The 72,089-nt window shown below is 39.5% G+C and overlaps 2 protein-coding genes across 2 annotated transcripts; both read right to left on the minus strand.

Annotated features, from left to right (window-relative positions):
* Positions 1 to 2,418: 2,418 nt before the first annotated feature.
* Positions 2,419 to 9,393, minus strand: LOC106090400 (probable cytochrome P450 6a17). Its single transcript, XM_013256566.2, has 2 exons — positions 8,232 to 9,393; positions 2,419 to 3,021 (listed from the first exon to the last, which is right to left on the minus strand). The coding sequence occupies exons 1-2, from the start codon at positions 9,274 to 9,276 to the stop codon at positions 2,597 to 2,599; spliced, it is 1,470 nt and encodes a 489-aa protein (XP_013112020.2). The 5' UTR covers positions 9,277 to 9,393; the 3' UTR covers positions 2,419 to 2,596.
* Positions 9,394 to 28,217: 18,824 nt separating this feature from the next.
* Positions 28,218 to 33,374, minus strand: LOC131997872 (uncharacterized). The gene is made up of 2 exons (XM_059369725.1): positions 30,095 to 33,374; positions 28,218 to 28,567 (listed from the first exon to the last, which is right to left on the minus strand). Exons 1-2 carry the CDS (start codon positions 33,372 to 33,374, stop codon positions 28,218 to 28,220), a joined length of 3,630 nt encoding a protein of 1,209 aa, XP_059225708.1.
* Positions 33,375 to 72,089: the final 38,715 nt, after the last annotated feature.

A 72,089-nucleotide genomic window follows, 5' to 3' on the forward strand; every position in this document is an offset into this window, starting at 1 on the left:
GAATTCATTGCGTTTAAGGTGTATATCACAAGCGTTGATTCGGTTTGTTAAATGAATTTCTTTCAATACATGTGGTACCCATATTAAAATTGACGCCAAACAAACAAATGTAAACAAAATTTCGCGCACTTTTTTTCTAAAGCAAGCTAAAAGTAACAGCTGATAACTGACAGAAGAAAGAATGCAATTACAGAGTCACAAGCCGTTGAAAAAATTTGTCAACGCCGACTATATGAAAAATCCGCAATTACTTTTTGGGCAACCCAATATATCTAAATATGGTCTGATCTGTACCATATTTGAGTCGGATGTTAGGCAGCTTAAAACTGCTCACTATTCTAAATTTCAGCGGAATCGCATAAAAAATAAAGCTATTATGACCTTCAGACACTTTATCGGGAGATCGGTCTATAAGGCGGCTATATCTAAATATAGTCCGATCTGTACCTTATTTAGGTGAGATGTCGGGAGGCTTAAAATAACACATAACAAAATAAAATAAAATAAAAAAAGCTTTTATGGTCTTCAGACCTTCTATCGGGTGATCGGTCTATATGATAGCTATATATTAATATATTGCGATCTGAACCATATTTGGGCCAGATGTCAGAAGGCCTAAAACTACTCACTGTTTCAAATTTCGACGAAAACGGATAAAAAATAAAGCATTTATGGCCCTCTCAAGAACTTTACCAGCGTACATCAAAAAGACGTATCTCTGTCAAATTTCAGTGGCTCTAGAATTGGAAATGGGGCGATATACATATATGGCAGCTATATCAAAATCTCTACCGTTTTCTATGAAAATCCCTCCTGCCAAATTTCGAGAGAATCGGTTAACAAATGAGCACTTTTTTTGTTATTTTTCCCAAAATCGAACGAACCTATTGTATATATATCCAATCTATCTATCCAAATTTGAAAACGATCCGATGAAAATTTTGACCTTCAGTTTGTACACAAATTAACATGGACAGAAGGATAGACAGACGGACGAACGGACAATCGAATCAGAAAGTGATTCTGAGTCGATCGGTACACTGATCAATGGGTGTATCTCTCTTTCTTCTGGGTGTTACAAAGAAATGCACAAAGTTCTAACACCCTGTACTACAGTGGTGTAGGGTATAAAAATTACAAACAATGTTGGGAGTAAGTGCGTATTTCATTGACCCTGTGATAGTTGTTCATAACTTCATGACTTCTGAACGGGTTACTCTTACGGAATATAATGATACGGAGTTTTAATGCGTCAAGACTAAATTTTTGAACCACATAATCATATCACAGACAAGAACTTCGTGTACCAGAGCACTAAGGCGCGAAAAGTTTCTGCACGAACAGCGTCTTCGTGCCAAAGTTATTGCTTCTCTAAGGGTAAGTAAAAGTTTTGGGTCGTTTGTGCAAAGAGTGAAGGGCAACTCATCGTCTATCTCGACTCTCACTAAAGACGACCAGAGGTTCACTGACCCGGTTGATAAGGCTAACCTGCTGGCTGACATGTTTGCGGTAAATTCTTTCCTGACGGAAAGCGATCAACCACTCTTCGTTATTGAAGATGTATCTAGTTACATGCCTCAGATATATTTTCGAACACGTGGAGTCGAAAGGGTTCTTGCAGATCTTGAAGTAAACAAATCTCCGGGCCCGGATGGCATATCGTCACTTGTTTCATGCAAGAGTTCTACTACGCTCTCTCGTCCTTTATGCATTTTTTTCAACCTTGCTTACCGTGCGGGTGTTTTTCCGCGTTGGAATATTGCGAACGTCCAGCCCATTCCCAAGAAAGGTGACGCAAGCGACCCTGCGATTTATCGACCAATAGCGTTATGCTACTCGCTTTCCAAGGTTATAGAGAGAATGGTCAATTAGCACCTTGTGAGATACTTAGAGTACAATGGTCTTAGCGACCGACAATATGGGTTCCGCAGAAATCAATCCACGGGTGACCTAATGGCATTCCTGTCTGAATTTTGGAATCATTCTATTCACTAGATCGGTAAGAGTAAGGTCGTGGCTCTGGATACCTCGAAAACATTTGATTGCTTCTGGCAGGGTGCACCTTTAACAAATCTTGTCACTTTTGGTGTCGGTAATAACTTCGTTCGATTAGTATAGAGTTTTCTCAGAGATCGCACTATAAGAGTAGTTGTAGATGGGTTCACATCTGATATCTGATTAGTAGAATTAATGAATGGGTCCTCCCTTAGAAGCCGACAGGAGCGTAATACGGGCAGTCAAGTCAAAAGAATATAAACAATATCATAAAAATTACTACCGCCCTTTTTCAGCCGTCTTTAGATGGATGTGTTTAAAAGGCAGATGTTTCATATATGAAACAAGTGAATACATTCCAGGTGGGGAACACCTGCGTACCGGTTTCAAATGTATGCAAATTAAATTATTTCTTTTGAAATCTTATGTGTTCTGCTTACCACAATATATTTATTTATTTCGTAAAAGATTATTCAGTAAATATTTCTCATCTCTCTACAAAGAGAACTCGAACTCGGCAATAACTTATTCATAAAATGATTTGTTTTTATATGCATAATTTCTTAATCAATTATCCTAATTTTAATTTTGTTTTTTTAGCTTAAATATTTTCTACTTTCAAGAAAATATCACCCAAGGGACTTAGAGTAAACATTCGCGTTCTATCGAATTTTAATATATCTGGTGTTCCTTTAGTAAGATACAGTCGATAATGTGACAATATTAAGGCCAATTGATACACCATATTGGCGCGCGTGAATTGTAGAGCCACACAAATTTTAGGCCCATCACCGAATGAAAGAAAACTGCAAGCTGGCCTTTTAGCTATCTCCTCTTCCTCAAAGCGTTCTGGGCGAAATTTATCGGGTTCCGGATAAAATCTGGGATTATGATGAATTCCATAGGTGGGTATAATAATGGTGGTATGTGCTGGAATTTCAATGGAGGTGGTAGCTGTCCTAATGGTGCTGGGACGTAGGCAAGTTCTTGGCAGCATATGTCCAACAGGATATTTTCGCAAAGTTTCTGAAAGTATGAACAAAGGGCGCAAATTAATCAAAAAATGTAGCTTAATACAATCCACAATAATGTGAATGGGAGCAGTACACAATGTTCTAAACATTTCTAGAGGAGATCATAGGCTGTCAGAAATATGGCGTTCACGACAAATATGATTCAAATTAACAACCATTAAGAAATAAGACGCTACGATTTAAATCTCCATTAAACATCTTGAACCTATCAAAGGAGTAGTTTACGTTTTATTAGATCTATTGACAATCCTATCGACTATCAGTCCATCTTTAGGTATTACATCCATGCAAACATTAGGGTGACGACTTTTTGACTTTTTTTTATAAAAATGAAATTTTTCCAACTTTTTTAATCATACAAATCCAAAACGGAAAAATGTGTCATAACTTTCCCGAAAAGCCATTGCGGTTTTTTTATTATATCCACTTCGTTTAAGTTCAATGTAAGGGGGAACAAGTAAAAAGAGAGATCGGTCTATATGGCAGCTATATCCAAATCTGGGCCGATCTGAGTCAAACTGAAGAAGAATGTCAAAGGGCCTAACACAACTCACTGTCCCAAATTTCAACGAAATCGGGTAACAAATGTGGCTTTTATGGGCCTAAGACCCTAAATCGGAGGATTAGTCTATATGGCAGCTATATCCAAATCTGAACCGATCTGGGCAAAATTGACGAAGAATGTCGAAGGACTGTCCCAAATTTCAGCGAGTTCGGATAATAAATGTGGTTTTATGGCCCTAAGACCCTAAATCGGAGGATCGGTCTATATGGCAGCTATATCCAAACCTGGACCGATCGGAGTCAAATTGAAGAAGACTGTAGAAGGGCCTAACACAACTCACTGTTCCAAATTTCAGCGAAATCGGGTAATAAATGTGACTTTTATGAGCCTAAGACCCTAAATCGGAGGATCGGTCTATATGGCAGCTATAGTCAAATCTAAACCGATCTGTGCCAAATTAAAGAAGGATGTCGAAGGGCCTAACACAACTGACTGTCCCAAATTTCAGCGAAATCGAGCGAAATAGAGACTACGTGAAAGGTAGATTAGAGATAGCCTCAATGCTTGGTATGCAGCTATTTATGTGCCTACACTAAAGGTCATTCGGTTGAGAGTGCCATTCATGATGTGGTAGCTACATTGAAGAGAATTTGCTGGTTAACGACATCAGTTTGGCGGCCTTCTGGAAGTTGGAAGAGGCTTTTATAACGCGAAGCTGGAGTTCACAACGAGAAGTTGGAGTCCATACATGATGCTCTGCTGGACTTGAGGGTCCCTTCTCTTTTGGTGAATTGGGTTGATACGTAAGGTAGGATTATCAAGGTATCACTTGAGGAGGGATCTGTTAGGAAGATTGGGACCAGAGGAACTTTGAAAGGAGGAGCTGTAACAGCTCTTTTGTAGCTTCTGAGATTCTTGGGACTAGAAGAAGAGTGTGAAGGTCGTTGCCTATGCGGATGGCGTCGTCATCATGATGGCTGGCTGTTGGGAGGCTTTGGATAAGCCATCTGAATGGGCGAGAGCCAAAAGGATTGACATAAACTCCATAAATACTGAGATGGTATTTTCACCAAGTGGCAAAAGCTGGGGGTTTTCAGAGCACCGTATCATAGAGGTTAACATGTTCGCCTTTAACGCTGAAAGTCTGGTTTCGAATCAGAAAAAAATAAAGACGTGCTAAGTTTGGCCGAGCCGAATCTTATATAAACTCCAATATGGATCGCAATTGTGAAGTTCGTTGTCCGGTATCTCTTTATACGCAAGCAAAGGATATTGAAAAAGAATTACTGTGATATTGGGGCATTAGCAGGTTATAAACTGATTCGGGTTCATAGCCATACTTGGCTTGGCTGCTGAACACCATAATAGATGCCATTGTGCGAAATTTCAACCAATTCGAGTTGCGCCTTATAAAAGCTCAAAAAGTAAAATCGGGAGATCGGTTTATATGGGAGCTATGGATCGTTTTTGACCATATTTCGCTCGTATTGGATGTCACAAAAAAAAAACATTCCGCATAATTTCAGCCAAATCGAATAGAACTGCACCCTCTAGAAAATCAAGAAATATAATCGTGAGATCGGTTTATATGGAAGCTATAACTGGTTTTAAGCCAATTCGGAACAAAATAAAACACTTCGTGCGAAATTTCAGCCAAATGGGATAAGTACTATGTCCTATAGATGCTTAAGAAATCAAGATCTGAAATCAGTTTATATGGCAGCTATATCAAAACATGGACCAATATGAGCCATTTGCAATCCTAACCTACCTACACTAATAGGAAGTATTTGAGAAAAATTTCAAGCGCCTAACTTTTCTTCTTAGGAAGTTAGCGTACTTTTCACAGACGGACATGGCTAGATTGTCTTAAAATATCGTGGCGATCAAGAATATATATACTTTAGGGATCTTAGATCAATATTTCGTAGTGCACGAGATTACTATACGCCCAACCTATGGTGGAGGATATAAAAATGATCAGCGATGGTTATCACCATTAGCACAAAAACAACCAGGAATGTAAGGCCTTCTCTGAGTAAGGCACAATCCGCACAGTGGTCATAGCAGTGGAAGGGGGGACGTAAGAAGAGTAAGAGGGAATGGAACAGACATCGGCACTAAGTGGGAACACAATACCAGACATGAACCAACTTAGGGGAGTGGTATGGAAAACTTATAGGAATTTTGTAAGTAGTACGGAATTCTTAACTTAGATTTTCTTTTTATACCCACCACCGAAGGATGGGGGTATATTCATTTTGTCATTCCGTTTGCAACACATCGAAATATCCATTTCCGACCCTATAAAGTATATATATTCTTGATCAGCGTAAAAATCTAAGACGATCTAGCCATGTCCGTCCGTCTGTCCGTCTGTCTGTTGAAATCACGCTACAGTCTTTAAAAATAGAGATATTGAGCTGAAATTTTGCACAGATTCTTTTTTTGTCCATAAGCAGGTTAAGTTCGAAGATGGGCTATATCGGACTATATCTTGATATAGCCCCCATATAGACCGATCTGCCGATTTAGGGTCTTAGACCCATAAAAGCCACATTTATTATCCGATTTTGTTGAAATTTTGGACAGTGAGTTGCGTTAGGCCCTTCGACATCCTTTGTCAATTTGGTCCAGATCGGTTCAGATTTGGATATAGCTGCCATATAGACCGATCCTCCGGTTTAGGGTCTTAGGCCCACAAAAGCCACATTTATTATCCGATTTTGATGAAATTCGGGACAGTGAATTGTGTAAGGCCCATCGACATCCTTCGTTAAATTGGCCCAGATCGGTTCAGATTTGGATATAGCTGCCATATAGACCGATCCTCCGGTTTAGGGTCTTAGGACCACAAAAGCCACATTTATTATCCGATTTTGATGAAATTCGGGACAGTAAATTGTGTAAGGCCCATCGACATCCCTCGTTAATTTGGCTCAGATCGGTCCAGATTTGGGTATAGCTGCCATATAGATCGATCCTCCGATTTATGGTGTAAGGCCCATAATAGCCACATTCATTATCCGATTTTGCTGAAATTTGGGACAGTGAGTTTTGTTAGGCCCTTTGACATATTTCTTCAATTTGGTCCAGATCGGTTAAAATTTGGATATAGCTGCCATATAGACCGATTTCTTGACTTATGGTTTTGGGCCCATAAAATGCTCATTTATTGCCCGATGTCGCCAAAATTTGGAACAGTGAGTTGAGTTAAGCCCCTTGACATACTTCTGCAATATCGCGCAGATCGGTCCAGATTTGGATATAGCTGCCATATAGACCGATATCTTGGTTTTAGGTTTTGGGGCCATAAAAGACGCATTTATTGTCCGATGTCGCTGAAATTTGAGACAGTGAGTTTGGTTAGGCTCTTCGATGTCCTTCTTCAATTTTGCCCAGATCGGTCCAGATTTGAATATAGCTGCCATATAAACCGATCTCTGGATTTAAGGTTTAGGGCCCATAAAAGAGGCATCTATTGTCCGATTTCGCCGAAATTTGGGACAGTGCTTAGTGTTAGGCTCTTCGACATGTTTATGCAACTTGGCCCAAATCGGTCCAGATTTGGATATAGCTGCCATGTAGACCGATATCTCGATTTAAAGTCTTGGCCCCATAAAAGGCGCATTTATAATCCGATTTCACTGAAATTTGACACAGTGACTTATGTTCGGCTTTTCGACATCCGTGTCGTATATAGTTCAGATCGGTATGAGGTATATGAGTATAAGGTATGAAATTTTCACCGAATTTTGATGAAAGGTGGTTTACATATATACCTGAGGTGGTGGGTATCCAAAGTTCGGCCCGGCCGAACTTAACGCCTTTTTACTTGTTCGAGGTTACTTTTTCTACCCAACACCATAGAATGGGTGTATACTAATCTAGTCATTTCGTTTGTAACACTTTGAAAAATTGATACGCGACCCCATAAAGAATACATATTCTGGATCGTCTCCACATATGAGAAGATCTAACTATGTCCGCTCCTAAAGGTAGCCGAAATTTTACACAGATACTTTTCTTTGGTGCAGGTCATTGGGGATTGCAAATAGGCCATACCAGTTGATATAGGCCTCATATAAACCTATCTCCCGATTCGAATTCTCGAGCCACTAGAAGCCTCAAGTTTCATCCGATTTGGCTAAACAAAGACTTGAGTTACGACTTGCAACATCCACGTCAAGTATGATACGAATCGGTATATAAACAGATATGCAAATTTGCCCACTAAAATTCCACTACGGAACAGGAGCAAACTTCTCACAGATCAATGAATGCTGTCCGATTCAAGTTTAATCTCAAAGATAAGGGGCCTCCTTTTTATAGCCGAGTTCGAACGACGTGACGCAGTGCGACTCCTTAATGCGTAGACAATTTTGTGCTACTCAGTTCAATAGTTGTGAACGGCTTTCGTGGTGGGTAAAAAAATTTACAGCCTCCAGAAGATTGGAGAAATTAAAAGTCATCTGTATTAAAGGTACTCTGCAACAACAATTGGTTCCTGAAAGCCTGTGTCCTTCTCCTTAAATGTGTAGAAAATTTTGTACTACTCAGGTCAATAGTTGTGAACGGCTTTCGTCCTTTTTGTCCTTTTTACAGTTCCTCTGTTTGCTGAAAAACTTTATAAAGTCTTAAAAGCTATGCTATGAGAACTCCCTTAAATTTCGTCCCATCCAAAAGGTGTTTCTTACCCTGTATGACTTGGTAAACATAAGTCATCTCCTTTAGACTCTCATAGGTGATTTCATTTGCATATCTGCCAATGACCGCTGTGACTTCTTTCCTAGCTTTTTCTTGAATTTCTGGATCTTTGGCCAACTCGTACAATGCATAAGTCATGGCCGTAGAGGTGTTATCGAAACCGGCGGTGAAAAATCCAAAAACTTGATCCAACATAAGTTCACGGCTCAACTTCAAATCCGGATCATCACTTGCCTCCAGTAAATTTTTAATAAAATCACTACGTCGCGCCTTCAAAGACTCATTCATTATGTTTGAGAAAAAATCTATGGTTGTTTGACTGTGATATTTGATATCGAGCAATTGTAAGAGTTTGGAGAAGGTCTTTTTAAATTGATCGAAAAATGGACGTATGGATTCACGCACTGCTTTTATGGTGTACTGACGGGCTTGGGATTTTGGATTCGCAAGGCAATTCAGTTGTAAACCAAATCCGACATTGGCTATTAAATCAATGGCATAACGTTGACACACATCATAGGCATCCAGGACGCCTTGGTTTGACGACATGGCGTTGTTGAATACATGCAACATTTGATCGCCTAGTTTTTGGAATAGCACAAAATATTCTTTGGTTTTGGCTGCTGTCAGCGAAGAGGCATATGTTCGCCGCATAGGCTTCCATAGATCATATTCCACACGCCCTAGATTTGAGACCAAAGGATCTTTGCGATTCACATAGAAACCCCTTTCATTGAAGTTATCAAACTGTGTAACAAGTATATCCTGTATGGCATTTTGATCTTGGACCACCAAGGCGGTGGTAGCCAGAGTTTCAATAGCCTGGCATGGTTGCGCTTGATCGCACATCTGCATATACAGCTCGTGAATAGCCACATGCAGGTGTGATTCCCAAGTCCTTTTCAGCAGACCGAAGACACTGGCCGTTTGCACATTTTGGCGGCGCCAAAAATTAATTTTATTCAGATACTTTAAAACGAGGTAAGCACTTAAAGGTAACACCACTGATAGTAACAAAAACAAATCCAAATGCATCGTTCGATTTTAGCGTCGTCGATTTCGCGATTTTGTTAGGCTTCTACGTTTCAGCAAGTTTTTTTATGTCTTTGCTCGTATAACCATTCTCGGCAACTGTTTCATGTGAGAGATTTTTAAAGCCAATAGACTTCAAACGTTTCGGATCAGCCGACAAGATATTCTTATTAGTTTTCAGTTTATTTATTTTATTCGCATTTTTATTTCGCATATATTTAAGATTAGTAAATAAATGAGTAATTCAATATAAATATGCAAAATATTTTAATTACGTGCCTGAAATCGATTTCGAAAATTTCCGTAAGTAAACAAAACAAACGAAATTGAACTAAAAGCCATGGCGGCATTTGTATACCCTTCACGCCACGATCATCGACGAGAACAACCCAACCAGGATATTGGAGACTATTCTAGATATCCGACCCATATATCCGACTCAAATAAAACACCTTCGTGCCAAATTTTCTAAAGATCGGACGAAAATTGATCGATCCCGAAAGTGAAATAAAATGTTCACCGAACTCGCCTCTCAATAAGGCCATTGTTACGCGTACTGTGTGGCATGTGGCACCGTCTTATAGAAACCACATATCATGCAAGTCAAGTTCTTGCATTTTGGGCATAGAAAAGTTGGATATCATCTCACGATAGCGCTCCCCATTCACAGTTATGTTACGATTCGCATCATATTTGAAGAAGTACGGTCCAATGATGGCACCAGCCCATAAACAGCATCAAACTGTGTCTTTTTATACCCTCCACCATAAGATGGGGGGTATACTAATTTCGTCATTCTGATTGTAACTACTCGAAATTTTCGTCTGAGACCCCATAAAGTATTCATATTCGTGGTCGTCATGAAATTTTATGTCGATCTAGCCATGTCCGTCCTTCTGTCTGTCCTTCCGTCCGTCCGTCTGTCTGTCGAAAGCACGCTAACATCCGAAGGAGTAAAGCTAGCCGCTTGAAATTTTGCACAAATACTTCTTATTAGTGTAGGTCGGTTGGTATTGTAAATGGGCCATATCGGTCCATGTTTTGATATAGCTGCCATATAAACCGATCCTGGGTCTTGACTTCTTGAGCCTCTAGAGTGCGCATTTCTTATCCGATTGGGATGAAATGTTGCACGACGTGTTTTGTTATGATATCCAACAACTGTTGGATCTTTGGTCTTGACGTGTTTCGTTACTATATCCAACAACTGTGCCAAGTCTGGTTCAAATCGGTTAATAACCTGATATAGCTGCCATATAAACCGATTTTGGGTCTTGACTTCTTGAGCCTCTAGAGTGCGCAATTCCTTTCCGATTGGAATGAAATTTTGCACGACGTGTTTTGTTACGATATTCAACAACTGTGCCAAATATGGTTCAAATCGGTTCATAACCTGATATAGCTGCCATATAAACCGATCTTGGGTCTTGACTTCTTGAGCCTCTAGAGTGCGCAATTCCTATCCGATTTGGCTGAAATTTCGCAAGACGTTTTTTATTGTTAACAACTATGTCAAATAAAGTACAAGTCGGTTCATAACCTGATGACTTTTGATTGACTTTTGAGCCTCTAGAGGTCGCAATTATTATCCGATTTGCCTGAAATTTTGTACGACGGATTCTTTCATGACCATCAACATACGTGTTTATTATTGTCTGAATCGGTCCATAGCCCGATACAGCTCCCATATAAATCGATCTCTCTATTTTACTTTTTGAGCTCACAAAGAGCGCAATTCTGATTCGAATTGGCTGACATTTTACACAGGTCTCCAACATATAATTTAATTGTGGTCCAAACCGGACCATATCTTGATATCGCTCTAATAGCAGAGCAAATCTTTTCTTATATCCTGTTTTGCCTAAGAAGAGATGCCGGGTAAAGAACTCGACAAATGCGATCCATGGTGGAGGGTATATAAGATTCGGCCCGGCCGAACTTAGCACGCTTTTACTTGTTCTGTATGCAATAGCAGCTTTCGCAATGCTTCTGGTTGATCTTCACTCCAATATTGACAATTCTGCTTATTTACGTACCCATTGAGCCAAAAATGAGCTTCGTCGCTCAATGGGAGAAGCGCGCAATGAAACCATGCATCTTATATATAAAAATCAATTTGTGTTTGTTTGAAGGTTTGTTTGTAGGTTTGTTTGTTTGTATGTTTGTGTGTTCCTTATAGACTGAGAAACGGCTGAACCGATTTTCTTGAAATTTCACAGATGCTGCATAATGACCCCGTGGTTATAATAGAGTACTAAATTTTTTGAAATCTGAAGGGGGAGCGGACCCTCCCCTTACCCTAATTTTCAGAAACGCCAGATTTCGAAGTTGGGTGGTGCTATTTAAGCGAAATTTTGTGTGCTCTCATATAGTTCCCTAAAAATAAAAATTTGGTATCGAAATTTCGGATGGGGTACCTAGGGGGGCTGCCCCACCCTAAAACCTACCAAACATATATTTACACTAATCACGACAATATGGGACTCAAATGAAAGGTATTTAGGATAAGAAAACGTATCTTATATCCAATTGTCAGACCAAGTGTTGGGGGAACTACCCCAAGCCCCAAAACACCCCTAAATCCGACATATTTACCGGTCATGGCAATATGGGACTCAAATGAAAGGTATTTGCGAGTAGAATACGAATCTGATATTCAAATATGGGGCCACGTTTCTGGGGGTCCACCCCTTTCCCAAAACACCCCCCAAACAGGACTTATTTACTGACCGTGGGAATATGGGGCTTAAATAAAAGGTATTTGAATGTAGAATACGAAACTGATATCCAAATATGGGATCAAGTGTTTGGGGGGCCGCCTCTCACCAAAAACATCCCCAAAAGGGGACAAATTTACGACCATAACAATATGGGGCTCAAATGAAAGGTCTTTGGGGGTAAAGCACGAATTTGATATCAATATTCGGGAAAATTGTCTATGGGGCCACCCCACCCCCACAACACCACCCAAATAGGAAGTATTTGCTGACTATTGCAATATGAGGCTTAAATAAGAGGGTTTTTAAAGTAGAATACGAATCCGATATATATTTTCAAGGCAAACTCACTGAGTGGCCGCCTATCCCCCAAAACACCACCCAAGCCGGTCATGTTTGCCGACTATGGAAATATGGGACTCTATTTAAAAGTATTTGGGAGTAGACCACGTATCTGATATCAACAACATATCCCACCACCATAACAACCCCAAAATAGTACATATTTGCTCACCAAGACAATTTGGGTCTTAAAGAGGGTGGAACTAAATATCCATAGTTTTTAGGGCCAATACCCCAAACCGGAGATATTTGCTGACTTTTGCAACAAGGAGTTTAAATGAGATTAGAAAACGAATTTGATATCCAATTTTGAGGCCAATGGCAATATGAGGTTCAAATAAATGATAAACCACCCCATACCCCAAAACACCCCTAAATCGGGCATATTCACCGACCATGTCAATGTGGAGCTTAAATGAAAGGTATTGGGGCGTAGAGCAAGAATTGACCCACTTTCGTGACCAATTTTCCCAAAAACCTCACAAACAGCAATTGTTTACCGACCATCGCAATATGGGACTCAAATAAAGGTATTTGGGAGTAGAATACTAATTTGATATCCAAACGTAGGACCATGTATTTAGGGCATCACCCCTTTCCCAAAACACCCCCTATGGAAAACATTTTTCGACCATGCCAATATGTGGCTTAAATGAAAGATATTTGAGATTAGAAAATGAATTTGATAACCTATTTTGTGGCCATGTGTTTGGGGAACGCCTCATCCTTTAAACTCCTCTTAAGCCAATGGCAATATGGGGTTTAAATAAATGGTATTTGAGAGAAGAGCACGATGCTGATATTTTTTTAGGGCCAAGTATCTGGGGGACCACCTCTCCCCCGAAGGCACCACTAAATCAGACATCATGAGAATATCGGGCTGAAATGAAGTACTTTAAGAAAGGAGTACACTTTACGTCCAAACTTAAAAATTCGTAGACCAATAAAGATCTAGTGCGGCCTAATCAGATGTTCAGTGCGGCCTAATCAGATGTCTAGTGCGGCCTAATCAGTCTATAACCTGATATAGCTCCCATATAAACCCATCTCCCAATTTGAATTCTTGAGTCATTGCAGGCCGCAAGTTTTGTCCACTTTAGCTGAAATTTTTAATGTGAGGTTCTTTAAGACTTTCAAATATTGTGCTTAGTAGGGTCCAAATCAGTTTTTAACCTGATATAGCTCCCATATAAACCGATCTCCCGATTTGATTCTTGGGCCCCTGGTAGCCGCAATTTTTGTCCGATTTGGCTTACACTTTGCACGTAGTGTTCCCTTAAGACTTCCAACAACTGTACTTAGTACGGTCCATATCGGTCTATAACCTGATATAGCTCCCATATAAACCGATCTTCCGATTTGACTTCTTGAGCCCCTGTAAGCCGCGATTTTTGTCGGATTTAACTGAAATTTTGCACATAATGTTCCATTATGACTTTCAACAACTCGCAATCACGTTATGGCTTTCAACAACTGTGCTAAGTACTGTCTAAATCGATGTATATATAGCTCCCATATGAACCGATCTCCCGATTTAGTTTCTTGTGCCTTTACAAACCGCAATTGTTGTCCGATTTGGCCAACATTTTGCATGTCATGTTGTGTTATAAATTCGAACAACTTTGCCTAGTACAGTCCAAATCGGTATATAACCTGATATAGCTCCCATATAGACCGATCTCCCTATGTGACTTCTTGAGCGGTTACAAGCCGCAATTTTTGTCCGATTTGGCTTAAATTTTGCGTGTAAATTTTGCGATTTGGCTTAAATTTTGCGTTTTGTTACGACTTCCAACAACTGTGCTAAGTACGGTTCAAATCAGTCTATAACATGATATAGCTGCCATATAAACTGGTCTCTCGATCATCCTTGTTCGGTTCCTAGAAGCTTAGGTTTTGCTGGTTTAACAGAAGTTTGGTATGTGGAATAAAATTTGTATACATTTTTAACAGAATTCATGTTGGGTTCCCCAGATTCGGACAGGCCAAATTCAGCACTCTTATAATTGTTTTCAATCTTTTACCGAACTGGGAAAGATTTCTCTTGTCATATTAATTTCCGCAATTTCCTTCATTTATACCATTTTGTTTTCAGCCTAAACAAAGAAATCATTTGGATAACTTGCCCGGCCAACGTTTAGGCATATTTATTGAGTTGCCCAAAAAGTAATTGCGAATTTTTCATATAGTCCGCGTTGACAAATTTTTTCACAGCTTGTGACTCTGTAGTTGCATTCTTTCTTCTGTCAGTTATCAGCTGTTACATTTAGCTTGCTTTAAAAAAAAAGTGTAAAAAAAGTATATTTGATTAAAGTTCATTCTAAGTTTTATTAAAAATGCATTTACTTTCTTTTAAAAAATCCGCAATTACTTTTTGGGCAACCCAATAGTTCTTTGTTTCAAGAATCCACCCTTATATCACATTCATCATCCGACTTTTTAAAGTACCAAATAAAGTTCAAACCTAGGTATGTATATGTAAATTAAATTTTTAAATTAGTTAGGGTTATAGAGTGCCCGTAAGTGGTTCGCAACAAACTTTTAGCCCCTAGTTAAACTATTGCGTGTTAAATCGAAGCAATATTTAAATGAATATGTAATATGAAATTCTGATCACTTAAATAAGTTGTGTGATTTTATGATTGGGGGGGGGAATCCATTAGTGATATTTTATTCCACTTAATTTTATTCCAACTTTCTATTCACAAGGGGAAATACTTTGTTTTTATACCCTCCACCATAGGATGGGGGTATACAAATTTCGTCATTCTGTTTGTAACTATTCGAAATATTCGTCTGAGACCCCATAAAGTATATATTCTTGATCGTCGCGACATTATATGTCAATCTAGACATGTACGTCTGTCTGTCCGTCCGTCCGTCCGCCCATTTGTCCGTCTGTCTGTCTGTCGAAAGCACGCTAACTTCCGAAGGAGTAAAGCTAGCCGCTTGAAATTTTGCACAAATACTTCTTATCAGTGTAGGTCGGTTGGGATTGTAAATGGGCCATATCGGTCCATGTTTTTTTTATACCCTCCACCATAAGATGGGGGGTATACTAATTTCGTCATTCTGTTTGTAACTACTCGAAATATCCGTCTGAGACCCCATAAAGTATATATATTCTTGATCGTCGTGACATTTTATGTCGATCTAGCCATGTACGTCCGTCTGTTCGTCCGTCTGTCCCTCCGTCCGTCCGTCTGTCTGTCGAAAGCACGCTAACTTCCGAAGGACTAAAGCTAGCCGCTTGAAATTTTGCACAAATACTTCTTATTCGTGTAGGTCGTTTGGTATTGTAAATGGGCCATATCGGTCCATGTTTTGATATAGCTGCCGTATAAACCGATCTTGGGTCTTGATCTCTTGAGTCTCTAGAGGGCGCAATTCTTGTCCGATTTGACTGAAATTTTTCACCTTATGTTTTGGTATCACTTCCAACAACTGCGCTAAGTATGGTTCAAATCGGTCCATAGCCTGATATAGCTGTCATATAAACCGATCTTGGGTCTTGACTTCTTGAGCCTCTATAGTGCGCAATTCCTATGCGATTGGAATGAAAATTTGCACGACGTGTTTTGTTATGATATCCAACAACTGTGCTGAGTATGGTTGGAATCGGGTCATAACCTGATACATCTGTCATATAAACCGATTTTGGGTCTTGACTTCTTGAGCCTCTAGAGGGCGCAATTCTTATCCGATTTGAATGAATTTTAGCACCAAGTAGTTTGTTATGATATCCAACAACTGTTTCAAGTATGGTTCAAATCGGTTCATAACCTGATACAGCTGTCATATAAACAGATCTGGGGACTTGACTTTTTAAGCTTCTAGAGGGCGCAATTCCTATCCGATTTGGCTGAAATTTTGAAGGACGTATTTTACTCCTACTTTAAACAACTGTGTCAAATAAGGTTCAAATCGGTTCATAACCCGATATAGCTGCCATATAAACCGATCTGGTATCTTGACTTCTTGAGCCTCTAGAGGGCGCAAATCTTATCTGATTGGAATGAAAATTTGCACCACTTGTTTTGTTATGATAACCAACAACTGTGCTGAGTGTGGTTGAAATCGGTCCATAACCTGATACATCTGTCATGTAAACCGATCTTGGGTCTTGACTTCTTGAGCCTCTAGAGGTCGCAATTATTATCCGATTGGCCTGAAATTTTTCACGACGGATCCTCTCATGACCATCAACATACGTGTTTATTATGGTCTGAATCGGTCTATAGCCCGATACAGCTACCATGTAAATCGTTCTCTCTATTTTACTTCTTGAGACCCAAAGGGCGCAATTCTTATTCGAATTGGCTGACATTTTACATAAGTCTACAACATATAATTTAATTGTAGTCCACACCGGACCATATCTTGATATCGCTCTAATAGCAGAGCAAATCTTTTCTGATGCCGGGAAAAAACTCGACAAATTCGATCCATGGTGGAGGGTATATGAGATTCGGCCCGGCCGAACTTAGCACGCTTTTACTTGTTTTTTTATACATTGAAATATTTATGGTCCATATTGTGTGCTATAATTAAGACACATGAACTCGATGTTTACAAAGTAAACTATAATTTAAAGGGAATTTTATAGTTTTTTATACCCTACAATACTACGGTATTTAAAATAAATTAAATATTTTTTATATCCACCACCATAGAATAGGGGGTATATTCATTTAGTCATTCCGTTTGCAACGCATCGAAATATCAATTTCCGATCCTACAAAGTATATATATTTCGGATCGTCGTAAAATTCTAAGACGACTTAACGATGTCCATGTGCCTGTCCGTATATCCGTCTGTCCGTCCGTCTATTGTAATCACTCTACAGCCTTCAAAAATTGAAATATTGAGCTTAAATTTGACACAGATACGTCTTTTTGATGCACGCTGGTTAAGTTCTAGAACGTGCAAAATCGGACCATATTTGGATATAGCTGCTATATAGACCGATTTCCCGATATAGGGCCTAATGCCCATAAATGTTTTATTTTTCATCCGATTTCGCTGAAATTTGAAACAGCGAATTGTTTTAGGCTTTCCGACAACTGACTCAAATATGGTTCAGATTGGACTATATTTAGATAAAGCTACCATCTAGACCGATCTCCCGATAAAGGGTCTGAAGACCATAAAAGCTTATTTATTACCCGATTTCGCTGAAATTCGCAACAGTAAGTAATTTTAAGCTTCCCGACATCTGACCTAAATATGGATTAGATCGGTCCATATTTATATATAGCTAACATATAGACCGATCTCCAGATAAAGGGTCTAAAGCCCATAAAAGCTTTATTTTTTAACCGATTTCGCTGAAATTTTAAACATGGAGTAGTTTTAACATTGGTCCCAAATATGGTTCAGATCGGACTATATTTAGATATAGCTGCCATATAGACCGATCTTCCGATTTAGGGTCTTAGGCCCATAAAAGCCACATTATTATCCCTTCGACATGTTTCTTTAATTTGGTCCTGATCGGTTCAGATTTGGATATAGCTGCCATATAGACCGATCTCTCGATTTAGGGTTTTGGGCCCATAAAATGCGCATTAATTGTCCGATGTCGCCGAAATATGGGACTGTGAGTTGTGTTAAGCCCCTCGATTTACATTTGCAATATGGCACAGATCGGTCCAGATTTGGATATAGCTGCCATATAGGCCGATCTCCCAATCTAAGGTTTTTAAATTAACCAATTGTTTAAAATTTTAGCGAAATCGGATAATTAATGAAGTTTTTATGGCCTTCAGACCTTTTAAAATTTCAGAAAACCAGAGAAAAATAAGGCTTTTATGGGCATTAGATCCTTTATCCACAGATCGGTCTATATAGCAGTTGTAACCAAATATGGTCCAATTTGGCCCGTTCAAGAACTTAACCAGCGTGCATCGAAAAGACGTATCTATGCCAAATTTCAGCTCAATATCTCAATTTTGGAAGTCTGTGATTACAACTGACGGACGGACAGACAGACAGACAGACAGACACACGGATATCGCTAAATCGTCTTAGAAATTTACCATGATTCGAAATATATATACTTTGTAGGGTCGGAAATTGATATTTCGAGGTGTTGCAAACGAATGATTAAATGAATATACCCCCTTTCCTACGATGGTGGCTATAAAAAAACTTCTAGAGTAAAGTAATTTACTCTACAATAGATACCATTTTTCCACAAAATTTGAATTCGGTAAACCATAACTAAACACCGAAAAGCCATAGCATCCTTTTCAAACATTCGTTTTATAGGCTGAACACTTATCTGTCCTATGCCGTTTATAAAATTCAATTATCTTATTCGGTTCAAAGATATGATTTTTGCAACGAAAAAACTCAAACCGCGCCACTGTGCGTGGGAAAGCTGCAAACACAACAGGTTGTAACGGCATTCTTCACTCTCCTGACCCAATTGCTTGAAAAAACATCCTTGCTCCGCAATGGCAAACAATTTCCAACTCCATAGAAAGAGCCGCGACATCTACTGTTGGGTACCAAAACCCTCCTCAAAGAATCCATGGTACAACCAGTTGTCGAATTGTCTAAAATGTTATAGAAAATCGTTTAGTTAACCAGTAAAAAGGCATTAAATTTGGCCGGACAGAACTTTGGATACCCATCAAATTTGCAAATTTTGCTCATGAACATTCCACTAAGGAACAGGGGCAAACTTCTTACATATCAATGAGTGCAGTCCGATTCAAGTTTAAGCTCAATGATAAGGGGCCTCCTTTTTATAGCCGTGTCCGAACGGCGTGCCGCAGTGCGACACCTCTTTGGAGAGAAGTTTTATATGGCATAGTACCTCACAAATGTTGCCAGGGGAAAACCACCGCTGAAAATTTTTACTGATGGTCTCGCCAGAATTCGAATCCAGGTCTATATGGCAGCTATATCCAAATCTGGGCCAAATTGAAAAAAAGATGTAGAGAAGACAGGGTCGGAAATGGATACTTCGATGTGTTGCAAACGGAATGACACACTAATATACCCCCATCCATCGGTGGTGGGTATAGAAAAACAGTTTTGATTGTTAACATTATATTTAGATTAGTGATGTTTTTGAGTTAAAATAAGAAGAATTTCAGGTTTTGGGAATATTTAATTTTTTTTTTTATTTTTAGTCCATTCCTCTTTATGCTTGTCGTTGTTTTGGGTCGAGTTGCCAAAGAGAAAAAATAGAGAACGATTTCTGTTAACTAGGATTTAGAAAATAACATAACCATTTGAGCAAAGGATTTTTTTTGTCGACCGATTTATCTGAACGATTTTCGATATAAGTTACAAAAAATGCTGTAAAAACTACTGGAACTAGAGTGCGGAAGAAAGGACAACCTAACAGTTAGTAGCAACGCCCCAGGTAAATGATAGGTAGCGGGAGAAAATCAGAGAGGAGAAACGTCTTTTTCACAGGAAGAAGAAGAATGAAATGGAAAGACTTGATAGTGAACGAGTCGATATATTCAGGCGACAGAATGAATTCCGAAAGAATTGTCAAAAAATTGAATCCCAAACCGATGGCTTTGGTACAGGCACATCCTCCTGCAAAGACAAAGAAGGAAATCTGGTACAGATGTTGTGCTGAAGATATGAAAATAACACTTTTTCCACTGATAATGGTGGCCATGAGTTTCACCTAGTCAGAATGGGGTCCACATAGCAGTAACCCGGCTGAGAAACAATAAGACAGCAGGAGCCGATGGGTTTCCGGCTAAACTGTTTATGACTGAATGCGACACGCTTATAAGACCTACGCATCAGCTCGTCTGCGGAATCTGGCTTGAAGAACACATACCCAATGATTGGAACCTCAGTATATTATGGCCCGTACACAAGAAAGGAGACAAGACAAGTATGTGCCAACTACAGACGATGCATTATACTATCGGGAGTACTGTATAAAAAAAATTAAAATTGATGGTCAAGTAAATAATCGGGTCCTATCAGCGCGATAAGACCTCACCATTGACCATCTATTTACACTGCTCCAAATCCTGAAAAAGATCCGAGAGGCACAAATCAACACCCCTACCATTGTCTGCTGTTTTCAAAGGCGACTTCGACAGTTCTAACCGCTCAAAAGTATTTCAAGCCATATTTCGAACCGTTAAATACCAAACAAGATTTTGAACAGGGAGACAGCCTGTCGTGTGACCTCTTCAATATCCTGCTGGAGAAGATATGACGAGAAGTAGGGTGAATAGGCATGATACACCACCCCCAAGAGAACATATGCCACTCGCTCATACCGACGACATCGATATAATGGGTCGGCCACCGGAAGAACCAATTGCATACTTTAAGAGTATCAAAACGTAATCAACGAATGTGGGTCTGGCACTAAATGGAGATAAGACAATATGAATGGTATCAACATCCAAAAATCCTGTACACCAGAGTAGATAAAGAATATGAAGAAAGTTGGGAACTACAATGCAGCAAATGACATCAGTTTTGAAATAAAACGAATGATATATTGGCTAACAGATGCTACTTTGGATTGAGCAATCAGTTCAAGAGCAAAGTCACCTCTCAACAAATGAAAATCACACTAACAAGACACTTATACTACCCGTGCTGTTGTATTGCTCCGAAGCATGGACAGATGGAGAGTACTTGGAGAGTTTAAGAGAAAGGTTCTTCACATTATTTGGTTATAGATGACCTCCAATAATTCTATTTGGTTGATTAATTCGGCTTCAGGACTTCGATTAAAAGAAAAAGCTTTTTGTACTTTCGGTGGGGCGGACTTCGGATGCCCACCAACCTCGGGTATATATGTAAGCCACCTTTCATCATAATCCGGTGAAAAATGCCCCCATAGTAGCTTTATTGAAATAAGGTCCGATCTGGACCAAATTCGACACGGATATTGAGAGACCTGCTAGGCACAAGTCATTGTTCAATTTTGTAGAACAAAATATTGATCTTTTTGGTAGCCATATTCAAATATAGGCCGATCTGAACGATATACAACATGCATGTCGAAAAGCCTAACATAGATATCAGTGTCAAATTTCAGCGAAATCGGATTTTAAATGTGGCCAAATCTAAACCGATTTGTGCCAAATTGCAGAAAGATATTGAAGAGCCTTACGCAACTCACTGTTCCAAATTTCGGAAGACATCGGACAATAAATGCGCCTTTTATGGGCCCAAAACCTTAAATCGAGAAATCGGTTTATATGGCAGCTAAAGCCAAATTGACGAGGGATGTCGAAGGGCCTAACACAACTGACTGTCTTAAATTTTGGCAAAATCGGACAAAAAATGCGCCTTTATAGGCTCAAGACTTTAAATCGAGAGATCGGTCTGCATGGCAGCTGTATCCAAATCTGAACAGATCTGGGCCAAATTAGAAAAGGATGTTGACTGGACTACAACTCACTGTATATATATAGCTCTCATATATATATAAATATATATATATATATATATATATATATATATATATATATATATATATATATATATCGTAAAATATGTGTACCAGTCTGTGTTAATGGAGAATATATCAAACTAAGTTTCCCATGAACATGCCATTAAGGACAGGGGATACTTCTCTCTTATCAATGAGTGCAGTCGTATTAAAGTTTTTAAGATCAATGATTAGGGTCCTCATTTTTAATGCCGAGTACAAATGGCGTGCCGCATAGCGACACCAATTGATAGAGAAGTCTTAACATGGCAGGGTACCTAACAAATGTAGCCAGCATAAGTAAGGGGATAACCACCGCTGAAAAATTTTCTAATGTTCATGGCTATGTTTGAACCCAGGCGTTCGGCGTCATGGGCGGACATGCTAACCTCTGCGCCACGGTAGGCGTTGTATAAACTACGAGCTGTATGAGCTGTATTATATGACGAAGACAGCTTACAAACTACAGCCATCAAACTACAACGGTTGCGTTCATAGGTCATGTTGTCGGAATGAATAAAGAAGCTTCAACGAAGAAGTCCTTTCAAGGCGACCATAACAGAAGACACAGAAGGATAACACCTAAACGCCGATGGATTGATCAAGTGGAAAAAGATTCTCGAAACTGGGTGTCAGAGATTGGAGAAGGAGCGCAGAAGCTCGAGGAGCATGGAAACTTATTCTACGTTCGGCTAGAAGAGCAAATGTACTGCAAGGGCCAACTAAAGTAAAGTAAGCAGTCTATTTTTTGGACCAGCACCATGGTGTTTGGAAATGCTTCTAGTATCATTTATGGTGCGATACACTAACATTTTGTTCACTTTTTTGTGTTTGAAGTCGCCAATAACAGTCGTTTGCGATTTCCAGTCACACAATTCTATGACAATTAAGCGATGTCCGCCTATCAATTTCCCAACCCTGATAAAGTTTTTGTAAGAGGCAGGTGGCAATATATAAAGACACTCATATGTAGACCTATTCCACGATTTAAAGTTTCGAGCCTATATTGGGAGTATTAATTATCCAATTTCATTAAAATTCGGTACAGTGAGTTGTATTGTATCCTATAGTTCTGCATGCTGTATGGGTGGTAGGTATCAACCCACTACTAAAAATATTGAAGATGTCTTCAAATTTTGCCATTTCATGCATGCATATTCTTTCCTTATTGGAATGTTATTGAGAAAACAGATTTTTTCTTTCATCCATATTCATTACCTTCAACCTTAATCATACTTAAGCATCTTGGTACAAATCTATCAACAACGACATATATCCGTCATTGAAATTCTTCCTTATCCCATTTGAATCTTAAGTGAAAAAGTTATGACACAAAATATGAGGCTGTCAATTAATAAATCTGCTCATAATAATGATGACAGTGGAAAAAAGCTTAAATTAACCATTTTATGTTTAAGCATTGTCTGACTCCTTCATTTCGTGTCATTTGCCACCGGAAGGAAATGCCAGTCAATTTCGAAGTGTGTGTATAAAGTGATGGGCACTAAACGCATTTACGGCATGAAAAGCAAAAGCAAAATTAGGGATTTGTCTTTAAGCCGTCAGCCGATAATACGTGCAATTTTCCCCAATGACTTGCAATATCGATAAAGGTGGGGAGATAATTTGATGTTCAAGCCTAAACGCCCCCAAAAAAACAAAACAAAAAAGAAGTGTCTTCCTGTACAGTCATTTTCTTGTCATGATGCCTCATACATTACTATGTTGGAGAAATGTATACCGAAAGGAACAAACTTTGGCACCGTGGGCTTATACGAGTATGGCGCCAATTTTTATACGTATTATCTGTCATAGAATAATGTTGTCAATTTGCCTGTCAGTCTATCCTGACAATTGTTTGAATACCCTGGACATATTCAGGTATTTATAATCCTCTTTTCCCATGTGCTTTCCCTCTTTTTTTGATTGGATGTTATATTTTATGGTTTGTCATCGTCTCAACTGTCGATATTTAAATACCAAGATTTTGCTTCATTCCATTTCGTATGTCATTCATAAATGTCACTTTTAAATTCATTGATCAATCAATACATTTAAATACTTGTCAGGGTAAATGTTATGGCAGGAAAATAAAACAAGTAAAAAGGCGTTAAGTTCGGCTGGGTCGAACTTTGGATACCCACCACCTCGGGTATATATGTAAACCACCTTTCACCAAAATTCGGTGAAAATTTGATACGTTATACTCATATACCTCATAACGATCTGAACTATATACGACACGGATGTCGAAAAGCCGAACATAGGTCGCTGTGTCAAATTTCAGTGAAATTGGTTTATAAAAGCGTCTTTTATGGGGCCAAGACTTTAAATCGAGATATCGGTCTACAAGGCAGCTATATCCAAATCTGAACCGATTTGGGCCAAGTTGCATAAACATGTTGAAAAGCCTAACACAAAGCACTGTCCCAAATTTCGGCGAAATCGGACAATAAATGCCTCTTTTATGGGCCGTAAACCTTAAATCGAGAGATCGGTCTATATGGCAGCTATATGCAAATCTGGACTGATCTGGGCAAAATTTAAGAAGGACGTCGAAGAGCCTAACCAAACTCACTGTGTCAAATTTCAGCGACATTGGACAATAAATGCGGCTTTTATGGCCCCAAAACCTAAAACCTAGATATCGGTCTATATGGCAGCTATATCCAAATCTAGACCGATCTGTGCGATATTGCAGAAGTATGTCAAGGGGCTTAACTTAACTCACTGTCCCAAATTTCGGCGACATCGGACAATAAATGAGCATTTTATGGGCCCAAAACCATAAATCAAGAAATCGGTCAATATGACAGCTATATCCAAATTTGAACCGATCTGGACCAAATTGAAGAAATATGTCAAAGGACCTAACACATCTCACTGTCCCAAATTCGAGGAAAATCGGATAATGAATGTGGCTTTTATGGGCCTTTCACCATAAATCGGAGGATCGATCTATATGGCAGCTATATCCAAATCTAGACCGATCTGAGCCAAATTAACGAAGGATGTCGATGGGCCTTACACAATTCACTGCCCCGAATTTCATCAAAATCGGATAATAAATGTGGCTTCTGTGGGCCTAAGACCCCAAACCGGAGGATCGGTCTATATGGCAGCAATATCCAAATCTGAACCGCTCTGAACCAAATTGAAGAAATATGTCAAAGGGCCTAACACAACTCACTGTCCCAAATTTCAGCAAAATCGGATAATGAATGTGGCTTTTATGGGCCTTTCACTATAAATCGGAGGATCGGTCTATATGGCAGCTATATCCAAATCTGGACCGATCTGAGCCAAATTGACAAAGGATGTCGAAGGGCCTAACACAACTCACTGTCCCAAATTTCAACAAAATCGGATAATAAATGTGGCTTTTATGGGCTTAAGACCCTAAATCGGCGGATCGGTCTATATGGGGGCTATATCAAGATATAGTCCGATATAGCCCATCTTCGAACTTAACCTGCTTATGGACAAAAAAAGAATCTGTGCAAAATTTTAGCTCAATATCTCTATTTTTAAAGACAGTAGCGTGATTTCAACAGACAGACGGACAGACGGACGGACATGGCTAGATCGTCTTAGATTTTTACGCTGATCAAGAAAATATATACTTTATAGGGTCGGAAATGGATATTTCGATGTGTTGCAAACGGAATGACAAAATGAATATACCCCCATCCTTCGGTGGTGGGTATAAAAAACGACAACAAATTGCAAAGTGGGAGAAATTTTCATATTCATTCCGTTATTACTTAAGAAAACATTTTCTTACTCAAAATCGTTCTTGATACAAACTTAACTACCTCTGGCCATTCCTTGGAATGATGACAGCGTCCCATTTCTTTTAAGAATACGAATGATGACCCACCATCTCTAACAAACCACTCAAGTAGGAAATGTGATTTTGAAAGGCCTTATTTTGGGCCCTATTGCAAAAAACAGTATTATTTCTTCTTTATCATAATAGGGGGTTTACTCACTTTAAGGGTGATTTTTTAGCTATTATCTTTTTGACCACTCAGCTCATGCACATTTCATGTTTTGTATCACTGTCAAACATCTTCAGTTTGGCCTATAATCAGTTTGCCCATGAATCGTCTTACAAACGAATAATGCTTGCAAATTTTTGAATTTTACTAACAAAATGCGTGCTCTGTTAGGAAATTTCATCGCGCGCTTCTTCCATTTTATTGTGTTTAGCCACGAAGCTCTTTTTTGGCTTAATGGGTACGTAAATAAGCAGAACTGTCAATTTTGGAGTGAAGAGAAGCCAGAAGCATTGCAAGAGCTATCAATGCATCCAGAGAAAGTCACAGTTTGGTGCGGTTTATGGGCTAGTGGTATCATTGGACCGTACTTCTTCAAAGATAATGCGAATCGTAATGTAACTGTGATTGGTGAGCTCTATCGTGTGATGATATCCAATTTTTTTATGCCCAAAATGCAAGAGCTTGACTTGCATAACATGTGGTTTAAACAAGACTGTGCCACATGCCACACAGCACTCGTAACAATGGTCTTATTGAGAAGCGAGTTCGGTGAAGATTTTATTTCACGTAAGGTGCCGGTCAATTGACAACCTAGATCGTGCGATTTAACGCCTTTAGAATATTTTTTGTGGGGCTATGTGAGGAGGCCACCGTAGCTCAGAGATTAGCATGTCCGCCTATGACGCTGAGCGCCTATGTTCGAATCCTGGCGAGATCATCAGTAAAAATTTTCAGCGGTGCTTTTCCCCTCCTAATGCATCCGTGAGATACTATGTCATGTGAACAAATTCGCTATGGTGGACTGTATTGAAGGTTGGAATTAATCCTAGGATGGTGTAGTTAGGCCCTCTGAAAGACGAATTGTTGGTGAATTTTAGGCACAGAATATGACCGCAAATTCCTCGTTGCCGTTTTGGAAAGAAATAGAAACATACACAATTGGAATAAATTTGCAGAAATAGCAAATATACTTTTATTTGGATTTTATGTTTTCTTACCAATAAATAACAAAACTGCTTTGGTGGACGGATTTATAGAGCTTAGTCTAAACGAACAGAGTTAGTTCATCGAAGGTTGGGATAACAAGAAGCAGTTAATTGCGCATCCAATCTTATTTAAAGCCTTGGATATGCTTGTTTCGGAAAAGATTCTTGACATTTCAAGAATTGCAGCTAACTTCTATTTTATAGATAAACGGGTCAAAATGTTGATAACACCATTTCACATGCAGATGGCGTTAACATTCTGACATAAACATTTCCGGCCCACTTTGCAAGGATTGCAAAATTTTTTTTTTTTTTTTAAGGAATTCATTTTAAAGTTAATCTAAGAAATTCATATGTAGTACAATTCTTATTCTATTTAATTCAAATTATAAAATATGTGATACGTTTGCATACAATTAGTTCCAAATTGTAGTGATAAAGTCTTAAGATTCTAAAAAATCGAGAAACTATCTTATTTCGGTTTGGAGCAAGATTGTGTAAATTGGCTTTGCCGATTTCGTAACAGAAAGACAAAAATTATGATGCATCAGAGGTATTGCACGACCCAGATAAAACCCACCCGAAGATAGTGTTCATTGCTACTGGTAAGCCATCATGGCTTGGAATCAATCCAGGTAAAACAATTTTTGAATATAAATCTGCCCCAAAGACAATAGCCACTGAGCTAGGCTTAAAAAAATTTGGGTCTGCCAATACAATGTTATTCAGCCTAGTCCTAATCGCAGGATTCACTTCTCTGGCTGGGATCTTCAAAGACATCCGATTGTTGACTTCCATGGTTGCCTCAATAGTAACGTAAGGAGATTTTCGAGATCGAATAACAACCGAACAGATAGTGTCATTTCCAAATTTTATAGTGGGTAGTTTCAATTCCTCTACCAATGACATAGAAATTTTGCTTACGGAGCTACAGGTGTCCAGTACAGCTCTTACGTGGGTCTGGTTTGCTTCGGCTTGAACAGTAACCACAGTCGTTGGGAAAAGTGCAACCCCATTTGGTGTCGTTATTGAAGTTATGGAAACTGACTTTGGAATGACTGACTTGCTGGTATCATTTTTCTTATTAGCAGATCTTCCTTTAATCTTACTGGCTTTCGGAGATCTTTGCTCACCGTTTATATGAAGTAATGTATGATGATTACTTCCGCAGGTTTTGCAGCCCTTTTTGGTAAAACAAGAGCCTGCAGAATGCTTATGGGCCAAACAATTGGGACAGTAACCGTGAAGTAAAACCAAACGCATTCGCCCATCAACCGGTTTACTTAAAAAATTGCGACAGTCTCGAAGAGCATGCTTTCCTTTACATACGCGACATAAAAAATTATTATCAATTATTCGATCTTTTGTGGGTTCTGTTAATCTTTTTTTCGTAGACGGCATTCTGAAATATGAATACATGATGTGATACGCGAAAGGTCATGAATGTAAAATATAGGGTAATTAAGGAAGTAGAACAAGTTTTACCAAAGGCCGCGTAATAGTACCCCTTTGAGTGATAACATCTGCCACCCGGACTAAACCATCTTTGCCTTTGTAAATCTTTGAGACTCGTCCTAATCTCCATTCGGTAGGAGCCAGAGCTTCGTCCCTAATAACAACCAGAGCACCTACGTCAATATTCTTTTGGGGGTTTTGCCATTTTTGTCTTTTGTGGAGCTCTTTTAAGTACTCATGTTTCCAACGAGTGCTGAATTGCTGGGAAATTGCCTTTACTCGACGCCAACGGTTTAAAATGGATAAGTTGGTTTCGGATTCAGAGTTTTCAGCAATGGATAGGATTGGTCCTCCAACTAAAAAATGACCAGGAGTGAGAGCCAATAGGTCATTCGGATCTTCAGACATTGGCGAAATGGGTCTTGAATTCAAACAAGCCTCTATTCTGGATAAAATAGTGGAAAACTCCTCGTAAGTATATTTGTGACTTCCAGCCATTTTTCGGAAATGGGCTTTGAAGCTCTTAACTCCCGCTTCCCATAATCCACCCATATGTGGGGATCCGGGAGGAATAAAATGCCAAACGATTTCCTGGTGAGCAAATTGGTATAATATAGACCTTCGGGACTCTTGCAGAAAATTCCTCGCTAACTCTCTAGAGGCACCAATAAATGTTTTGCCGTTGTCAGAGTATAGTGATCGTGGACAACCTCGACGAGATACGAATCTATGGAAACTTGCCAAAAAGGCAGGGGTGGACAGAGTGCTCGTGGCTTCTAAATGAATAGCTCGTGTGGAGAAGCACACGAACACACAAACATAACCTTTTGTTATTATGCAGGATCTGCAAGTATAAGTCTTAATATCAAACGGTCCCGCGAAATCGAGGCCCGTATAAGTGAATGGACGTGAAAAGGTTGTCCTTTCAGGAGGAAGTGCGGCCATTAACTGCTCCTGCAATTTTTGTTTGGAAATCGCGCAAATCTTGCACTGATGAATTACTGTCTTAATGAGGTTCTTTGCTCTAGGAACCCAAAAACAAAGCCTTAGCGTACGAAGCATTAAACTATTCGGCCCGTGTAAAGTAATGGTATGAATAAACTTCAGTAATAACCGAGAGAATGTGCAACTATATGGGAGGATGATAGGATATCTTTCGTTATAAGAAAGACTCCCCGAATTTGAAAGACGACCACAAACTCTTAAAACGCCATTTGTGTCCAAAAATGGATTGAGGTTGGATAGAGAACTGGACGTTTTAATGACTTCCTTTCTTGATAAGCATCTGTATTCCTCCGGATATACCAGCTTTTGAGAAAGCAAAATAAGTTTGTTTTGTGTAAGTTTAACCTCACGAGAATCTAAAGCCAGCTGTTCGGATTGAAAGGTTGTCTGTCTCCTGGTACGGCATATAAAACGAAATACATAAGTAAATACTCTCAAAGCTCGATGAAATGAAGAAAATCTCGCTAATAAGTCATCGTAGTCTTGAAAATAAGAAAAGTTACATGCGACAGCCTTTGCCTCCAGCATGTCTTCGTCTATGGAAAAAGTAGACTCAAGAGGCCACAGACTAGCCGAGGTCACTAACCATGGAGGCCCAAACCACCATAAATCTGAGGGAATTAGATCCAAAGGGATTGAACCGCGGGAGGCGATATCCGCTGGGTTTTGTCCGGATTCAACATGAGACCAATACTCTACACTTACAAGCTCAGAAATTTTCGAAACTCGGTTGGCAATAAAAGTCTTCCAATGAAATGCCGGCTTCTTGAGCCAGGCAAGGACTATCATCGAATCAGTCCAGCAGAAGACTTTAAAGTCTTGAATTGGAATATGACCTGCAAGTGAAGAAATTGTCTCAGCGAGTAGAACGGCCCCACAAAGCTCCAATCTAGGAATCGACAATGTCTTGAGAGGAGATACACGAGATTTTGCCGTCAGAAGATGTGTCGTTACCACACCGGATGGTGATTCAACACGAATGTAAACCACAGCGGCATACGCTTTCTCGGAAGCGTCAGAAAACCCATGAATTTGGACATCAAACTCCGGAGAATAGTCTATCCAACGTGGAATCACAATCTGCTCTATACTTGGATAATTATTGGAAAAGTCCTGCCATTTCGCGAGAAGTGAAGGGGACAACTTATCGTCCCAGTCAATTCCTGAAACCCAAATGTCCCGCATTAGTAACTTGGCCAAAACAATAAAAGGACACAACCACCCCGCAGGGTCGAAAAGCTTCGATATTTCCGAAAGGACCTGCCGTTTAGTGGGATGGGAAGGAATACTCAATCTCTCAACGGAAAAATAAAAAGAATCGGACTTGGCATTCCAGCGCACTCCCAAAGTCTTCGCAGTGCTTCTATCCTCGAGTTGAAGAAAGTCTCCGTTCAAAAGATGCTCCTTCGGAATGTTTCGTAGGAAGGTAGCGGAATTCGAAGTCCATTTTCTTAGGGAGAATTTTGCGGATTCAAGTGCCCCTATCAGTTGACGTTGAGCCTCCATAGCCTCCTCAATATCGTGAGCGCCAGCCAAAACGTCATCGACATACATGCATGTCCTCAAAATGTGGCTGGCTATAGGATAGATCTCACCCACATCTTCAGCCAATTGCAGGAGCGTGCGTATCGCAAGATATGGAGCACAATTGACCCCAAACGTGACTGTCTTCAATTCGTATTCTCTAATGGCATTCAAGGGCGAGTCACGAAAGACAATCCTATGAAAGCGTGTGTGTTCATTATCCACCAGAATTTGGCGGTACATCTTTTCGATGTCACAGTTAAAAACATAGCGGAAGAAACGCCACTGTAGGAGTAACAGGGTCAAATCGAGCTGCAAGGATGGCCCACTGAGCAAAACGTCATTCAAGCTTCGTCCATTGCTAGTCGGGCTTGAAGCGTTAAACACTACTCGGATCTTCGTAGACGAACTCTCTGGACGAAACACCGCGTGGTGAGGAAGGTAATAACCTAATTCCGGATCCTGGCATACCTCCCTCATATGTCCCAGCTCAAGATACTCATTAACAACAGCGTCATACTGAGCCTTAACATCGGGCGTTCCAAGAAGACGCTTCTCACTCCGAAGAAACTGGGCTACCGCCAACTTTCGGGAGTGTCCCAAGCCAAGGGAGTGGGGGAACCCCTCTCTGAATGGAAGAGATACAATATAACGTCCGGAGGAGTCCCTTCTAGTCGTATTCTTGTAATTCTCTTCGCATATGAAATCGTCTGGACTCATCTCTCTATGTCTGGGAAGGTCTTCCACCTCCCAAAACCTAGATATCTGCCTATCCAAGGAAGCCCCATTGAAAAAGGAGACACGGGCGTTAAAGGAGCTAATCGGAGACAACTTGACCGGGCCAGTCAAAATCCATCCGAACACCGTCTCCTGAGCTATAAGTGAATCGCATACGTTACGCCGAACTCCACCCAGCATGATAAACGGAATCAAGTCAGCACCCAGTAACATATCTATATGTGAGGTCTTGTAAAACTCCGGGTCAGCAAGTCGCAAATCGGGAAGTGATGAAAATATTCCCCGTTCAAAAGTGGGCAAAGCCGATGTGAGATGTGGAATAACTATGGCCGTTGCCTCAATGACTACCTCGGCATCAAATCGAGATCCGATGGTCAACGAACACATTCTTTTGGATTGAGCCGAAGTAGTCCCATTCAAACCAAATATCTTGGTGGAAGCGAATTTAGAGGGTAACCGTAATTGATTAAAAAGTTTCTCAGAGATGAAGGATGCCTCGGAACCCGAATCTATCAAGGCCCGTGCAGGGAAAATCTCGTCATTATAGACAATATTAACTACCACCGTTCCCAAGAGAACCATGTTAATGCGAGTCGCGGCACAAGACTGAACCTGCAATGTATTGTCCCCCACGGTGGGATCCTCGGCTGGAGGGGCATTTTGGACCGGCTCAGGCACATCTCTATGAAGAAGAGTGTTGTGTCTTCTCTGACACTCACCACAGTTATAAGCACTCTTGCAATCCCTAACCCCATGAGCCTTCGAGAAGCAATTTAAGCACAATTTGTACCTTTTTATACACGACAATCGATCAGAATAATTCATAGAAATAAAGCGTGGACACAATCGAATAGTGTGACGTTCATCTGGGCAAAGCTTGCAAACTGGAGGAGCCAAACTATTCTGATATGAGCCCACACGTTTCGGAATGTTACTCTTGGCCTGATTCTTGGGCTTATCATTCGAACTAGCGGACGGTAATGACCTATTAAAATCGGATACTGTCTCTAAAGTCTGAAAGCGGCTGGTCAAAAATGAATCAAGTTCATTCCAAGAGGGGATCTCCCTCTTATCCTGCAACGAATGTTCCCACAGTGACAGTGTAGTCTCTGAGAGTCTCGTGCTGCAATGATACACAAATACAGGATCCCAACTTGAAATATCAACGTCATACAGCCTCAATGCAGATATAACCCCATTAATGGCGCTTCGAAGTCTCTTAATAGAATCACTGGATTCGACAGAAGCGTTTTCAAGACTAAAGAGAATCCTTAGCTGGGTATTTATAAGCAGCCTCTTATTCTCAAATCTTGCTCGTAAAGCCCCCCATGCGACATCAAACCCCTCATTCGTAAGTGGAGCCTTTCGAACAATTTCCAGTGCTTCACCGCGAGTCTTATTATTAAGGTGAAACAACTTCTCCACGGAAGACAATCGTGCATTCCGAACATAAAGAGCGGTGAATAAATCACGAAATGACGGCCAACTGGAATAATCACCGGAGAATGCCTCAATGTCGCAAGGGGGTAAATGAACGTTAGAATGGAGACCTATGTCGGAATTCTGCACCACTGGAGCGGAAGATGCTGTCGAAATTGCCCTCTTGAGCTCAATCTGCTCGCAGATCCTAGAAATACTGGAAACATATGTCTGGTATGCAGTCTGGTATCGAGCTTTCAACGTCTCAATATCAACCTTTGCATTTTCGTCAGATCTTGAGACCTCGCTCATACTGGACTCATAAACTGGCCTAACACGTAGCCATAGATTTCTTAACTCCTCTTTGTGTACCTCCAAAGAGTGAACTGTTGAAGAGGATAGGGTCTCGCCACAAATATCTGCATTGAACTCTATCAACGCATCAGAAATCAAAATAAAATTGGAAAGGGAAGTCATTGTAGGAAGAGAGTAGTCTCGAAAATAAAGTATCAATCAAATTAAATAATGAAGCCAGTCGGAGAACCAATAACACAATCTGATCGTCGATCGTAGAAACCAGAGATACATAAAAGGCGAGAGGAATTCAAGCAGAAATTAATATCAATATATGTATGTATATATTTACTTATATATTTACTTCATTTGTCTCTTTTCTCCTTAAAATTAAAATTGGAAAAATATCAATTATATAGCAGTGTAAACGAAAACTTTATAAACTTAATGAAAACATCAGTTATAAATATGCCATGTAAAATATATACAAATGTATCCCATGGATGCAACGTAAATAAATCTAATCCACAGATTGTATCTTCTCGAATGCAGATGACCAGGCGGATTAATAGCAAAAAAAAAAAAAATGGTACTGCTGTGAGCTGAAGAGAGGTTGAAACAAGTGGAATCGGAACTAAAACCATTAATAGCAAGTAAATTCCCCGCAGTCCAAAAATGTTAAACTCTCAACTATTCTCAAGAAGAATGTAACAGACTGGAAAATGTAATGCTTGTTATAAAATAAGTGGAAATATAAAATGCGCTCTCATTGGTAGGAGCAGAACTGAAGAGAGTGAACGAAAACTGGAACATAATCTTAAGGCGCAATGAATAACATAACTCTCAGCGAAATACAAAGAGAGAGTACGAAAAAAATAGAAACAAAATTGCCTTAAGGCGAAGAGCATTAAGAATATCACTCTCAACAGGGCGAAATATCAAAGAGAGCACCCAACAAAAAACTTGAAATGACAATAGGGCAAAATTCAGAAATGGCGAGGGGGAAAGATATAATTTGTAAAGCACGTTGCTTTTATGTGTAGCGTGCGTTCATGTGTAACTAAGCAAAAGAATAGGCGGTGACAGAAGCACAGCCAAAAAAAGTAATGCTTTGCCTATGAGTGTCAAAGAAGGCTAACTCGCAGAATAGAAATTATTTTAGAGGGTATACACTTGTTGTTACCAGTAGAATTTCTGAAACAGTAAATCAATGGCGAATGAAAACACTTGTCCGTCTGCGTTAAAATTCACAGCAAAGATAATTTATCTTCGATTAATATAAGATTTCAAATAAAAAAATAATGAAAATTCGCACTGAAAATATTCTCGTCTGAGTTTTATGATGAAACCAGTTCATACACTTTATTAGTGTTTACAAGCACTTTATCTCAATACGAATTCAAAATGCATGCATATCATTTAAAAAAAATATCACTTTTCATCATATTGTATCAAATTTGGAACTGAAGAACAACATACCTGATAACAATCACTAAAAATTATGGCGTGGCTCCTCTTGTAGTCTTCTCTATAATCCCACTAGTGACATCATTGATCCTTCTTACTGCACATGCACTATACAATAAAACTTCAGGCACCAGCCTTCACGGTCATATTTCTTCCTCATAAAAAAAATTGATTTAACGTACAGTTAGAAATAACACTTCAACAATTCTGCGCCTTGTGCCAAAATTTGATCACTTGAACATGCGAAAAGCAAATGATTGTAGGAAAGAAATGAAATTCTTCTCTAGCATAAATTTCACATGTACGCTTTAACTTGCAGTTTCGCGATTGGAGTGGGAGTCAATGGGAATGAAACGCAATGGAAATATTCTTGTACCTAAGCATAAGATGATGACGGAGATTCCTGCGACAAATAGTCTTATGTTGTTTCCCAACGGACACAGTTCGGAATGACGGTAGAAATATTGACGGGCTATGCTCTGGTTATTCACTCATATTAGTTGTTGTTTTCCACGTACGATCTGATGGCAATGAATCCATAACCTTAAATCGGTTTCTGTGTCTAACTTATAGCGAATGCACGCTAATTAACAACTTGTTCTATTTCATAATTTTACTGCCTAACATTTGGAACTTTACAAAAACTTGTATGCAAACGTACCTGCAGCTTTGAAGTGGTGGCATTGGAATCACGGTCTTCAATATTAATCGCTTTCGGGGATTGCCTATCCGGTTCGAAGGACCATGAACAAATTCGCTATGGTGGACTGTATTGAAGGTTGGAATTAATCCTAGGATGGTGTAGTTAGGCCCTCTGAAAGACGAATTGTTGGTGAATTTTAGGCACAGAATATGACCGCAAATTCCTCGTTGCCGTTTTGGAAAGAAATAGAAACATACACAATTGGAATAAATTTGCAGAAATAGCAAATATACTTTTATTTGGATTTTATGTTTTCTTACCAATAAATAACAAAACTGCTTTGGTGGACGGATTTATAGAGCTTAGTCTAAACGAACAGAGTTAGTTCATCGAAGGTTGGGATAACAAGAAGCAGTTAATTGCGCATCCAATCTTATTTAAAGCCTTGGATATGCTTGTTTCGGAAAAGATTCTTGACATTTCAAGAATTGCAGCTAACTTCTATTTTATAGATAAACGGGTCAAAATGTTGATAACACCATTTCACATGCAGATGGCGTTAACATTCTGACATAAACTTCTCTCCAAAGAGGTGTCGCACTGCGGCACACCGTTCGGACTCGGCTTTGAAAAGGAGGCCCCTTATCATTGAGCTTAAACTTGAATCGGACTGCACTCATTGATATGTGAGAAGTTTGCCGCTCTTCCTTAGTGGAATGTCTATGGGCAAAATTTGCATTTGCAAGTGAAAACTCATGTCTGTACAGATAAGTCCGTCGGTGTCAGTGAGGTGTAATCGGTGCATGGAGTGGGTACATTTCCGATCTTGTTCTGGCCTCACTTCACTACTGGAGGATAGTCATACTGGATATGTTGCAAGGTGCTGTGTGAACACAGCCAGCAGTGAGTCACAAGCGTCGTCATCGTCGCCTTCTGCCTCTTCGCTGACGGACTATGTGACGCCACCGACCTCTCCCGTGCGAGATGCTGCGCAATAGCAGCACCCCAGCGCCAATATTGCCATGCCAGAGCCGGGAACCAAACTGCAACGCTCTCCGTGGCAAGATCGATGAGATTGTGGATTTTATGCGTCGGAAGAATATATTGGTCGCAGCGATCCAGGAGACAAAGCTGACCAACACCTGCAGCTTGCACAGTTGTCACGGATACAATGTGCTTCGTAAGGATTGCTCAAGGATTGGAGGTGGGAGATTGGCCTTCGTGATATACCATTCCGTGCAATATAGACCTATCTCGTCTGCGCCTGGCGCTAGGGACCCCTACATGGAGTACATGGGGAGAGCAGTCAGGTCCGGTACTGCCGAGATAGAGCTACTCAATGTGTACATACCGTCGGTTGGTAGCTTTGTCCCGAATAATGGCCAAGCTTACAACCCCGACATAAGTGTAGTAACCCACTTATGTCGGGGTTGTAAGCTTGGCTATTAATCGGGACAAAGCTGCCAACCGACGGTATGTACACATGTATCTGGCCATAATCGTCTGTTTCTAGGGGACTTTATTGCGTCATTTTCCCCTAAGTAGCGACCAGCGAGGCATAGCTTTGGCAAAGCAGATTGAAGGCTTCACGTTTTTTGAGAATGCTCCCACAAGGATAACGAGGACGTGCAGCAGCTCGCCAGACATTTCCATTGCATCCCCTGATCTCCCGAGTGACGTATCCCGGCAAGCTGTCATCTCTTTGGGGTCAGACCATCTCCCCATAATTCTCACCATCGACCGACCATCCGACTTCATAACCTCTGAGCGCCGAACGTTTATCAATCAGAAGTAGGTCGATTGGGCTGGCTTCAGAGAATATACCAATCGCCGCTTCAGTGAACTGCCACCCCCCTCGGATGCGCTAGTGGCCGAAAGGAAATTCCGAGACATCATTAACGCAGCAGCGGCCCGCTTTATACCAGCCGTTAGAATACCTCAAGTGCGGCCCAATTTCCAGGCGCATGCAGTGGTATTCGGAGATGAGGGTGATGGGATTCGTTTTATGGCCCCACTAACCCCAGAATCAGCGAGCTGAGGGTAGTCAACGAACAAAATTTGTGGCTGGAACACTTGGAGCAATGTAACTTAGGCGCCGGTTTAGGCAAGCTGTGGTCTACTGTTAAGTCACTCTCGAACCCCGGTAGACGGTAAGACAGGACCTTTTGGCGAAGTAGTCGTGACTGATGCGAAGAGATATGTCAGATTGTTTAACCGTCAATTTGTTGTGAATCCCGAGAGTGACAGGGCAAGGAGGAGAGCCATTCGCCGTATCCATGGTCTCCGAGCCGATGGACTGCTATCTCAATTTACTCTGGGGCGAAGTTACGAATGTCATCTGTCGCGCCAAATCATCCAAGGCATAGGGCCCGGACGGAATCTCCACATTGATGTTGAAGAATCTGGAATTACCTGGAGTTGAATACCTTACTACTTTCCTCAACCTGTCTTTGAACACTCTTATAGTTCCCGATGTCTGGAATATGGGCAGAGTTATCTCGCTACTGAAGCCTGGAAAGGACCCGAGTTTGGGGTAGTTGTACAGACCGATCTTCTTTCTCTCACCAGCATCCAAGACGCTTGAGGCATTACTCCTCCAGAGCATCGTAGGAGAATTTCCATTCGCCAAGCATCAACATTGATTTTGAAGACTGCATAGCAGCCCAGGCCATGTGACGAACCTCGTGGCACTGGGCCTATCGAAGCCATTCGACACTGTCAGCCATGCCAAACTATTTGAGGACTTCGTCAACACGTCCCTCCAGCCAGGCCTGAAACGTTGGGTTGCGGATTATCTGTATGGTCGCCAGTCATTTTTGGAATTTAGGGATAAGAAGTCGAAGCACCGTAGGGTGAAGCAGGGAGTTCCCCAAGGTGGGGTGATATCTCCGGCACTGTTTAACCTCTACCTATCCTCCATTCCACCCCCCTTCCCCAGACGGCATAGAGGATCGTATCATATGCGGACGATTGTACGATCATGGCATCAGACCCCTACACATTACTGACGTCTGCCATGGGTTGAACATCTACCTCAACGAACTTGCCTCATTTTTCGCTGCAAGAAATTTGAAGATATCTGCCACCAAATCTTCCGCCACATTGCAAATTTTTACATTCCATTAAGGAACAGGGGCAAACTTCTCACATATCAATGAGTGCAGTCCGATTCAAGTTTAAGCTCAGTAATAAGGGACCTCCTTTTTATAGCCGAGTTCGGATGGCGTGCCGCAATGCTACACCTCTATTGAAGAAAAGTTTTTACATGGCATAGTACCTCACGAATCTCGCCAGCATTAGGAGGGTTTAACCACCGCTGAAAATTGTATGATGGTCTCGCCAGAATTTGAACCCACTTGGTTCAGCGTCATAGGCGGACAAGCTAACCTCTGCGGTACAGTGGCCTCCAACCACTTTGTTTACTAGAAATACGCTTGAGGTGAATACTGAGATGACTGCGATGGTCGATGGAGAAATGATTCCGAACATCATGTGTCCCAAAATAATTGGCCTCACATTTGACAGCTCTTTCACTTTCTCCCCACATGCCACAGCAATTTGGGATAAAGTCAAAAGTAGAAACAAGGTTTTCAAGTCACTTGCTGGTAGCATTTGGGGTCCAGCCAAAGAAACCTTGTTGAGCACGTACAAAGCAATTGGTCGGTTTGTGGTAAGTTATGCAGCGCCAGTGTGGTCTCGTCAGCTTTGTGATACGCAGTGGAATAATATTCAGATCTGTCAAAATGCCCTCCTACGAACTGCGACGGGCTGTCAGCTTAGTTCTCATGTGGACCACCTCCATCAGGAGACAAAGATCCTACCATGCTGTCTACGCGATGCCGTTTGGGCTGTTATCGCTGAGACCATCCAAATCATCATCTTGTGGATATCCACCGCCCAGAAGCCTTAAGGAAGATCTACACGATCTAGAGCGTGAGGTTCAGCGCTACAAGAGAGAACCTCTAGATCAAGTGGCATTTCAAGCGGGTCTAGACAATATTCATGCAGACTTGGTAGCAGATGCGATAAATGGCTGCCGGGTGAATGTAGTCCTTAGAGAACGACCCCCTCCCATTGCACCTAAAGAAATTGACCTCTTCCTGCAAACCTGAGTGGTTCTGGCACAATTATGTTCCGGCAGATGCAGCCGCCTCAACTCCTACAGAGCAAGCATTGATGCCGCAAGATTGATGATGCAAGATTGATGATGCAAGATGTATGTCCCGATTGTAAACAGGTACCGCACGATACACCTCACCTGTTTAACTGCCCAGCCAAATCCACTCGACTCAGACCCAGATCCCTGTGGACGCACCCCATCTTAGTCGCAGAGTTCCTGGGTCTTGACACTCAACAGAATCAAGCAGACGAAATACAGGGCACAATTCTTATCCAAGCATATAAAAAATCCATTGGGATATAAGTTTCGGTCCGGCCGAACTTAGCACGCTTTTACTTTTTATACCCTCCACCATAAGATGGGGGGTATACTAATTTCGTCATTCTGTTTGTAAGTACTCGAAATATTCGTCTGAGGCCCCATAAAGTATATATATTCTTGTTCATCGGGACATTTTATGTCGATCTAGCCATGTCCGTCCATCTGTCCGTCCGTCTGTCCGTCCGTCTGTCTGTCGAAAGCACGCTAACTTCCGAAGGAGTAAAGCTAGCCGCTTGAAATTTTGCACAAATACTTCTTATTAGTGTAGGTCGGTTGGTATTGTAAATGGGCCATATCGGTCCATGTTTTGATATAGCTGCCATATAAACCGATCTTGGGTCTTGACTTCTTGAGCCTCTAGAGTGCGCAATTCTTATCCGATTGAAATGAAATTTTTCACGACGTGTTTTCTTATGATATCCAACAACTGTGCCAAGTATGGTTGAAATCGGTCCATAACCTGATATATTGGGTTGCCCAAAAAGTAATTGCGGATTTTTCATATAGTCGGCGTTGACAAATTTTTTCACAGCTTGAGACCCTGTAATTGCATTCTTTCTTCTGTCAGTTATCAGTTATTACTTTTAGCTTGCTTTAGAAAAAGAGTGTAAAAAAAGTATATTTAATTAAAGTTCATTCTAAGTTTTATTAAAAATGCATTTACTTTCTTTTAAAAAATCCGCAATTACTTTTTGGGCAATCCAATAGCTGTCATATAAACCGTTCTTGGGTCTTGACTTCTTGAGCCTCTAGCGTGCGCAATTCTTATCCGATCTGAATGAAATTATGCACGACGTGTTTTGTTATTATATCCAACAACTGTGCAAAGTATGGTTCAAATCGGTCCATAACCTGATATAGCTGTCATATAAACCGATCTTGGGTCTTGACTTCTTGACCCTCTAGAGGGCACAATTCTTATCCGATTTGAATGAATTTTTGCACGAAGTATTTCGTTATGATATCCAACAACTGTGCCAAGTATGGTTCAAATCGGTTCACAACCTGATATAGCTGTCATATAAACCGATCTTGGGTCTTGACTTCTTGAGCCTCAAGAGGGCGCAATTCTTATCCAATTGGAATGGAATTTCGCACGAAGTATTTCGGTTTGATATCCAACAACTGTGCGAAGTATGGTTGAAATCGGTCCATAACCTGATATAGCTGTCATATAAACAAATCTGGGGATTTGACTTCTTGAGCTTCTAGAGGGCGCAATTCCTATCCGATTTGGCTGACATTTTGCATGACGTATTTTATTTTTACTTTCAACAACTGTGTCAAATAAGGTTCAAATCGGTTCATAAACTGATATAGCTGCCATATAAACCGATCTGGGATCTTGACTTCTTGACCCCTAGAGGTCGCAATTATTATCCGATATGCCTGAAATTTTGTACGATGGATCCTCTCATGACCATCAACAAACGTGTTTATTATGGTCTGAATCGGTCTATAGCTCGATACAGATCCCATATAAATCGTTCTCTCTATTTTACTTCGTGAGCCCCAATGGGCGCAATTCTTATACGAATTGGCTGAAATTTTACACAGGTCTCCAACATATAATTTAATTGTGGTCCTAACCGAACCATATCTTGATATCGTTTTAATAGCAGAGCAACTCTTTTCTTATATCCTTTTTTGCCTAAGAAGAGATGCCGGGAAAAGAACTCGACAAATGCGATCCATGGTGGAGGGTACATAAGATTCGGCCCGGCCGAACTTAGCACGCTTTTACTTGTTCTATGCTATTTTGTGTTAGAAAATGTAAATGTTGTGATCAGTAATCACCTTCTCCAAGGCCTGGTGTGAGAAGGAGTTCCACTTTAGGTTCTCTTTTCTTTGAAAACTTGTCTGTGAGGATGTGAACATACGCATGTTATTGGGCTTTTTAAAGCGAAGTGCATGCTTCTATGATAGTTACTAGAAGGCATCTTCCTTCTCCTGTTCCTATGATATCACAATGGACGCAAACGTCTAAGTGAGTCTGAATGGCAAACTGCCACTTAAACCTAACCTAAGGCTTGCATTAAGTAGGGCCTTTTGAATTTGCCCTCTGGCTACTTTCTCTTCTCACGTTGTACTTGTCATATATATGCCAATCATAAACTGTAGACCCTTTAACCTTATCACCCACAGAAATGTCTTGGTGGTCTTCCATGCTAAGGTGCTGTTTGCTGTTTCTTGTATCTTTATTCAGCTGACCACGAAAAACGTCATATTCACACAAAAGCACGCAAACGCCTACTTCGAAATGCCGCTGTGGTCAGAAGATGACTTTTCGATATTGCCAAGATTTTGTTTGCCCCTTGGCACGTATTTCGAGTTAACATGTGTTTATTTGATTCATCTGAATTTGTTTCTTCGTTTCCTTTTTTGTTTCCTCTTGCAGCTTTCCGGGATGTTCGCATGTGTGTGTGTGTGTAAGCGGATATTTCAATTAAGGCAAATGACAGAGAAATTTAAGAAGAAAACGCATGAAAAAAGAACAAAATTGCGTCATGTTAAGGTGGCTGACGTGATTGAAGTGTTAAACGTAAAAATGTGCTTAAATGCTGTTAAGTAATGTGGGCGTATTCTAGAGAATTTTCTTTTACACTACACAAGTTATACAGGGCTTGGAGTAAATTGCAAAACAAACAGTATTTACCAATACATGAAACATGGAATAGAATAGAATGCTCGGTATATACAAAGCTATGAAAGGCAATTACACCCAGTGACTGGCAATACATTAATCACTACATAATACTATTATCGATTAGAGCAGATGATTTTAATAAGCAAAAATTACTATGAAATTTGTCAATCTCAAGGCAGCCGGTTGTACGTACCGGATTGACCCGATGAAGTCCTTCATCGGCAAGGGCTGCCGCCTCAGTGTACAACACACTGCTACAACAACAACAACTATGAAATTCGGTGATTGAAATGAGGTTCAAATAATTTGCCAAAAATTTAGAAAGTTTTGTGAAGGTTACATACTCCTATAAAGAATATATAGAACAAATAAGGACGTGCTAAGTTCGGCCGGGCCGAATCTTATATACCCTCCATCATGGATCGCATTTGTGGAGTTCTATGCGCGGTATCCTTTTTTGGCAAACAAAGACTGTTGAATAATAACTGTTATGCTATTGGAGCTATATCAAGTTATAGTCCGATTCGGACCATAAATGAACGCTGAAAATTGTAGAAGTCATTGTGTAATATTTCAGTTCATTCGGATAAGAACTGCGTCTTGTAGGGGCTCAAGAAGCAAAATCGGGAATAGGTTTATATGGGAATTGTTTCAAGCTATTGATGGATTCAGACGATATTAGACACGTATGTTGAAAATCATGAGAGAAGCCGTTGTACAAAATTTCTGCCAAATCGGATAAGAATTGCGCCCTCTAGAGGTTCAAGAAGTCAAGATCCTAGATCGGTTTATAATGCAGCTATACCAGATTACGAATCATACTTAACACATATGTTGGAATTGATACCAAAACACCACGTGCAAACTTTCAGCCAAATCGGATGAGAATTGCGCGCTCTATTGGCTCAAGAATTCAAGATCCAAGATCGGTTTATATGACAGCTATACCAGATTATGAACCGAATTAAATCATACTTATCACAGTTATTGGAAGTGATGCCAAGACACTACGTGCCAAATTTCAGTTAAATCGGAAGAGAATTACGCCCTCTAAAGGCTCAAGAAGTCAGGACCCAAAATCGGTTTATGACTGCTATATCAGGTTATGCACCGATTTATACCATATACAGCACAATTGTTGAAAGTCATAACGAAACACCTCATGCAAAATTTCAGCCAAATCAGATAACAATTGCGCCTTCTAGTGGCTCAAGAAGTCAAGACCCAGGATCGGTTTATATGTGCAGCCATATCAAAACGTGGACTTATATAGCCCATTTACAATCCCAACCGACCTACACTAATAAGAAGTGTTCGTGTAAAATTTCAAGTAGCTAGCTTTATTCATTCGAAAGTTATCGTGCTTTCGACAGACAGACGGACGGACGGACAGACGGACAGACAGACAGACAGACAGACGGACGGACGAACGGACGAACGGACGGACGGACGGACATGGCTAGTTCGACAAAAAATGTCACGACGATCAAAAATATATATTCTTTATATATATACAAACAGAACGACGAAATTAGTCTATCTCTATCCTATGGTGGAGGGTGTAAAAATTCACGGAGATCAGTTTGTATGGGAGCTGTATCAAGCTTTTGATCGACGCAGACCATATTGAACACGTTTGTTGAAGGTCATGAGAGAAGCCGTTGTACAAAATTTCAGCCAACTCGAATGAGAATTGCTCCCTCTACAGGCTCAAGAGGTCAAGATTCCAGATCGGTTTGTATGGCAGCTATATCAGGATACGTGCCGATTTGCGCCATACCTAGCACAGTTATTGGAAGTCATAACAAAACACCTCACGCAAAATTTCAGCCAAATCGGATGAGAATTTCGCGCTCTATTGGCTCAAGAAGTCAACATCCAAGATCGGTTTATATGACAGCTATACCAGATTATGTACTGAATTCCATCATACTTAGCACAGTTGTTGGAAGTGATACCAAAACACTACGTGCAAAATGTTCGCCAAATTGGGTGAGAACTGCGCCCTCTAGAGGCTCAAGAAATCAAGAGCCAATATCGGTTTATATGGCCGCTTTATATAAACATGGACCGATTTAAACCATACTTAGCGTAGTAGGTGCAACCACAACATTACGTGCAACATTTCAGTTAAATCAGACGAGAATTGCGCCCTCTAGAGGCTCAAGAAGTCAAGACCCAAGATCGGTTTATATGGCAGCTATATCAGGTTATAGACCGATTTGAACCATACTGAGCACAGTTTTAAGAAGTGATATAAAAACACTTTGTGCGAAATTTCAGTCACGAGGATTGTGCGGACGAGAATTGCGCCCTCTAGAGGCTCAAGAAGTCAAGACCCAATATCGGTTTATATGGCCGCTTTATGTAAACATGGACCGATTTAAACTATACTTAGCGTAGTAGTTGGAGGTGCAACCACTACACTACGTGCAACATTTCAGTTAAATCAGACGAGAATTGCGCCCTCTAGAGGCTCTAGAGGCTCAAGAAGTCAAGACCCAAGATCGGTTTATATGGCAGCTATATCAGGTTATAGACTGATTTGAACCATACTTAGCACAGTTTTTAGAAGTGATATAAAAACACTTTGTTCGAAATTTCAGTCACGAGGATTGTGCGGACGATAATTGCGCCCTCTAGAGGCTCAAGAAATCAAGACCCAAGATCGGTTTATATGGCAGCTACATCAACACATTGACCGATTTGGCCCATTTACAATCCCAACCGACCTACTCTTATAGAAAGTTTTTGTGCAAAATTTCAAGTCCCTAGCTTTACTGCTTCCAAAGTTAGCGTGGTTTCGACAGACAGACAGACGGGCGGACAGACGGGCGGACAGATGGGCGGATAGACGGGCGGACAGACGGGCGGACAGTCGGACGAACAGACGGACATAGCTAGATCGACATAAAATGTCATGGCGATCAGGAATATATATACTTTATGGGGTCTCAGACACATATTTCGAGCTGTTACAAACAGAATGACGAAATTAGTATAACCTCAATCAATGGTGTAGGGTATACAAATTTAGTTATATACTTGTTTAAATGAAAGACAAGGTGAAATATAAACTTTTTTGAAATATTTACGACATTTCTGAGGCTTTTTTAACTTTTTAAATTGAAAAACACCAGAAATGTTTGCTGATTTAGCAACAAATTACTGCTGTCCCATTTTCAGCAGACTTTCTGCTGTTTCAGCAAACATTTTTGCTCTTTTAACTAAAAAATTGTGTATGAGTTTAGCTATCTACCTCAACTGCCTCTAAATCCCTTCCATCCTGATCCGCAGGACCACAGCCGGGAAAGTTTATCTCCAACAAATGAGTCAAGCTAATGTCGAATCGTCCAATACCATCCTCATTCGTAGCCTGCAAATTACCTTATAAGGAGCGTCCTTTGCCTTCAATTTCCTCAGCCTCGAAGGGTGCTTGGCACTCGACAACTTTCCACCAATCTTACAAAGTCCTACCTTTTGGACCTTCCCAATTGCTTCTTATAGACATGTAGACCTTCTATACCTCCCTGCTGCCACTGCTTCTGCCCTTTTCCCAATATTCAATTATTTATTAAAATGTGAAAATTTATACACCACTACAACTAGCTTTTGATTATTATTATAGAGCTTGCAATTCCCAAACACCTCCAACAGCCCTAAATTATATATTTCATATTGATCATGCCAATTCTCATGTAAATTAATATCTCTCTCCATTTATCCATTTCCAAGGCCAAATATTATTCATTTGTTTCATAAAGTTAACTTGTTCTCTTGTATTATCTTTGCATGAGCATATGGGAAAAATTCCCCTGAGTTTCGTGTTCAATGTTCAGAATAGAAAACCACAACACTTTCCGGTTAACAATTCATAGCTTCACTTCCTTTCGAAATAAGCAATGATATTAAAACAATATTTTTGTTATGAAAATGTTCCTTAGATTTTTCTATTTATCCCAATTTTTGGTAGATAAACAATAATATCCCCACTTGCTGTTAGTCCCCATACGATACACAGATATAGAATTGATTGCGGAAATCTCAGATTGCACTGCTACAAGTTTTATTGGGAGCAGCAACAATATTGTCACGTTCAATGGCTTTGGCAACTTTCACAACAGAATCCAAGCAAGGACATGTCGCATATATGAAAAGGACAAAGTAATCAAACAACAAACCAAGCCAAAGCAAACATATGTGAGTATGAGTTCAACAGAAGCAAGATTCGAAGTTCAATTTGAAATTGTGGTTTTTATTGGATTGTATTAATATTCCGGATAGATATGAAGAAGATACAGAGGGAAGTTAAGTAAGAAACTTAAGGTTGTTACTAGTTTCGTATACTTTCACAACATGCGTGGTTTACAAAAATATGCATAAGTCCCACCATAGGATGGGGGTGTACTATTTTCGTCATTCAGTTTGTAGCACCTTGAAATATTCCTCTAAGACCCCATAAAGTGTATATCTTCTTGATCGCCATGACATTTTAAGTCGTTTTTGCCATGTGCGTTCATATGTTGAAAGAATGCAAACCTTTGAAGGAGTGAAGCTAGGCGCTTGAAATAATGCATAAATACTTTTAATCGATAAAGGTCGTTTGGGCTTGTAAATAGGTAAAATCGGACCACGTTTAGATATGGCTCTCATTAAAACTGATCTCCGGATTAAACTTCTTGGGTCTTTGAAGAGGGTAGTTCTTATCCGATTTGGTGCATGTACCAGGTGAGGTCCGAATCGGTCTAAAACCTGATATAACTCCCATATAAACTCCTTTCCCGAAATTTGCCCACGAACATTTCATGAAGAACAAGTAAAAATCCGTTAAGTTCGGCCGGGCCAAACTTTGGCTACCCATTACCTCGGGTATATATGTAAACCACCTTTCGTCAAAATCCGGTGAAAAATATATACTTTATGCCCCATATGGAGAGTGGTGCTTGCCATGATTGAATTGTTTTTTCTTAAGATATCGTTTTCACTGATGCACCAGCCAATAGACATCTGCCAGTTCTCAGCGCCATCTACATCTGACAGCTTCAGATTTTGTATCTAGCTATTTATCAGCTAATTGTTAAATTTCCTTCTTTATTGAACAATTCTTCTGCCAATGAAAGCTTTTGGTAGCCATGATGAGGTTTGCTAAATGCAAAATTGGAATCTCTCGGTCATTTTGTCGGCGTCTACCTTTAAAGAAAGTTTCAAAAGTGCCCTCGTTCAATCGAGAAATACTTTCTAATTTTTCTACGAAAATTTGGTATTTAGCGAAAATTAAAATACCCTGAAATTTGTTGTGGATCTTTTTGCTAAATTCCATCGAGATTCTTATGAATTGGCACTAAATCAGTAGCTAGCAACTAGCTAGACACACTCAGGCCATAGCCATATGAAGGAAAAAGACAGAAGCATATAAATCTACACTATTTCGCTACACCTCCAAATTTGGGTACCCACTCTCACTGATCGCCAACAGCTACTCATTAACTCGTGGTTTTTGCTTTGATGTGTGATCTAAGACGAAAGAATTGTCTCCAGAAAAATTTATAGAAAAAAAAAAAAAATGAAAAATGACAGAAGATTTTGACACGAAATTTATTGAAGAGTTGATCAAATGTATGAAATCCTGTGTTATATGAAGCCCAGTACACAAAGTTTCATGTGAAATGATAAATTTGCCGAAAATTCAAGAAGCCAATCAGCCAGAATAGATTAAAACAACAAAAACCTTATGTGAAGATATACCGTTGGAGGAATGGTCAAAATGATGCTGCTAAAAAAATTTGTTTTAGAAAAGAAATAATTAAGTATAGAAGCAAATTTTGAAGTTTATAAAAAAAATGTGCTAAAATTTTAAAGTGATCGAATTGCTAAATTTGGGGAAAATTTTTTAAAAAAATGCTGTTTTATTGAAAATTTACTTAAAAAAAAAAAAAACAAACATCAGTGCCTGCAAGAAATGTGCATGGTTCAATTTCTAATTTGGTAAAATTTAAAGGAAAATGTGAATTTTGTAATTCGGTTGCTTAAAAAAATTGTAGCACAATGTATTCCTTATTTTACGTTCATACTTTATTTTGCCTTAGATGTACATTTGTTGCCCATCTGCGCTGTTAAACACATAACTGGTAAACAATCATTTTTACATACAAGTTTATTACATACAAACATCATGCAAAACAGAAATAGTGGGTTGTGTGCTTAGCTAAATATTGATGGATCATTGCCAGCAAGCGTCCTAGCTCTAAGCGATTAATGATAAGCGTGTTGCAGATACTCTTGTTGCCCGGTGCTTAGCAACATTGTTGATGAGAGAATATACCAACAGCGAAGCCAATGAAGGTTCCATCAATCTCTTTTCCACCTACACTTTTCAGCTATTCTCTTCGAAAGGCCTTTCGTCGTGGGAGCAAACAAACTGAGTAAGTGGGGACTTAATTTTTTTTTAGTCTCTCTTTTGATTTACATTTAAATTTGATTTACATGAGGTTGGCTCTGTTTTGATACTCTCTGTCTGCAATGTCAAAGCAGGTTCTATCTCTATGGTATTTTTTTTTATATCTCTATTGTGTTTATTTTTTTTTATTTCTTTTGGGTACTCCAATGAGATACATTAGAGTGGGTAACACAATTAATAGTTTAATTTGATATATGCAGTTTTCGACTTTTTTTACGATTTAATACTAATTGCGACTCCAATCTATTTGAGAACCAATGTCGGTACTAGATTACGACATGTTACGGTCACTTTTATTTGATTTTTTTTTTTTGAATTACCCATCTATTATAAGATTCATAAATGAAATTAGGCTTAAACTATTTTAAGGAAATGATGAATTTGTTAATTAATAAAATTATAATGTATCGCTTCGAGTGAAAAGGTTTTATGTTTGATTCCATGGTAAAGTAGGGTAGACGAGCTACATACGGAGTAGGGATCACAGCAGAATGAGCCTAAGGATGAAAAAGCTGTGATCAGGATGGGTGGGCATTGTGGACGCATTAACATCTAGTTGTCCAATATTGATATTAGGCCTCAAAGGAAATCCTCTACCTATCTGCCGTCTTTTTTTTCTGTTTTCTTTTGACCTGAGCACGAAAAATAAGGTAATTTTGTGTAGCTGAAGAAAGGGCATAGAAGTTATGAACCCCCCCCAATTCGACGAGTTATAAGGCCGGTTGCTAACGTGCTCCAACTTCTGCCAAATGCTCTTAAGTCCATCTTCTTCCAATATAAGCGTTGTATGCTACACATAACAGCTATATCGAAATATGTTCCGATTTGGACCAAACACTAATAAGTACAAGTCATTGTTCAATTGTGTATAAGAAAATATTAGCCTTTTTACACCCTCCACCATAGGATGGGGGGTATACTAATTTCGTCATTCTGTTTGTAACTACTCGAAATATTCTTCTGAGACTCCATAAAGTATATATATTGTTGATCGTCGCAATTCTTTTCCGATTGGAATGAAATTTTGCACGACCTGTTTTGTTATGATATCCAACAACTGTGCCAAGTATGGTTCAAATCGGTGCATAACCTGATATAATTATCATATAAACCGATCTTGGGTCTTGACTTCTTGAGCCTCTAGAGGACGTAATACTTATCCAACTGTGCCAAGTATGGTTCAAATCGATCCATAACCTAATACAGCTGCCATATAAACCGATCTTGGGTCTTGACTTCTTGAGTTTCAAGAGGGCGCAATTCTTATACGATTTGAATGATTATTGCACGAAGTATTTTGTTATGATATCCAACCACTGTGCCAAATAAGGTTGAAGTCGGTTCATAACCCCACCTAACTGTCATATAAACAGGTCTGGGGACTTGACTTCTTGAGCTTCTAGAGGGCGCAATTCGATTCGCCTGAAATTTTGTACGACGGATCCTCTCTTGACCATCAACATACGTGTTTATTATGGTCTGAATCGGTCTATAGCCCGATACAGCTCCCATATAAATCGATCTCTCTATTTTACTTCTTGAGCCCCCAAAGGACGCAATTCTTATTCGAATTGGCTGACATTTTACACAGGTCTCTAACACATAATTTAATTGTGGTCCAAGCCGGTCCATATCTTGATATCGCTCTAATAGCAGAGCAAATCTTTTCTTATATACTTTTTTGCTAAGAAGAGATGCCGGTAAAAGAACTCGACAAATGCGATCCATGGTGGAGAGTATATAAGATTCGGCAGGGCCAAACTTAGCACGCTTTTACTTGTTAGTAGCTATATTCAAAAATACACCCATCTGAACCATATACGACACGTATGTCGAAGAGCCTAACATAAGTCACTGTTTCAAATTTCAGTAAAATCGGATTATATGGGTCCAAAACCTTAAATCGAGAGATCGGTCTATATGTCGAAGGGCTTGACACAACTCACTGTCCCAAATTTTGGCTACATTGGACAATAAATGTGTCTTTTATGGGCCCAAGACCTTAAATCGAGAGATCGGTCTATATGGCAGCTATATTGAATCTAAACCGATCTAGGCCAAATTAAAGAGGGATGTGAAAGGGTCTATCACAACTCATGGGACAATAAATACGCCTTTCATAGGCCCAAAACCTTAAGTCGAGAGGTCGGTCTATATGGCAGCTATGTCCAAATCTGAACCGACCTGGGCCAAATTGAAGAAGGATGTCGAAGGACCCAACACAACTCACTGTCCCAAATTTTGGCGAAATCGGACAATAAATACTCCTTTTATGGGCCCAAGACCGTAAATCGAGAGATCGGTCTATACGGCAGCTATATTCAAATCTGAACCGATATGGGCCAAATTGAAAATCAATGTCGAAGGGCCTAACACAACACACTGTACCAAATTTCGGCGAAATCGGACAATAAATGCGCCTTTTATTGACGCAAGACTTTATATCGAGAGATCGGTCTATATCCAAATCTGAACCGATCTAGGCCAAATTGAAGAAGAATGTCGAAGGGCCTATCACAACTTGCTGTCCCAAATTTCATCAAAATCGGAAAATAAATGTGGCTTTTATGGGCTTAATATCCTAAATCAGCGGATCGGTCTATATGACAGCTATATCCAAATCTGAACCGATCTGAGCCAAATTGATGTAAGATGTCGAAGAGCTTAACACAACTTACTGTCCCAAATTTCAGCAAAATCGGAAAATAAATTTGGCTTTTATGGGCCTAAGACCCTAAATCGGCGGATTGGTCTATATAGCAGCTATATCTAAACCTGGACCGATCTAGGCCAAATTGAAGAAGAAAGTCGAAGGGCCTATCACAACTCACTGTCCCAAAGTTCAGCCAATCGGATAACAAATGTGGCTTTTATGGGCCTAAAACCCTAAATCGGCGAATCAGTCTAGTCCGATATAGCCCATCTTCGAACTCAACACGCTTATGAACAAAAAAAAATAAAATCTGAGCAAAGTTTCAGGTCAATATCTCCATTATTATACCTTTTACCATGGGTTGGGGGTATACTAACTTCGTCATTCTGTTTGTAACACCTCGAAATATGCGTCTTAGACCCCATAAAGTATATATTATCGTGATCGTCATGTCATTTTAAGTCGATCTAGCCATGTCCGTCCGTCTGTCCTTCCGTCTGTCTGTCGAAAGCACGCTAACTTTCGAAGGAGTAGAGCTAGCCGCTTAAAATTTTGCACAAATACTTCCTAGCAGTGTAGGTCGGTTGAGATTGTAAATGGGGCATATCGGCCCATGTTTTGATATAGCTGCCCTACAAACCGATCTTGGGTCTTGACTTCTTGAGCCTCAAAAGGGCGCAGTTCTCATCCGATTTGACTGAAATTTTGCACGTTCTGTTTTGGTATCACTTCCAACAACTGCGCTAAGCATGTTTCAAATCGATCTATGGTTTGATACAGCTGCCGTATAAACCGATCTTGGGTCTTGACTTCTTGAGCCTCTAAGGGGCGTAATTCTCGTCCGATTTGACTGAAATTTTGCACGTTCTGTTTTGGTATCACTTCCAACAACTGTTCCTAGTATGATTTAAATCGGTTAATAATCTGGTATAGCTGTCGTATAAACCGATCTTGGATCTTGACTTCTTGAGCCAATAGAGCGCGCAGTTCTCATCAAATTTGGCTGAAATTTTCCACAAAAACTTTTTTGTAGTGTAGGTTAGTTAGGATTGTAAATGGGCTAAATTGGTCCGTGTTTTGATATAGCTGCCATATAAACCGATCTTGGGTCTTGACTCCTTGAGCCTCTAGAGGGCGCAATTCTCGTCGAATTTGACTGAAATTTTGGTTGTATGATGTATAGTTCAATCGGTCTATGTTTTGACCTCAAACGAGGTTTCAGACAAGGAGACAGCCTATCGGGTGATCTCTTTAATATCCTGCTGGAGAAGAATATACGAGATGCAGATGTGAATAGATATGACACTGTAATCACAAGAGAAGACATGCTGCCCGCCTATGCCGACGACATCGACATCATAGGTCGGTCACCGGTAGTAGTAACTGCAGCCTTTGAAAGAATCGAAAGAAAGGCAGTGAAAATGGGTCTGGCAGTAAATGGAGATAAGACGAAATGGATGGTTTCTACTCCAAAAAGCCTCAAGAGGTCTATCACTTTTCTGTCGCTTGCTGGAACAGACGTTTCGGCCATTGTGTACGTCATGACAGGTCACTGTCTGTTTGGAAAACATGGTGAACTGAAAGTTGCCACTAACGACATCTGCTAAGTAGTGAGGACGTCAAGTGAGAAGAGACTTTAGAACATGTGCTGCGTGTGTGTCCCCCAGTGGTAGGAGGAAGGAGCTCCACTTTAGTTCCTCAATTCTTTGAGAACTTGTCTGTTTTAGCGGATATGAACATAAGGATTTTTCAACGGTAGGAACTATAAGGATTTATGCTCTCTTTTGTTCCTGTGGAATCATAATGGACTAAAACGTCTGGGTGAGTACGATGGGAGGCTGCCACTTTGACCTTACCTCAACTAACCTACTGTGTGTGTTTTTTCTGCATACTTTAAAACATTTTTCTGCTCTCAGATTTTATAACCATACCTTATTACTTAAGCCTCCGCTTCAGGATTTATAGTTCTTATGGAGTTCCATGGAGTCCATAGTAATGAAGATTCATTTTATTTCTCAACACAAGATTTCCGTGTCCAGTATATGGTCTGCAATAAGTGGGTCTCTTACCCAGAGCAGACGTTTTTATAAGACCATTACAGGCAATAACAATTACAGAATGTGGCAAGTTTATCGACTTGTTTGGGTGGCTGCTTTTCATTTCATTTTGTTGTTGTGTTTTTTTTTGCTTTTGTTCGTCATTTTACCTTGGCAGAAGTGGTGGCGACAAATGGAACACATAAAACACAACATTAAGAACGACGAACAAAGTAATGACACCATATCACCTTTATTGGACAGTAATGTGTAACCAGCTATACATTTTATGTTGGCCAGGTCAGAACTAGGGTTGCCACTGGCGGTATTTGCTTGAAGAGATGAAAAATGTCACAGTTTACTTGATGCTACTCAGAAGAAGACTTGGGCAAGATAATTTAGATTGCCAAGCATAGAAGACATTGATGAAAATGTCATCAGGATTACGACTGCACTGGTGGGGTCCTTCGAAGATCGTTGACCTCTTCGGGAAAGGAAATCAGCCCAAGAAAAAACCCTGGATGACCGGGGAGATTCCCAATATTGGGAAAGAGGCCCGCAGACTTTTTAACAGAGCACGTCGCAAAAAAGCGGAAGTTTATTGGGAAGTGTATTACACACGGCTCAGGGAATACAATAAGATTACCAGAGCGGCAAAACGTGCCTCCTGGAAGCTTTGCTGCGAACAGATCGATAGCGTTAATGATGCCGCCAAGATAAAAAAGTTTCTCTCAAAAACCCATGTCTGAAACTTTAGTAGACAACATGGTTTTCCGCAGGATACGAAGGGACTCGCGGAGACACCGGAATCTTGGAATAATGACGTTGATCGAAGGTTTATAATAACGGATTTTGTGGTGAAGGAATCCTTGGGGTGCTTCAAACTATTTAAGTCCCACGGACCTGATGGAATATTTCCGGCGCTACTACAGAAAGAGGCAGACTATCGGGCGCCTCGTCTGGCCAAAATTTTCATAGCGTGCCTAGGATTTGCATATACTCCGAAAGCCTGACAGGAGGCAAGGTTGGTGTTTATACCCAAGCCCGGCAAGGCAAGACTCATAAGCCTTACGTCCTTTCTACTCAAAACCATGGAACGAGTTGTGGTCACCATGACAAAGAGTAGAACATCCAGCGAATTGCTCAAATACAAGCAACATGCCTATGTCAAGGGAAGGGCGATGGAGACTGCCCTGCACGAGGTTGTGCATAAAATAGAAGAATCCTTCGATGCCAAAATGTACAGCCTGGAGGTATGCATTGACATCGAGGGGGCTTTTAACAATGTGCAGACCGACACACTGATCCAATCCTTAGACCAGTATCGGGTGGATGGGGGTATATTAATTTCGTCATTCTGTTTGTAACTCCTCAAAATATTCGTCTCAGACCCCATTCTCGATCGTAATGACATTTTAAGTTGATCTAGCCGTCCTTTGGTACGTCTGTCAGTCCGTCCGTCTGTCTGTCGAAAGCACGCTAACTTTCGAAAGAGTAAACTTATCCACTTGAAATTTTGCACATATATTTCTAATAGGTGTAGGTCGATTGGAATTGTAAATGGGCCATATCGGTCCAGGTTTTGATATAGCTGGCATATAAACCCATCTTGGGTCTTGATTTTTTGAGCAAATAGGGGGCGCATTTCTCATCCGATTTGGATAAGATTTTGCATGCGGTGTTTCGTTATGACGTCCAACGACTGTGCCAAGTACGGTGTAAATCGGTTTATATTCTGATATATCTGCCTTATAAACCGATCTTGGATCTTGACTTCTTGACACATTAGAGGGCGCAATTCCTATCCGATTTGGTTGAAATTTAGCACGTAGTGTTTTGGTATCACTTTGGTATCATAATCTGGTATAGCTGCCATATAAACCGATCTGGGATCTTGACTTCTAGAGCCACTGGAGGGCGCAATTATTTTCCGATTTGGCTGAAATTTTGCACGAGATGTTTTATTATGACTATAAACAACTGTGCCGAGAATAGGTCAAATCGGTCCATAACCTGATATAGCTGCCATATAAACCGATCTGGGGTCTTATCTTCTTGAACCACTAGAAGACGCAATTATTATCCGATTTAGCTGAAATTTTGTACAACGGCTTCTCTTATGAACTTTGCCATACGTTTCGAAATGGCATGAATCCGCTTATAGCTTAATGCAGCTCCCCTATAAACAGATCTCCCTATTTTACTTCTTCAGTCCCTAAAGTGCCCAATTATTACCAGATTTGGCTGGAATTTTCCACATTTCTACTATGGTCTCCAATATTCAGTTCAATTATGGTCCGAAATGAACCATAACTGGATATTGTTCCAATAAGCATTTTTATACCCTCCACCATAAGATGGGGGGTATACTAATTTCGTCATTCTGTTTGTAACTACTCGAAATATTCGTCTGAGACCCCATAAAGTATATATATTCTTGATCGTCGTGACATTTTATGTCGATCTAGCCATGTCCGTCCGTCTGTCCGTCCGTCCGTCCGTCCGTCCGTCCGTCCGTCCGTCCGTCTGTCTGTCGAAAGCACGCTAACTTCCGAAGGAGTAAAGCTAGCCGCTTGAAATTTTGCACAAATACTTCTTATTAGTGTAGGTCGGTTGGTATTGTAAATGGGCCATATCGGTCCATGTTTTGATATAGCTGCCATATAAACCGATCTTGGGTCTTGACTTCTTGAGCCTGTAGAGTGCGCAATTCTTATCCGATTGAAATGAAATTTTGCATGACGTGTTTTGCTATGATATCCAACAACTGTGCCAAGTATGGTTCAAATCGGTCTATAACCTGATATAGCTGCCATATAAACCGATCTTGGGTCTTGACTTCTTGAGCCTCTAGAGTGCGCAATTCTTATCCGATTGAAATGAAATTTTGCACAACGTATTTTGTTATGATATCCAAAACCTGTGCCAAGTATGGTTTAAATCGGTCCATCACCTTATATAGCTGTCATATAAACCGATCTTGGGTCTTGACTTCTTGAGCCTCTAGAGTGCGCAATTCTTATCCGATTGGAATGAAATTTTGCACAACGTATTTTGTTATGATATCCAACAACTGTGGAAAGTATGGTTTAAATCAGTCGATCACCTTATATAGCTGTCATATAAACCGATCTTGGGTCTTGACTTCTTGAGCCTCTAAAGTGCGCAATTCTTATCCGATTGGAATGAAATTTTGCACGACGTGTTTTGTTATGATATCCAACAACTGTGCCCAGTATGGTTCACATCGGTTTATAACCTAATATAGCTGCCATATAAACCGATCTTGGGTCTTGACTTCTTGAGCCTCTAGAGTGCGCAATTCTTATCCGATTGGAATGAAATTTTGCACAACGTATTTTGTTATGATATCCAACAACTGTGTCAAGTATGGTTCAAATCGGTCCATCACCTAATATAGCTGTCATATAAACCGATCTTGGGTCTTGACTTCTTGAGCCTCTAGAGTGCGCAATTCTTATCCGATTGGAATGAAATTTTGCACGACGTGTTTTGTTATGATATCCAACAACTGTGCCAAGTATGGTTCAAATCGGTCCATAACCTGATATAGCTGCCATATAAACCGATCTGGGATTTTGACTTCTTGAGCCTCCAGAGGTCGCAATTATTATCCGATTTGCCTGAAATTTTGTACGACGGATTCTCTCATGACCATTAACATACGTGTTTATTATGGTCTGAATCAGTCTCTAGCCCGATACAGCTCCCATATAAATCGATCTCTCTATTTTACTTTTTGAGCCCACAAAGGGCGTAATTCTTATTCGAATTGGCAGACATTTTACACAGGTCTCCAACATATAATTTAATTATGGTCCAAACCGGACCATATCTTGATATCGCTCTAATAACAGAACAAATCTCTTCTTATATCCTTTTTTTTGCCTAAAAAGAGATGCCGGGAAAAGAACTCGACAAATGCGATCCATGGTGGAGGGTATATAAGATTCGGCCCGGCCGAACTTAGCACGCTTTTACTTGTTTTTTCTTTTATCCTTTGTTTGCCTAAAAAGAGATACCGTGGCAAGAGCTCGACAAAAGCGATCCATGGCGGAGGGTATATAAAATTCGGCCCGGCCGAACTTAGCACGCTTTTACTCGTTAAACTTTCTCTTTGCAACAAATTTCGTGAAAATTTTGTTTTTAGAATAAATTGCATGGAAAATTTGTCTTTAGAAAATATTTCATGAAAAAAAACGTTCTTTGTAGAAAATCTCATGAGGGTTGAACCTTAGAGATTTGGAGTTAAAAATTTGGTACTTTAAAAAGTTTCATAGATATATTTCTTTTTGAGAAAATTTGAAGAAAATTTTGTATTTCTAGAAAATTTCGCAGAGGTTTCCTTGAATATTTGTATTTAGTGGAGACTTTTTACTTTTTTTTCCTTCTAGAGGTAACTTTGTTGAATTTTTGGCAGCTCTGTGCTCTGCACTTTCTTCTGAACTTCTATAAATCCTCATATGAAGGTGGTTGTGCGTGTGACTGGGTTGAACCCAAAAGTGGGGGGGATAGCATTAATTAACTCCTGACCAACATATTGTGGTGCTTATGTCCTCCTCTGAAGTGGAAATAATTTACAATAGTGTTGTACATGAAAATAATAAAAATAAATTTTCAAGCAATTTATGTTTACATCCTTCTGGCAGCGCATTAAGACAACAAGAGAGACAACAAAACAAAAAAAAAAAAAAAAAAAATCAATGAAAGTAGGAGGAGTCAAATCCACGGCGCAGAAATAGAATCCCATTAGACTTAATTAATGAAACTGGGCCATTTGATAAGGATTGTCAGCATCAACAAAGCAACAAAGCTTGAATACTGAGCGGATAGAGCATGTGGATGCGTAAGACCTTTATAAGATGTATGAGATCATTAAATCTATGCTGATTGTGTGACCTATGGAGTCCATTTCCGTTTGCCTTGTTATCGTCCATTCATTAAGTGTCCAGGGCAAATGTTATTTATTCATGCATTTGTGTGTACATGCGTGTTTGTGTTTTCGTTTCGTTGGCCCATGTAAATATCGGCATTTGAATGATATCAATCACAGGCAAATAATCCCTTTCATGCTGACCGAAATCGAATTGATTTGTTTTTATTTTTTGTGGGAGGTATCCTTGAATGAATGCCTGCGACTGTTGAATATGCATGACCTTTGGTCGTTTTGATTACACTACAATGGGTGGAACTTCATAAAATACTAAGGAGCTGACAATTCGCCAAATGAAATTTACTCAATTGTGACAGAAATAGGCGAGACCCGAGCAAATGGTGTATACGCCATGTAAAAAAGGAAATCGAATTATTCTCCTAAAAACCTCCTGCCTCGACTTGACTTAGGTGTGAGTTGGTATAAGCAAAGGTCAAATCTAAAGATGGGACATTTAAAGTGGGTGTAATTATTTCATATCAACTCACATAGGTAAGAGGGTCTATTTGTAATCGTATTGGGTGTCATCAAGTAAAAGTATGCTAAGTTCGGCCGGGCCGATTCATGGGAACCCACCACCATGGATTCTGGCACAATATGAGAGCTATATCTGGTTATAGACCGATTTGGACCGTACTTGGAACAGTTGTTGAGTGTCATAACAGATAGTGTTCCGTTATGACTCTCAACAACTGTGCCAAATTTCAGCCAAATCGGGCAAAAATTGCCGCTGGTAAGAGCTCAAGAAGTCAAATCGGGAAATCGGTTTATATGGGAGCTAAATCAGACTATAAACCGATTCAAACAGTTCTTGGTACAGTTGTTGGAAGTTATGACAGAAAACCATACGCAAAATTTCAGCCAAATAGAATGAAAATTGAGGCTTCAAGGGGCTAAAGAAGTAAAATCGGGAGATCGGTTTATATGGGAAGTATACCAGCTCACTGGCCGATTTAGACCATACTTGGTACAGTTGTTAGAAGTTATGACAGAACATCATACGCAAAATGTCAGCCAAATCGGATGAAAATTGCGGCTTCCAGGCATTCAAGAAGTCAAAACGGGAGTTCGGTTTATATGGGAGCAATATCAGGTTCTCGACCGATTTAGAGCGTACTTGACACAGTTGTTGGAGGCAATGACGGAACACTATACGCAAAATTTCAGCAAAACCGGATGAAAATTGAGGCTTCCAGGGGCTCAAGAAGTAAAATCAGGAGATCGGTTTATATGGGAGCTATATCAGGTTCTCGGCCGATTTAGAGCGTACTTGACACAGTTGTTGAAGGCAATGACCGAACATCATACGAAAAATTTTAACCAAATCTGCTGAAAATTGAAGCTTCCAGGGGCTCAAGAAGTCAAATCGGGAGATCGGTTTATATGGGAGCTATATCAGGTTCTCGACCGATTTGGATCGTGCTAGTCACAATTTTTTGAAGTCATAACGGAACACCATGTGCAGAATTTTAGCCAAATCAGACAAAATTTGCGGCTTCCAGGGGCTCATGAAGTCAAATCGGGAGATCGGTTTATATCGGAGCTATACCTAAATCTGAACCGATATCAGCCATTTGCAATCCCTAGCGACCTACATCAATATTATCTATCTGAGCAAAATTTTAGGCGACTAGCTCTATTCGTTCGTTAGCTATCGTGATTTCGCAAGACGGACGGACGGACATGGCTATATCGACTCAGAACGTCGAGACGATCAAGAATATATGTATCAAGTAAAAGCGTGCTAAATTCGGCCGGGCCGAATCTTATATACCCTCCACCATGGATCGCATTTGTCGGGTTCTTTTCCCGACATCTCTTCTTAGGCCAAAGAGGATATAAGAAAAGATTTGCTCTGCTATTAAGCGGTATCTAGATATAGTCCGGTTCGGATCACAATTAAATTATATGTTGGAGACCTGTTTAAAATGTCAGCAAATTCGAATAAGAATTGCGCCCTTTGGGGGCTCTAGAAGTAAAATAGAGAGATCGATGTATATGAGAGCTGTATCAGGCTATAGACCGATTCAGACCATAATAAACACGTATATTGATGGTCATGAGAGGATCCGTCGAACAAAATTTCAGGCAAATCGGATAATAATTGCGACACCTAGAGGCTCAAGAAGTGAAGATCCCAGATCGGCAGCTATATCAGGTAATGAACCGATTTGAACCTTATTTGACACAGTTGTTGAAAATCATAACAAAATACGTCATGCAAAATTTCAGTCAAATCGGATAGAAACTGCACCCTCTAGAAGCTCAAGAAGTCAAGTCCCCAGATCGGTTTATATGACAGCTATATCAGATTATGAACCGATTAAAACCATACTTAGCACAGTTGTTGGATATCATAACAAAACACGTCGTACAAAATTTCATTCCAATCGGATAAGAATTGCGCCCTCTCGAGGCTCAAGAAGTCAAGACCCAAGATCGGTTTATATGGCAGCTATATCAAAACATGGACCGATATGGCCCATTTACAATCCCAACCGACCTACACTAATAAGAAGTATATGTGGAAAATTTTAAGCGGCTAACATTACTCCTTCGAAAGTTAGCGTGCTTTTGACAGACAGGCGGACGGATGGACTTAGGGTAATGTTCTCATTAGGGGAGGGATGGCACCTCAGACATTTCGACACAAATTTGGATATTAAATTCGTGCTGCACTTCCAAATCCCTTTTTTTTAGTCCCAAATTGACATGGCCGCTATATTTGAATCGTTTGGAGGGTGTTTTTGGGCTAGGGAGGCCACTTTGCACTGAAAATATACATCAAATTCGTTTTTTATTCCCAACGGAAATGAAGTTTAGTTTATTAAATTCGTTTTCTACTATCAAATACCTTTCATTTGAGTCCTATTTGTCATAATGGGTCAAAAAATAACCCATTTGACCATAATAACCCATCGAACCACTTTCGGATATGGGTGGCATTTTTGGGGAGAGGGGGAGAGTCCGCCTCTTTCGGATATCTAAAACTTATATAGCTTATGTTTCCTTAAAGACAAACGTACACAATCTATGAAAATTTAAAAAAAATCGGTTCAGCCAAGTATAATATAGTCATAATGGGAACGAAAAGCCATAGTTGAAAAATTTTTTCTGATGTTCTCGTCAGGATTCGAACCCAGGTTTTCAGAGCCATAGGCGGCCATGCACTACAGTGGCCTACCCTCAATAATTAATTTAAATATATTTTAAAAAAATTTTTTGTACTATGCTTTTCCATTCAATGAAGCGGGAGCACTGCCAATAAAATTTCCCACTGTGCGAGTAAAACAACAGTTGGTTATTATTTTAGGATGATTTGTGTCACCGCATTGCATTGATAAAACAAATAGAGTAGAAATGAATGGTTCAATGGCTGTTACAAATAGTCTTGTTTTTCTGTTATATGCTAGTTATACACCCTCCTTTGACCATGTGGTGCAATCATAAGCTCTTCACTTGGGTGTGCTCCGACACTTTAACAATCAATCATTAAATAAATCTTTAATGATTAATACTATTATTTACAGGACTCAAGCTCAGTGACATGTGGTGTCCGTAAACTTTCCATTTGTTCTGTTAAAGTCAGAATATGTTAAAACGAAATAAGAACAAAACATTTGATGAAGGTGTCCTGTTATTCTACCATATTTAATCGATCAATCAACTGCTTAAGTTTGCAACAATATGCCAAATTTCGTGAAAATTGATTTGTGCAAGTTTAGTTAGGAAAACAACTGAAGTTTGGATTAAACAATTTTGCATTTAGAATAAGGAATTGTACCAACTGTTAATATTTTTTGAGTGAAGGTGTAGTAAAACTATCTTTCTCTCAGGTAAAGTTTAGTAAAACTATCTTTCTCTCAGGTAAAGTTTAGTAAAACTTCCTTTCCCCAAGAAAAAAGGTAGTAAAACTAATTTTCCCTAATGAAAAGGGTAGTAAAACAACCTTTCTCCCAGGTAAAGTGTAATAAAACTACATTTCTCCAAAGAAATCGCTAGTCAAACAACCTTTACCAAAAAAACGTAGTAAAACTACTTTTTCTGAAGAAAAAGGTTTGTAAAACTTCATTTTCCCAAAGGAAAAGGTAGAAAAACTACATTTCCCCAAGGAAAAGTGTAGTAAAAATTGGGGAACCAAGGGAAAGGGTAGAAAAACTACTTTTCCTAAGAGAAATGATAATAAAACTACCTTTCGACAAGGGAAAGAGTAGAAAAACTAGAACTACCTTTCCCCAAGGGAAAGGGTGGAAAACCTACATTTAACTAAGAAAAATGGTAAAAATACTACCTTTTCCCAAGGGAAAGGGTAGTAAAACCACCTTTCACCACGGAAAATATCGTAAAACTAACTTTCCCTATCCTCACAAGCGACCGTAGTAAAACTGTCTTTCCCCAAGGGAAAGGGAAAACAGCGCTCCTGCAAGGAAATGGATAGTAAAACAACCTTTTTCCGAGGAAAAGGCTAGTAAAACAAAATTTCTCCTAAGGAAAAGCTAGTAAAACAATCTCTCCCTGAGGGAAATGCTAGAAAGATTAACTTTTCTTGAGGGAAAGGACTCAAGCTGCAAAACTAACATTCCCCAAGGGAAATGGTAGTAAAAAGATTCCACAAGGAAAATGGCAGTAGAACTACAACTCTTGATGGGAAGCGTATTAAACCTGCCTTTCTCAAGAGAAAGGATAAGAAGACTACTTTTCCCCAAGGGAAAGAGTAGCAAAACTACGTTCCCAAAGGGATCAGTTAGTAAAACTACTTTCCCAAAGGAAAGTGGAAGTACAATTACCTTCCCGCGAGTAAAGGGAAACAAATTCAACGCTCATCAATAGAAAGAGTACAAAACTACCTCCAATCAAGGGAAAGGGTAGTAAAACTTCCTTTTCTGAAGGGAAAGGGAAGTAAAACTACCTTTCCCCCAAAGGAAAGGGTAATAAAACTACCTTTTCCCAAGGGAAAGGGTAGAAAAACGGCCTATCCTCAGGAAAAGTAAGTATAACAACATTTCCTTAAGGAAATGGTTAGTAAACCAACCTTTCCTTAAGGGAAAGGGTTGTAAACGTAACTTTCCCCAATGGAAAGGGTAGTAAAAATACCTTTTCCAAAGAAAAAGTGTCGTGCAACTTTTGTTTCCTAAAGGAAAGAGTAGTAAAACTACCTTTCTCGTAGAGGAGGGTAGTAAAGCTATTGTTTCCCAAGTAAAAAGGCAGTAAAACTACCTTTCCCAATGGGAAAGTGTAATAAAACTGCCTTTCCACAAGGGATAGGGTGGTAAAGGAAGCAAAACTACCTATCCCCAAGGGAAAGGTTAGTAAAACTACCTCTCCCCAAAAGAAGGATAGTAAACCTAACTTTGCCAAGGAAATTGTAGTAAAACTACCTATCCCCATGGAAAAGGCAGTAAAACTACCTATCCCCATTGGAAAGACAGTAAAACTACCTTTTGCCAAGAGAAAAAGTAGTAAAACTACGTTTCCCCAAAGGAAAAGGCAGTATAACAACCTTTCCCCAAGGGGAAGTGTGCTAAAACTACTTTTCCCCCAGGGAAAGGGAAGTAAAAATTCCTTTTCAACCATACCCCAAGGGATAGGGTTGAAAAACTACCGTCCCAAAGGAAAAGTGTAGTAAAACTACGTTTCTCCAAGAAAAGGTGTTGTAATACTACCTTTCACCAAGGGAAATGGTAGTAAAACTTCATTTCCCTAAAGAAAAGGAGAATACAATTACCTTTCCCCAAGGGAAAGGGTTGAAAAACTACTTTTCCCTAAGAGAAATGGTAGTAAAACTACCTTTTTCCAAGGGAAAGGCTAGAGAAACTTCCTTTCCCCTGGGGAAAGTGTAGTAAAACTACCTTTTCTCATGGGAAAGAGAAGTAAAACTGCTTTCCCCAATGGAAATGGTGGGAAAGCTACCTTTTCCCAAGGGAACGAGTAGTAAAACTATCTTTCTTCAAGGAGGGGGAAGAAAATCTACCTTTCCCCAAGGTTAGAAAACCTACCTTTTTCCCTAGGGAGAGAGTAGTAAAACTACCTTTACCTTAGGGAAAGGGTTGTAAAACTGCCTTTCTCCCTTGGGAAAGGGTAGTAAAACTAACTTCCCCCTTGGGAAAGGGTAGTAAAACTACCTTTTCGTGGGTAAAGCGTAGTAAGACTTTCTTTCCCCTTTAGAAAAGGGTAGTAAAACTACCTTTCTACAAGGAAAAAGGCAAAAAACTACATTTCCCCATGGGAAAGTGTAATAAAACTACCTTCCCACGCAGGAAAGTGTGGTAAGCCTAACTTCTCCCAAGGAAAAAGAAAGTAAAACTACATTTTTCAAAGAGATAGGGCTGAAAAACTTCCGTTCCAAAGGGAAAGTGTAGTAAAACTAACTTTTCCCAAGAGAAATGGTTGTAAAACTAGCTTTCACCAAGAAAATTGGCAGTAAAACTACCTTTCATTAAAGGAAAGGAGAGTAAAACTAACTTTCCCCAAGGGAAACGGTAGAAAAACTACTCTTCCATAATATAAATGGCAATAAAACTACATTTTCCCAAGAAAAAGGGGAGAAAAACTACCATTCCCCAAGGAAAAGTGTAGTAAAACTATCTTTCCCCAAGGGAAAGGGTAGAAAAACTACTTTTCCCTAAGAGAATGTTAATAAAACTACCTCTCCACAAGTAAACCTAACTTTTCTCAAGGGAAAGGATAGTAAAAATGAATTCCCCAAGGAAAATGGCAGTAGAACTACAATTCTTGATGGAATGCGTATTAAACTTGCCTTTCTAAAGAGAAAGGATAAGAAGACTACTTTTCAACAAGGGAAAGAGTAGTAAAACTTCTTTCCCAAAGGGATCTGTTAGTAAAACTATTTTCCCAAAGGAAAGTGAAAGTACAACTACCTTCCCGCTAGTAAAGGGAAGCAAATTCAACTCTACCAAATAAAACTTCCTCCAATCAAGGGAACGGTTAGTAAAACTACCTTTTCCCTAAGGAAAATGGTAGTAAAACTACCTTTACCTAGGGGAAAGGGTAGAAAACCTTCGTTTCTCCAAAGGAAATGGTAGAAATACGACCTATCCTCGAGGAAAAATCTAGTATAACTACATTTCCTCAAGGAAAAGGGTAGTAAATTTACGTTTTCTTAAAGGAAAGGGTAGTAAAACTACTTTTCCCTAAGGAAAAGGTAGTAAAGCTACCTTTCCCTAAGGAAGAGGGTAGTAAAACTACCTTCCCTCTAGGGAAAGGGTAGTAAAACTACCTTTCCTCAAAGGACAGGTTAGTCAAACTACCTTTCCCCAAACCAAAGGTTAGTAAAACTACCTGTCCTCAAAGAAAAGGGTAGTAAATTTACCTTTTCCCAAAGGAAAGGGTAGTAAAACTACCTTCCCTCTAGGGAAAGGGTAGTAAAACTACCTTTCCCCAAAGGAAAGGGTAGTCAAACTATCTTTCCCCAAAGCAAAGGGTAGTAAAACTACCTTTCCCCAAAGGAAAGGGTAATAAATCTTCCTATGCTTCCCTGTGGGAAAAGGTACCAAAACAACCTTTATCCGAGGGAAAGGTTTGTAAAACTACCTTTCATAAGGAAACAGTTATCAAAACTGCCTTTCCTCCAAGGTGGGGGTAGTAAACCTACATTTTCCTAAGTAAAACTACTTCTCCATGAGTAAAACTTCTTTCCCTAAGGGAAAATATAGTAAAACTACCCTTTTAAAAGGGAAAATAGAGTATAACGGCCATTTCCCAAGGGAAAGGTTATTAAAATTACACTCTCCCATGCGAGAGGGTAGTAAAACTATCCATTCCCTTGGGAATTTTTAGTAAAACTACCTTTCCTCAAGGGAAATTGTAGTAAAACTACCTAACCCCAAGGGAAAGGACAGTAAAACTACCTTTTCCCAAAGGAAAGGGTAGTAAAGCTACCTTTCCCCAAAGGAAAGGTTAGTAAAACTACCTTTCCCCAAAAAGAGAGGGTAGTAAAACTACCCTTTACTTTGGAAAAGTTTAGTAAAACTACCCTTTACCTTGGCAAAGTTTAGTATAACTACCGTTCCCCAAGGGTAAGGACAGTAAAACTATCTTTCCCCAAGGGAAAGGGTAGTGAAACTATCTTTCCTCTAAGGAGAGGGTAGTAAACCTAAGTTTTCCTAAGGAAAATGTTAGTAAAATTACTTTCCCCCAGAGAACGAGTAGTAAAACTACTTTTCCCAAATGGAAAATATAGTAAAACTACCCTTTTCCAGGGGAAAGGTTAGCAAAACTGCTTTTTCCATGGGTAAGGTTAGTAAAACCACATTTACCAAGAGAAACGTTAGTAAAACTACCCTTTTCCAAGGAAAATATTAGTAAAATTATCCTTTCCCAAGGGAAAGTTTAGTTTAACTACATTTCCCGAAAAAGAAAGAATGTGCTAAAAGTAAATTTTCTCAGGTGAAAGTGTAGTTGAACTACATTTCTTAGAGGGAATACGTGGTACAACTACCTGTCCCCATGGAAGTGGGTAGTAAAACTATCTTTCCCCCATTGAAAGTTTAGTTAAAGTACTTTTCCCCAAGGAAAACGTTAATAAATCTGTATTTTTCCACGGGAAGTTTAAGAAATCACATTTCCTGGTTTATAGAGCATTTGGTAAGCTTTGGTAGAATTTTTTTCTTAGGATAAGCTTTGATAGGATTTTCATAGGACATAATGTTCTTGAGTTGCAGCACGGGTCGTGAGTCGCTTTCAACTGCCAGCATTTCGTTTGATAAACCCGGAGTCGATAAGCCTAGGCCTGCTGCCGAAGTCCACGTCATCATCCGTAGCCATCTTCCGACCCTGGTATTTAGCCAAACACCAAGGAGTCTAGTTTAAGCAGAGATGTTTTTGGTTATTTCTGTGTCACTGATAAACTCATATTTCTGTAACGGACCCTTCTCTCGAAGAACTTGGCCCCAGCAACCCTAGTTAAGTTAATACCATATTTTGTTCACAATTCCCTATAAACAGAATTCATGCTCACGTTCTTGCGAACATTTCTAGTCTTTAAGAGACTGACCATTTGCACGGTTATATCGATATAACTTCCAAAAAATCGAATCCAAATTATCAGGTAAAAGCGTGCTAAGTTCGGCCGGGCCGAATCTTATATACCCCCCCACCATGGATCGCATTTGTCGAGTTCTTTTCCCGACATCTCTTCTTAGGCAAAACAGGATATAAGAAAAGATTTGCTCTGCTATTAGAGCGATATCAAGATATGTCCCAGTTTGGAACACAATTAAATTATATGTTGTCAGCCAATTCGAATAAGAATTGCGCCCTTTGGGGGCTCAAGAAGTAAAATAGACGGATCGATTTATATGGGAGCTGTATCAGGCTATAGACCGATTCAGACCATAAAGCCGATTCAGACCATCCGTCTGTCTGTCGAAAGCACGATAACTTTCGAAGGAGTAAAGCTAGCCGCTTGAAATTATGCCCAAATACGTTTTATTAGTGTAGGTCGGTTGGTATCGTAAACGGACCAAATCGGTCCATGTTTTGATATAGCTGCCATATAAACCGATCTAGGATCTTGACTTCTTGAGCCTCTAGTGGGCGCAATTCTCATCCGATTTGGCAGAAATTTTGTACGACAGATCCTCTCATGACCATCAACATACGTGTTTATTATGGTCTGAATCGGTCTATAGCCTCATACAGCTCCCATATACAATAAATCGGTCTCTCTATTTGACTTCTGGAGCCTCCAAAGGGCCCAATTCTTATTCAAATTGGCAGACATTTTACAAAGGTCTCCAATATACAATTTAATTTTGGTCCAGATGTGAATAGGTTGGTCACCGGTAGTAGTAACTGCAGCCTTTGAAAGAATCGAAAGAGAGTCAGTGAAAATGGGTCTGGCAGTAAATGGATATAAGACGAAATGGATGGTTTCAATTCCCAAAAAGCCTTGCACAACCGAGCAGATAAAGAAAATGGAGAAAGTTGGGAACCACAACTTTGAGACAGGCAGTATCTTTATCTAGATCGGCACCGCCGTAACCGAAACGAATGACACTAGTTTTGAAATTAAGCGAAAAATAATACTGGCAAACAGATGCTACTTTGGACTATATAAGCATTTTAGAAACAATGCCACCTCTCGACAGACGAAGATTACACTTTACAAGACTGTGCTGTTATATGGTTCTGAAGCATGGGTACTTGTGAAAGCAGATGAGGCAGTGCTTGGAGTATTTGAGAGAAATATTCTTTGTAAAATACAAATGTATGAGCCGTATGACGACGATAGCATAGTTACACGCATCAAAATACAACGGCTGCATTGGCTACGTCATGTTGTCAGAATGGATGAAGAAGCTCCAGCAAAGAAGTTTTTTGAAGGCAAACACGGTGGTACACGCAAACCGGGAAGACCAAAAGCCCAATGGAAAAATCAAGTTGTGGGAGACACCTTGAGACTTGGTGTCAGAGATTTTAGAATGTGCGCAGAAGATCGAGGCGCTTCTAACGCTATTCTATGTTGGGCTAGTGGAACAAATATTCTGTCAAAGCCAATTAAAGTAAAAGTAAAGTTGTCACACACTCTATTCACTCTATCCAGTCGCTTTGACATCCGCTAACAGAAGAGTCTTCTTTTATTAAACAAAATAAAGAATATTGGTCTATATGTAGCATGTGCCAAAAATATAAAGTTACGTTAGAAGAAACACTTTTTGTTCAACTCTCTTTTGAAAAACAACACAATCTTTAGAACTTGATCGACTTTAACTCCAATTCCGTGCTTTAAGATAAAAATGTGAAGATTGTGTTTAACCTACTTTAGTCCTTTTATACAACAATGTTTTAAAAAGTTTGTTTTCCTCAGTATAGTTATCTGAAAGTCATACTTTTTTCTTATAGAAAAGTTTATTGTGGGATGACATACCATTAACTTACTCTTAGCATACATTTTGTCTTTTCCTTATTTCTTGCTTTACTGACCTTTAGCCATGATGCGTGACGCTGTCTGACCTTCAAATTCCAGCTCTCTTTTGGCAAGTGCATATTTGAAACACTTAATTTCATCTCCTTGTCTTGTTTGAAAAGTTGCCAAAAAAGAAATGAAATGTTAGTCCATAAATTTTAATATGATTTAAAGAATGATATCAACTTCATAACTTTCTTTGGTCAAAATGGTTAAACTCAAAAAAATATCCTTTAGGTAAAGCTGCGTTTTAGGCCAGGGCCAAACACTAGGCTATGGTATAAACTCTCCCCAAAGGATGTGTTGATCCCCGTTCTGATTATCATACTAAATAGAATTTAAAAACTTTTTCGTTTATTTATGCCCATCAAATGTTTTTCTTTTTTTTCTGTTTTTGTTTATGGTTGTTTGTCATTTTTATTTTCAGACGCTTTTCACCCTCTTTTGTGTGGGTGTGTGTGTGTGTGCCTGTGCATGTGATTTGTTTGCATCAACTTGTTATGGCACTTAATCCATTTTATTTTTCAAACAAATTCTAAGAACTTGATTGATGTCCTTTTGGAGAGGGAGTGAACGCAGCGAGGAAGGGGAGAAGAATGACGTCCCACAGTGGGCCAAATGGCAAAAAAATTGGAAATAAGTCTACAACTTTTTATCTGTTGATTTTAGCCATACAAAATGTTCTAGACATTTGTAGAGGAGGACATAGGCTTTCAGAAAAGTGCTGTTGTTGGTCCATATCTTTAATACAGGGTGAGCTACAGGGTGTCAAAGTTGACCACTTTTGACTTCTGCAAGCTTCTGGGGGCCATAACTTTTGATCTACTCAACCGATTTACATGATTTAGGACTCTAGAGAAAGAGCTTGACAAGATCTAAAAAACTTATGCATAAAGTACCATGCCATCGTGTACTGTTAAGGAGTTATGAATTGTTTAATTTTAAAATATGAAAATTTGGCCTTGGTTTTTTTCAGTGTTTTTTAAATAACTCCGTCAATTTTAAAGCTATAAACTTCATACTTCACACAAATTATGCCAGCATATGTGTGCATAAAATACAAAAGGAATCACGTGAATATCTTTGGCGGTTTAAAAATGGCATCGTTTTCAATATGAAAAATATTTTTTTTGTCAAAAAATTGCAAAATTTTTCAAAAAAGATACTCCCATTTCCTTTAAGTTTTCGCAAACTTTGGCCGTCAAAGCATTATCATTTCTTTCCATTTTCACAAAGTCGAGGTATTAAGAAAAGTTTTAAGTGCTAATTTGGCTAATTTCGATATCAAACAACACCGTTATCTTAAGACCAAAATGGCCAATTTTTTTACTAAACTTCAAAAGTTTCTCACTGGAAAAAAAGTTCCACGGGGATTTTTTCGCTTTTTTTGAACTTAAATGAAAGCTTAAAATGTTCCCAACATTTTAAGGTATGTCTCGCCATATCCTAGCCATAAATGAGATCGTAGCGATCAAAATACTGAAAAAAGTCAATTTTCAAGTAGTGCTATATTCATTGCTAAAAAACAAGTATTACGTCACATTTTATTGCAAAGATGTTAAATAAACTTTTATTTGGTAACACTTCTTCTACAAAACACAAAAAGAATCATGGAAATATCTCTATTCTATTCCATTTTATGGAACCGGCAATAAAAAAGTCAATTTTTCAAAAAAGTCGAATTTCCCAAATTTTGTTTTTGTTGTCCTAATTGCACATGACACACTATAGCCATATTTACGCAACATACCTTATCGTAAAGGAAATTTTCATACCTTTCCAACGATGTATAAAACATTTCTCAACTCGGATTCTATCTACTCTAAAATTCATTTACACTTCATTAAACTCTATATAAAAATGTCTATTTGTGAAATGGAACCTTATATGGGGCCTACACTAAAACATTGATAGATTTGCCCAGGGTTTACAATACAAATGTGTTAGAATAAAAAAAGGTCTCCTGCCAAAGTTTAAAAAAATTGGAATAAAAATATGTGTTTTAGAGCGAAAACACTTCGCATCGGCGTGCGTTTGTATAGTACCTACATCTATTTTTAATGTAAGCTGATGATTTTTGAATAAAAAGTAACCTAGAAATATACCTGCATATATATATATATTTGTGTTAAGATTTGATGCAGACAAATGTTACCTGTTTCGCTATGTCGAATTCCCAGGAAATCCACCGTATCAATGAATGTGAAAAAACCTACCCATAAAAAATTCATTGTCATTTTTTTTAACCAAATTCGAGTCCAGGTAAATAATTATAGAAGAGTAAGTAAAAAGAGGCACTTTGGACCCCTTTTTACGATTGCGTCTGATACCTGAAATGGGTCATTAATTGTGAATATATTGCATAAATATTTGAACAAAATCCAAATTTTCTTCATTATATTTTGTAGAGGCGTAAAGGACATTTATAAGTTATGGAAGTCATACTGAAGTATTCCACTCTTTCGAAAATTGTATGGGACATCAAAAATGATTCCAAATCATACACGGAGTCATTTAAGGAACTTGTTTACACTTTGGACCACATATATGGAATAAGGCTAAATAAAGACGCTTTAGACAAACTTGAAAAATTCTACAAATCATTTGAGAGAAGGTTGCCAGAATGTTCATTCGCAAAAATCAAGTTTTTCAAAATGTATGAGAAGTGGCTGA

Source organism: Stomoxys calcitrans, chromosome 5, assembly GCF_963082655.1.
Source record: "Stomoxys calcitrans chromosome 5, idStoCalc2.1, whole genome shotgun sequence".
Lineage (NCBI taxonomy): Eukaryota > Metazoa > Arthropoda > Insecta > Diptera > Muscidae > Stomoxys > Stomoxys calcitrans.

Coding starts and splice junctions, on each gene's coding strand:
- LOC106090400 (XM_013256566.2), bottom strand. CDS start 9,276: ATGCATTTGGATTTGTTTTTGTTACTATCAGTGGTGTTACCTTTAAGT. Junction 3,022..8,231: donor TGTTTACCAAGTCATACAGG/GTAAGAAACACC, acceptor TCATACTTTCAG/AAACTTTGCGAAAATATCCT.
- LOC131997872 (XM_059369725.1), bottom strand. CDS start 33,374: ATGACTTCCCTTTCCAATTTTATTTTGATTTCTGATGCGTTGATAGAG. Junction 28,568..30,094: donor GATTCCTAGATTGGAGCTTT/GTGGGGCCGTTC, acceptor GTCATTTTTTAG/TTGGAGGACCAATCCTATCC.